Source organism: Amborella trichopoda, chromosome 11, assembly GCF_054954075.1.
Source record: "Amborella trichopoda isolate Santa Cruz 75 chromosome 11, AtrichopodaSantaCruz75HAP2 v2.0, whole genome shotgun sequence".
Lineage (NCBI taxonomy): Eukaryota > Viridiplantae > Streptophyta > Magnoliopsida > Amborellales > Amborellaceae > Amborella > Amborella trichopoda.
The window spans coordinates 48,233,302-48,305,390 of NC_142346.1; the positions used below are offsets into that span (position 1 = coordinate 48,233,302).

General features: G+C 34.1%; 3 protein-coding genes across 22 annotated transcripts; all 3 read right to left on the reverse strand.

Moving 5' to 3' along the window:
- Positions 1–1,757: 1,757 nt before the first annotated feature.
- On the reverse strand, positions 1,758–41,727 carry LOC110007999 (monooxygenase 1). 19 transcript variants are annotated; one of them, XM_088851271.1, is made up of 8 exons: positions 41,616–41,727; positions 40,263–40,409; positions 39,144–39,194; positions 37,902–38,067; positions 27,653–27,884; positions 11,278–11,297; positions 7,756–7,829; positions 4,734–5,373 (listed from the first exon to the last, which is right to left on the reverse strand). In XM_088851271.1, the coding sequence occupies exons 1-8, from the start codon at positions 41,717–41,719 to the stop codon at positions 5,316–5,318; spliced, it is 852 nt and encodes a 283-aa protein (XP_088707397.1). In that variant the 5' UTR covers positions 41,720–41,727; the 3' UTR covers positions 4,734–5,315. The 19 variants fall into 19 exon arrangements, 17 of the variants coding, with proteins under 17 accessions (XP_088707398.1, XP_088707406.1, XP_088707397.1 ...); XR_016043839.1 differs by lacking the exons at positions 4,734–5,373; positions 11,278–11,297 and adding an exon at positions 1,758–1,984 and having other exon boundaries at positions 7,660–7,829; XR_016043838.1 differs by lacking the exon at positions 11,278–11,297.
- Positions 41,728–55,660: 13,933 nt separating this feature from the next.
- LHCB5 (light harvesting complex of photosystem II 5) lies at positions 55,661–59,373 on the reverse strand. Its single transcript, XM_006836853.4, has 6 exons — positions 59,093–59,373; positions 58,612–58,696; positions 58,429–58,479; positions 58,019–58,139; positions 57,655–57,789; positions 55,661–56,025 (listed from the first exon to the last, which is right to left on the reverse strand). The coding sequence occupies exons 1-6, from the start codon at positions 59,304–59,306 to the stop codon at positions 55,765–55,767; spliced, it is 867 nt and encodes a 288-aa protein (XP_006836916.1). The 5' UTR covers positions 59,307–59,373; the 3' UTR covers positions 55,661–55,764.
- Positions 59,374–60,946: 1,573 nt separating this feature from the next.
- LOC18427808 (glycine-rich protein) lies at positions 60,947–69,381 on the reverse strand. Of its 2 annotated transcripts, XM_088851286.1 has the most exons (4): positions 69,101–69,379; positions 62,751–62,925; positions 61,283–61,304; positions 60,947–61,166 (listed from the first exon to the last, which is right to left on the reverse strand). In XM_088851286.1, exons 1-3 carry the CDS (start codon positions 69,240–69,242, stop codon positions 61,295–61,297), a joined length of 327 nt encoding a protein of 108 aa, XP_088707412.1. In that variant the 5' UTR covers positions 69,243–69,379; the 3' UTR covers positions 60,947–61,166; positions 61,283–61,294. The 2 variants fall into 2 exon arrangements, with proteins under 2 accessions (XP_088707412.1, XP_006836917.1); XM_006836854.4 differs by lacking the exon at positions 61,283–61,304 and having other exon boundaries at positions 69,101–69,381.
- Positions 69,382–72,089: the final 2,708 nt, after the last annotated feature.

The following is a 72,089-nucleotide window of genomic DNA, read 5'->3' on the forward strand; positions in this document are numbered from 1 at the left end:
TAACCTCCCATTGAAATGACACACATTCTCATATAAGGTTGGGTTATAGACACAATCTTTGAATGAACTTTGCCTGATGTCCTCAAGGAAAGCAATAATAAGTGGCTGTGTATTGTAGTTTATCTACAAAATAATTGCTTTTTCCAACTTAAGCACTAAAATAATAATGATAAAATGATGATGATGATGTTGATGACATATCATCTTAAATTATCACAAGGAAAGATATTAAATTACCCTTAATTTGATAATTACCTTTGATCTTATTGTTGTGCCAGATAATTACCTTTGATCTTATTGTTTTGCCATTGTCTAGATGAAGAATGGGATCAGAAGAAGTCGAAATCTCAACACTGATTGCTCTGCAATTGAAACGGATCGTTCAGGGTGGTAACTCATGTGCTAGAGATTCCATCAGATCACTCGTCTTCACGCATCGAAACTCTTTCCTGCCAAATCAGAAAGTTTCTATCTACATACAGTATTTAGGTTGTGCTTACAAATCTTGTTTAATTGATTTTTTTTTTTTTTTTGACATTTTTGTACCAAAAGTAAATAGTTTTATTGTATAAAAAATATGCTTTTATTTTTGGATTATTGAAAATAAACCCTAAACTTTTCAAAACCTCATCCATACATTTTTTTTCTTAAATTTTTGTATTTATTTTTTATTTTTAACAAAATAGTCATCATAGTAGTCTTAGAATTGTGAAGACATCACGGTAGACTCACTACCATGATGGTCATGGGCGGTTGAATGTTTTGAGGCATTGCGACCCTTAAACAACCATGATGCTCGTTAAGAGGCACTGTGACACTTAAACAACCATGATGATCGTTAAGAGGCATCATGGCACTTAAAAAGCCATGATGGTCGTTAAGAGCATTGTATTTCCTTTGTCATGGGGCATAATAACCTTTAAGGACCATCATGGATTTTTAAGTGTCATGATGCCATTTAACAACCATGGTGGCAATTTAAATGCCGTGATGCCTCAAAACATTCAACTGGCTATTACTATCGGGGTAGTGAGTCTACCGTGATGTCTTCAAAGTTCTAAAACTACCGTGAAGATTATTTTCGTCAACTCACTTAAAAATAGTGTATGGATGAGGTTTTCCAAAGTTTGGGATTTATTTCCAATTATCTATTAATTAAGAAATATTTTTATAATTTCCCAAGAATCTATTATATTTGGAGGTGATTTGCGTGCATGATGAGAATGCCCCTAGGATATATATCATTTTGGCTTGAAAACTAAAACAACAAGCTTAACGTATCACCTCTAGGGCATCCGCCATCCATTCTCAGTGGCACAAGGTTGCATATACCAAACCTTGATGAATGTCTGTCACTATATTTAATCACCACTATTCATCCTCGACAATGGACAATTGATGTTTGAATGGAACATGGCATGCAATACATAATTGTGTATGGCATAATCTCCATTACATATATTTATCATGTTTTGTATACTAGGGATGGCAATGGGTTGGGTCAACCCACCGGGCCGAAGGGCCAATTGCATTTGTATCTATTTGACCTGGACACGACCCGAGTCATAGGGGTTCATCCAATACCTACTATGCTAGGTAGGGTACCATACCCAACTTTATATATATATATATATATATGGAAAATGATCATGTGAGCTAGTGAGCTCACAAGTAATGATCGTATGAACTAGTAGGCCCACAAGTAAAAATGAGCTCAACGGTTCAGATTGAATCTGGGCCGATCTGGCAATCACGTACGCTCAATAGTATTTAAATTTTATTTATTTTTTTACAAATCCAAATCACTTGAAATTATAGGCGTGTGTTCATCAAAAATAGATGAATCTTCAAAAAATATAAAACAAAAACATGGTCTGCCTTCCATTCTTGATCTCCTTCACCTTCAACAAAGCAGCCTGGTCTGGATAGTTGGCCAGCCCCAATGGATCAAAAAGTCCACCAGGGTGAAGCTGTCCTCCAAATTCTACAACAAAATTTAAAGACATTGATCAATAATATAAGGAAAAAGTTTATATAAGGATGCTACCTTATAATGTAGAACTACGGATGCCCCTCAAAAATCCATCAGAAAATGTAGTTTTAATGTTGAAAAACCCTTTGATTGATTGTCTCGATGTCGAGATGTATGCTTATAAAGAATAAAAAGGTTTTAAGCCTCAGAGTTAGTGCATTTTACAACATATTATCTACACCGTCCATTTTCAAGATTTTCATATGTGTATTTTAACCATTTTTTAAATTTAAAATTGTATAATTAGATATAAAATTAGATTTTGAAATAATCCTAATAACATTTTACATCAAAATTATATACCATGACAAAATTTGAAGGGTACCATACCACTATACATACAAAGGCGCTCGTATGCCTACTGTACCCATATATCAATGGCACGTTGGAGTAGAGAGTGAGAGAGATGATAGATATATAAATGGCACATTGACGAGAAGTTCTAAAAGAGGGATTAAATAGCAGGTTAAGGAGAAGGTAAAAAAGAATTAATCCCACATCATTGAATTGTGGGAAGAATTGAGCACTTATAAAGTATTAGAATCCATCTAAGAATGTTGCTGATCAGCACAAGGTTGATGAGCGCAGCACGTGTTAGATGGGCAGCCGTGGAACCACATGCGTGAGTTGTCTTCTTCTCGAAACCCCAAGTTGTGTTTTCCAGAACACTGGATCTCAATTAAAACAATGGGATCGAGCTATTACCAGTTCTCGAAACCCCAAGTTGTGTTTTGGAGCTATTACCAGTTCTCGAAACCCCAAGTTGTGTCTTCCAAAACACTGGATCTCAATTAAAAACAAAACAATGGGATCGAGCTTTTAAATCAAAGATTCCAGTTCTCGAAACCCCTTGTGTCTTCCAAAACACTAGATCTCAATTAAAAACAATTGGATCGAGCTTTTAAAACAAAGATTCAAAGATTACAGGTTCGAAACCCCAAGCTGTGTCTTCCAAAACATTGGATCTCAATTAAAAACAGTTGGATCGAGCTTTTAAAACAAAGATTCAAAGATTACAGGTTCGAAGATTCCAGTTCTTGAAACCCCAAGTTGTGTCTTCCAAAACACTGGATCTCGATTAAAAACAATTGGATCGACATTTTAAAACAAAAATTCAAATATTACAGGTTCGAGGTTCAATGACGTCAGAATCGGTGATGCGTTCCGATTCGTTTCGTGACATCATCAATCCGATTCCACCGATTCGTTTCGTGACATCATCAATCTGATTCTCTCCGATTCATTCAATCTGATTCATTTCGATGACTCTCTCCGATTCATTTCATGATGTCATCATCGATGACTCATTTCGTGATGTCATCAATCTAATTTGCATCATCAATTTGATCATTAGGTGATGTCATCAATCTAATTTGTGACATCATCAATTTCATTCTCTCCGATTCGTTTCGTGATGTCATTAATCTGATTCTCTCCGATTCATTTCGTGACATCATCAACTTGATTCATTTCGTGAATCTGATTCTCTCTGATTCTAAGTAGCAAATCAATTTGATTGTCTCTGATTCGTTTCGTGACATCATGAATCTGATTCTCTCCGATTCTAAGTAGCAAATCATCCCAGGTTCAATGACGTCAAAATCTTATTATCTCTGATTCTAACTAGCAAATCATCCCAGGTTCTCCGATTCATTTCGATGACTCTCTCCGATTCATTTTGTGATGTCATCAATCTGATTCGTGACATTATCAATTTGATTCTCTCCGATTCGTTTCGTGATGTCATCAATTTGATTCTCTCTGATTCATTTCGTGATGTCATCAATCTGATTCATTTCGTGAATCTTATTCTCTCCAATTCTAAGTAGCAAATCATCCCAGGTTATCTCCGATTCTAAGTAGCAAATCATCCCAGGTTCGATGACATTAGAATCGGTGACGTGTTTCGATTCGTTTCATGACATCAGCAATCTGATTCGAATCGGTGCGTGTTCCGATTCGTTTCGTGACATCATCAATTGATTCTCTCCGATTCTATGTAGCAAATCAAAAACAAAGATTTCAGGTTCGATGACATATTTTGATTCCAGGTTCGATAACGTGTTCTGATTCGTTTCATGACGTCATCAATATGATTATCTTCGATTCTAAGTAGCAAATCATCCCAAGTTCGATGACGTCAGAATCAGTGTTTCGATTCGTTTTGTGATGTCATCAATATGATTATCTCCAATTCTAAGTAGCAAATCATCCCAAGTTCTATGACGTCAGAATCGGTGACGTGTTCCGATTCTTTTCATGACATCATCAATCTGATTCGAATCGGTGATATGTTTCGATTTGTTTTGTGACATCATCAATTTGATTCTCTCCAATTCTCAGTAGCAAGTCATCCGGATCCGATTGGATCCGGAACGATCTAACCAATACCCAATCCGTATCTTCTTGATCGGATCATTGATTTTTTAATAACATAATCAATTTGATTCTCTCCGATTCTAAGTAGCAAATCACCTGGATCTCATTTTATGGTCAGATCCGAAACAGTCTAACCAATACCCGATCCGTATCTTCCTGATCGAATAAGTGATTTTTTAAACACTGGATGTTATGGTTATATTATTAGCTGAGAAAAAATGTGGTATTGCCGCATTGCCCAAATTTGGGGCTGTAATCCTACTTTTATGAATTTTTTTTTTATTTGAGTTTTTTATCTCTCTCTCATTCTCGTGCACAGAGGTTTACTTGAGGGGGTTGAATTGGTAATATTGTCTCACAAGGATTACACAATATATGATACTGGGCCTTAAATGATATGTCTATAATTAATGATTTTTGCATCTTCTATGATGGGGCCAAGAGAGTTCCACAATCATATTGAGCATGACTGTGTTGTTTCCCAAACAAAACCAACCAAACAACTTGGATGCCCAGTTTCAACACGGGTGAAATGGGCTTTGCAAGCAAGCCTCTAAGGTAAGTTTGGCTAGCCATCCTTAGCACCCTCATCTTCCTTTCTTTCGCATACTTTGCAATTGCTGAGCTTATAGCCTCTCTGGTTTGCCTGTCATTCTCTTCTTGCGCTTTGCGAATGGCTAACCCGATGCACCGGCCTAGCACGATCGCATCTTCTAGGCCAACTGAGCAACCTTGACCCAGATATGGTCCCATGACATGCAGGGCGTCTCCAGATAGAGTGACTGTGCCTTTGTGCCAACTTGTTCGCATCAGATCCCATGGTGGCCGGTACCTAAACCAAGTGAGGCTCAATGAAATTGGGTCACTTTGCTTCACCATTTCGATTATTTCCTCTGGAAAATCATTAAGGGCTTCGAGAGCCATCTTTTTTATGCGTACAGAATCCTTTGAATTCTCGGAATCTGCTCATTTGTACAAATCATCAGCTGTCAGAAGCATCTTTTCGAGGACTGAGGATAGATCACCTTGTTCTCCAAAAGTATCACAAATGTAATATTGAAAACAATTTGGGATATTGCACTAAAAGATTAAGAAATTGTATAGAGACCATTTACCTTTGATACAAAGAGGTCACAATGACTTACAATCATCCAATGTGAAATGTGATAGCTTGGATGTGTCACAAAGTTCGAGAAAATTTCCTTTGAATTTTGAGCTTAGTCAATTTCACATCCAATAGTTAAGATTAGTTGTTACCATCTTGCACAAAAAGTAAATGGTCTCATTGTATATTTTTCCAAATTGGAAATATTCAATAGTTTACGTGCTTCTTTTGATTTAATGTGAAACATCCCATTGAAATTGAAATACACATCGTGAATTGGAAGTTAAAAATGATAAATAGTTCACAAATTATATATATATATATATATATATATAACGCCTATAGGTAAAAATGAATATTGATTTCGCCTACCCTCATCACCATCCAAACTTCATCGCACAGTCACAGTTGTCCTGCAGTGTTTTAATTTTAATTTTCTTTTTTACTAATCGGAATGATCTAAAATTTGGTATATAAAAAAAATAATTCACAAAATATAAATTAACCAAAATACTCCCATAAAGTTTCAAGGGTATTTTGATCGATTTATATTTTACGAATTATTTTTTTCATATTTTTATTAGGTGCGCCTCACTAAGATGTACACGCACTCCAAATTTCAAGTAATTTGGATTTGTAGGAAAAAAAAAAATATGAAACTCTATCGGACAATTATGACCGTACAATGAAGTTTGGATGGTGATGAGAGTAGATGAAATCACTATTCATTTTCGTTGGGAAGAGCCCATGGAAAATGATTCTGTGAGCCAGTGTGCTCACAAGAAAAAATGAGCCCAACAGCCAATCTGGACCGATCTGACGATTACGGATGTCTGGTAGTATTTGAATTTTAACTTTTTTTCTAAAAATCCAAATCACTTGTAATTTTAAGCGTGTGTTCTTCTCATCAAGCCGCACCTAATAAAAATATATATAAAAAATAATAATTCGTAAAAAATGAATTGACCAAAATACCCCCAAATCTTTATAGGAGTATTTTGGTCAATTATTTTCATGTAACATATTTTTTTTTTATATATTTTTCAAAGGTTCATCTATTTTTTATTAACACGTGTCTAAAATTTCAAGTGATTAAGATTTAAAAAAAAAAAAACCTAAAATTCAAACACTATCGGACATCCATGATGGTTAAATCAGCCTAGATTCAATCTGGACCGTTGAGCTCATTTTTACTTGTGAGCCCACTGTAGATTGTATACAGTGAGACCATTTCCTTTTGATCCAAGAAGGTCACAATAACTTACAACCAATCGATGTGAAATTTGATAGCTTAGGTGTGGTTTCTATGGTTTTTATAAGGTTGCAACCTTAGACAATCCAATTAAGGCGCACCTCCAAATTTTATCATAATATATAATTTTGGTGTAAAACATTATTAAGATTATCTCAAAATTTATTTTATTTTCATATTTAATTATAAAATTTTAAATTTCAAAAATAGTTAAAATCAAGAAGATCTATAAACAAATGAAAATATTGAAAATGGACGGTTGAGATAATATGTTGCAAGATGCCATATTTTTTGGACTCAAAATCTTTTTTTTTTTTTTCCATGTCCATACATATCATTATCAAGATGATTGATTAGAGGGTACTCTAGACAGAGTTCTGCATGGTATATTTACTAATTTTGTAGTCTATTTTTTTTAAAAAAAATTCTTTTTGTGATATCTTCATCACTAAGTAATGACAATGTTGTAAATATTACTATAGGATGAGGGGTATTTTTGTCATCTCCATAAAAAGTAAAGTTGAAATTTTTTCTAAAAGACAAGGGCACTCTACAAATAAAATTCCATGATACTAATTTCAAAAATGTCATTGTACTTTTGTAAAAATTTTAAATTTGTCATTGCTTAATAGTTAAGTTACCTATTAAAATTTTTTTTTTTTTTAAAAAAAAATAATCACCTTTTTTATATATAGACCCATCACAACCCCCATATATATATATATATATATATATATATATATATATATATATATATATATATATATATATATATATAATTCCGCAATCTTTTCATATTTATTATAAATAATTAAGTTTAAGCAACTAGGGTAGATTTTGGGCTAAAATGGTATCAAAGCCAACCCTGTTTTAGAGATCTCCTAGTATTACCAGTTTTGTTATCTTAAGAAACTTAAGAAATTTATCCATTAGAGAAAGTTGGTCCGAGTGTTAAGGCACGAGACGAAAAAGTCTTATGCAAAGTACCGCCAAGGCCAGGAAGAGCCGCTTAGGGAAAACGCTGGACTTTTAGGTCGTCCTGAGTTGTCATTATCCGCAACCTAATAATGGAGAAATTTATTAAGAATCTAACAGATACCACAACCAGTAAAACTAATAGAACTCTAAGGATAAAAACAAAGAGGAACTTATAATCAACGATATTGAAAACCAAATACAGAATTGGAATATACCCAAAGTTCCAATATCAGATATTTACAAAAAAGGTACATTCGACCTCAAAATTGGATATGCCATAAAAACAGTAGAAGAAACTCTCTCTGTTACTAGCAATCAAGAAGATTTCCAACTATTATCTAAAAAAATGTTACAAGTTCATCAAAATAAGAATTATAAATATTTACACATAGGGTTAATACAGGTAGCAGTCAAACCCTTGACTCAGTTAGGATTAAATAACTCTATTTTAGTCTGTTTACGAGATACTAGACATAATAGATTTTCAGATTCGTTATTAGGAATGGTCGAAACTAGTTTATGTAGTGGACCAATATATTTCAATTGTTTTCCGAATTATTCTGTATCATTAACAGATCCAAATATTTTAAATGTTTTATCTTTAAACCTCAAAACACAAGGTTTCGATATGATGACAGGTTCTCAAAACATAGCCATTGTTTATAGAATATATTATAAGGTAATGACTACATTATGTCCAAATATACTTCAAATAGATACTAGAGGACAGACGATATTTTTTCAAACTAATATAGAAAAATCAAATACAATCATACCAAAGACAATATCATGGTCAGATATTGTTCTACCTCAAACATGGGCTATTCATAATGAAAACCAACCATCACAAAACCCTATTCAAAATATTCCAGACAGGATTACAGAATATACGGATGGAAATATTGAAATACAATTTACTACAAATAATAGAATTCTAGATAATGCATCTATATCAGAAACCCTGAGCAACCATTCTTTCAGAGATCTAGAACCCCCGAGAAAATCCATTACAACCTATGCTCGAAACTCTCCTATAATAAATACTCCATCAATACCAAAACCACAGATGGACGGATTTCTACGAACATCTGATAATATTATTATACCTCAATATAAACAAGCTGAAAAAGAACCGTCTGAAACAGAATTTATCCAAGTACTACAGCTTGAAGAAACATTCACGCGAGATGATATTATAAATGATTTTCTATCCCCAGAAAATAAAAATATTAGAGAATGGTATGTTAAAGAATTTAAACCTAGATTAGTTGAATTATTTCATTCTCAATTTAATAAATGGAGACAAAAAGGTAATAAAGGAAAATGTTTTTTTGATTGGTTAAGAGATACTCTTAAACAACATAATATCCCAATTCCTGAGTTTGAACTAAATACGGTAGAAACCCAATATACTACATTCAATACAACAGAGGGAAAAACTATTAAATCCATACACCCTCCTGAACAAAGTTTGAAAATACAAGGAATGGCAAATACAGTACCAAAATCTTCAGATCAAACTGACGGATTACCATCTACTCAAATAGTTGTATATGAAACAATCGCTACACCGTATAAACTTAATAATGCTAATATACCTCGTATAGAATTACTCCCGCACATAATTGAACAAAATAATTATACCAATCTTTGTCTTCATACACTTGGAAAACAATCTAATAGAATAGAAAATTTACTACAACCTCCTATTCACAAAGAGAAAAAACAATTATTTTTCAAACCACCTCCTGATTTAAACAAAGAAAAATTTCTTATAGGAGAAGATAATACAACCCTTATGGGACAACTAATTTCTAAATTATCTAAATTAGAAATAAAAGAACCCAAACCAACAATAGTGATATCTACTCCTAATCCTATTCTCCCAGATAATGATAAGGGAAAAGCAAAATCCCTGAACATGATAATATGACTTTACAAGAAGAAGTGCTTTTCCAACTAATGAAACCATAGAACCATCTATAGGACCATCTATTGCCAATACAATACAAAATATGCAAAAGGCATTTTCAGAAATACAACTAAATCCAGAAAGTATTAATCGTATCAATTATAATAAGAATTGGCAACCAATAAATGCTCGACCATATTATAAAAGACCAACTCCCGTTGATATACAATTAGAAGAAGACCTAACAAGTCATACTTCTACATATTCAGGACGAACTATTATAGACTGGAATATAGACGGTATCTCTGATCATAGAATCCTAGATACGATGAAACATATGACTATGTATGCATCTGCTTGTAAAATGGCTGGAAGCCATGACCAAGAAATAGCCAAAGCTATAGTTTCAGGATTCACTGGATGGCTGAGAGGATGGTGGGACTCATACCTGAATGAACAAACAAAACAACAAATATTAACAAATACTAGACAGTGGACAGCAAAAAACGAACATAACCAAGATTTGGTATATTCTGAGAGTGATGCTGTCAATTCTTTGATATATACAATTGCTCTTCACTTCATAGGAAATACTTCAATACTTGCAGCTAGAACAGCTGATCTACTATCTAACTTAAGATGCCCTACATCCTCTGATATTCATACATTAACAAAAGATGCCCTATTTCATCCTCTGATATTCATACATTAACAAAAGAAGATAATCTTATTCTAGACTTAATAGAGAAAATATCCGACCCTAATGAAAAAAGAGAAATAATTACTCAGTTTATTCATTTAACCAAATCAAAAAAAAAACATACACCATTGGTTAAACCCCCGGATAATTATAATTTTTCTGATATCATGAAAAGGATTAGTCAGCATGAAGCTACTCAAAAGGAGCCTACGATAGCTGACCTCAAAGCCGAAGTCAATAATGTAAAAATAGAATTATCCCAATTAAAAACAAGAATTCAAATCCTTGAACTTCATAACAATAACTCTGAACTATATACTGAAGAAGATAAAGTAGAATTCAATCATTTACTCAAATCATATCATCCCAATGACTATTTAGACCAAATGACTTATGGTGAATCATCATCCAATAGGCATTCAGTAAATATGATAAATAGAGTAATAACCCAAAAATGGTTCGTATTAATAACTATCGTAATAAATGACGAATTCGAGTTTCAATCCTTAGCATTAATAGATTCAGGTGCTGATTTAAATTGTCTTAATGAGGGACTAGTCCCTACCAAATATTTTGATAAAACTACTCAAATTCTCAATACCGCTGATGGCAGTAGATTATTTATCAAATATAAACTTTCAAATGCAAAAATATGTACCGAAGGACATTGCTTCCCTACCTCATTCATCATGGTCAAAGGACTCAGTCAAGCTGTGATCCTAGGTGTCCCTTTTCTTACTTTATTATACCCAGTTACAGTTTCCCATACAGGTCTTGAAACAAATACACATGGTACACCTATTAAATTTGAATTTCTTGACAAACCAAAAATTAAAGAAATCAATACTGTCAAACAGAATATGAAATGCAAAGAAAATTTCTTAGGATCTTTACAACTAGAAATCAAACATAAGCTCACCAGCGAAAAGCTCCAATCTCCTGAGACAATACAAAAAATACAACATCTCAAAAGCTTTATCGAAAAGGAAATATGCAATGAATTACCAAATGCTTTTTGGCATAGAAAAAAACATATAGTTGAATTACCATATGAACCAAGTTTTAACGAAACAAAAATACCAACAAAAGCTAGACCAATTCAGATGAATACCGAATTATTACAAACATGCCAGATAGAAATAAATGATCTACTCCGAAAGAAATTAATACGTCCTAGTTCATCTCCATGGAGTTGCTCTGCTTTTTATGTCAATAAAAATGCTGAACAGGAACGAGGAGTCCCTCGTTTAGTCATCAATTATAAACCCCTTAATAAAGTTTTAAAATGGATTAGATATCCCATTCCAAATAAGAAAGATTTACTTGATCGATTATTACATGCTGTAATCTTCTCCAAATTCGATTTAAAATCTGGTTTTTGGCAAATACAAATAGAAGAAAAAGATAAATACAAAACAGCCTTCAACGTCCCTTTTGGACAATATGAGTGGAACGTTATGCCCTTCGGTCTTAAAAATGCTCCATCCGAATTTCAAAAAATAATGAATGATATCTTTAATCCCTTTTATAAATTTATGATTGTTTATATCGATGATGTTTTAGTCTTTTCTGAATCAATTGACCAACATTTCAAACACCTTCATACTTTTATTCACACAGTAAAAACAGCTGGTTTAGTGGTTTCTTTTAAAAAGATAAATTTATTTCAAACAAAAATAAGATTCCTAGGACACAATATCAATCAAGGTACAATTATTCCCATAGACAGATCAATACTCTTTGCTGATAAATTTCCTGATAAAATCTTAGATAAAACAGAATTACAAAGATTTTTAGGATGTCTCAATTATATCAGTGATTTCTACCAAAATCTGGCTTTAGACGCAAAACTTTTATATGATCGTTTGAAAAAGAATCCTCCCCCATGGACTAATATTCATACTCTCGCTGTACAAAAACTTAAACTTAAAGCTAAAGAACTTCCATGTTTAAACTTATCTGATCCAACAGCTTTTAAAATTATTGAATGTGATGCTTCTGATATAGGACTAGGTGGAATATTAAAACAATCCATTAATTCTAAAGAACAATTAATACGTTTTACTTCTAAAGCTTGGAATCCAACCCAAAAGAATTATTCTACTGTTAAAAAAGAATTACTTGCTATTATTCATTGTGTTTGCAAATTTCAGACTGATATTCTCAATCAACATTTCTTAATACGAACTGATTGTAAAGCCGCTAAGGATATTCTGCAAAAAGATGTCCAAAATCTTGTCTCTAAGCAAATCTTTGCTCGATGGCAAGCCATCTTATCTGCTTTTGATTTTTCCATTGAACATCTGCACGGCTCATCTAATTCTCTGCCTGACTTTTTAACACGTGAATTTTTGCAGGGGGGACCATATACCACAACCTAAAGACGAGACCATCTCATCCTACGGTTTTCCCTCCTACGGTTTGCAACTCTTTCTTTCAAATAAAAATACTAATACAAATATGAATCCTCATTCCAAAGGAAAACAGCCAATGGATCTCATCCCAAGCAATAGGTATGGGCCTCTTATGCCCAACCATTCTTCTCTCGACCTAACACCAATGTCACCTCTGAGATCTACAAATGTACCAGAGTATATAATACAGACTCCTCCCCAAAGTCCATTAGCCACTCCAAGCCCGGCATTTTCCCCAGCATCATACCCACATAAACAGACCTCAAACTCCCCCAAATCCATTTATACTGATACCGCCTTTTTACCAGAAGCTATTATTTCCGATAATCATGCTGAACTAGACCCATATAAAATAGCTCCCCTCTACTTATCCAACCATATGAATTCATCCTATGGTATTAAGACCCGCGAATGGTATGAGGCTATTCTCATGGAAACTGGTTCAGTTTCCATAGTTCACTTCTACCAAGGAAATACTAAATTATATGCATATTCTAAATTTCAAATAAAAAAATTACTTTCATATGAAGATTGGGGCTGTAATCCCATCCAGGGAAAAAGGCTGCTCAATCCAGAATTTCCTTATAAATCTTATAAATATAGTGAATATATTGAAGCATGGCATAAAGTCTTTGCCTACCAAAATCCAAATAATACACACTCCTGGTATGTCCAATTCAAATGTCCCATCCTTGAAAGGTTCCCCAGTTGGTTTCGCCACTGGTTTTTAATATGGGGATATTTAACCCAAATAATGCCAGATACCTTTCAAGCCTTACAGACCAAATTTGCTGAATATAATACTTGCACCGAACTAGATGACTACCATCTCTATTTTATGGCCATTTACCAAATCCCTTGGATTCTCAAATGGGAATATTCTATCTCTGAAAATAATACTAATGATTACACATATATTCCCCAACTTGGCAAAACTGTGAAAGTAAAATGGTGGGATATTTTTGCACCAATCCTACCACACTACCATTAAAAAGAATGCCTCCTCAATCTGAACCCCTCAAATCAGTGTCAAATAATACTGTAAGTCTCCCTACCTTTTCAGCCTATCTCAAAAAGCTGAAGCAGTCACACCCCAATGCCACGATTGAAGAAATAGAGCAGACATTTTTACATGTATTTGCTCTTGACACCACCAGGCCAGCAACCTCAGAAGAAACAGTCCAGTCCGGAAATCCCTTCCTGGAAGATTTTAGCCAAAGGCCCACAGAATAAACCAGATCGACAAATCATCTCTGACCCGATGACCCGACAGTTCATCCCCGGACTGATACAGTCTAATCCTTCTGCAAAAAGATTCCCTTTTATCTCTTTACATAAAACGACAGAATCCCTCTGCATAAAATGACAAGAAAAGATTCCCTTCATCCGACCGATTCAACAGCACAATAGTACAAAGATGCTTTTCAAATAGACGCGACAAATGCATAGTAAAGATTCCTTCGTCACTGTTCACTGATATGACGAATTTGGGGTCACATCATCTACTGACGTGTCCCTTCCCTCTTAGTTGAAGACTCATACGTGCCGCTCACACAAACCAAAATATTCCCTATATCTCTTATCAATCATCATCAGTCGCCCAGAGCATCCCTACTTCAGCCACGTGTATACCTTTATCACCGACATATCACCGACAATGTTATTCCTAAGCAACGAAGGAGAGCCACAAGAAGTTCCTTCGTCAGGAAGCAACCATTTTCAGCCACATCCTCTACTTCAGCAATCCTCTATAAATACCCAGGACTTTCAGAAGGCAAGGCACGAGACGAAAAAGTCTTATGCAAAGTACCGCCAAGGCCAGGAAGAGCCGCTTAGGGAAAACGCTGGACTTTTAGGTCGTCCTGAGTTGCCATTATCCGCAACCTAATAATGGAGAAATTTATTAAGAATCTAACAGATACCACAACCAGTAAAACTAATAGAACTCTAAGGATAAAAAACAAAGAGGAACTTATAATCAACGATATTGAAAACCAAATACAGAATTGGAATATATCCAAAGTTCCAATATCAGATATTTACAAAAAAGGTACATTCGACCTCAAAATTGGATATGCCATAAAAACAGTAGAAGAAACTCTCTCTGTTACTAGCAATCAAGAAGATTTCCCACTATTATCTAAAAAAATATTACAAGTTCATCAAAATAAGAATTATAAATATTTACACATAGGGTTAATACAGGTAGCAGTCAAACCCTTGACTCGGTTAGGATTAAATAACTCTATTTTAGTCTGTTTACGAGATACTAGACAAAATAGATTTTCAGATTCGTTATTAGGAATGGTCGAAACTAGTTTATGTAGTGGACCAATATATTTCAATTGTTTTCCGAATTATTCTGTATCATTAAAAGATCCAAATATTTTAAATGTTTTATCTTTAAACCTCAAAACACAAGGTTTCGATATGATGGCAGGTTCTCAAAACATAGCCATTGTTTATAGAATATATTATAAAGTAATGACTACATTATGTCCAAATATACTTCAAATAGATACTAGAGGACAGACGATATTTTTTCAAACTAATATAGAAAAATCAAATACAATCATACCAAAGACAATATCATGGTCAGATATTGTTCTACCTCAAACATGGGCTATTCATAATGAAAACCAACCATCACAAAACCCTATTCAAAATATTCCAGACAGGATTACAGAATATACGGATGGAAATATTGAAATACAATTTACTACAAATAATAGAATTCTAGATAATGCATCTATATCAGAAACCCTGAGCAATCATTCTTTCAGAGATCTAGAACCCCCGAGAAAATCCATTACAACCTATGCTCGAAACTCTCCTATAATAAATACTCCATCAATACCAAAACCACAGATGGACGGATTTCTACGAACATCTGATAATATTATTATACCTCAATATAAACAAGCTGAAAAAGAACCGTCTGAAACAGAATTTATCCAAGTACTACAACTTGAAGAAACATTCACGCGAGATGATATTATAAATGATTTTCTATCCCCAGAAAATAAAAATATTAGAGAATGGTATGTTAAAGAATTTAAACCTAGATTAGTTGAATTATTTCTTCCTCAATTTAATAAATGGAGACAAAAAGGTAATAAAGGAAAATGTTTTTTTGATTGGTTAAGAGATACTCTTAAACAACATAATATCCCAATTCCTGAGTTTGAACTAAATACGGTAGAAACCCAATATACTACATTCAATACAACAGAGGGAAAAACTATTAAATCCATACACCCTCCTGAACAAAGTTTGAAAATACAAGGAATGGCAAATACAGTACCAAAATCTTCAGATCAAACTGACGGATTACCATCTACTCAAATAGTTGTATATGAAACAATCGCTACACCGTATAAACTTAATAATGCTAATATACCTCGTATAGAATTACTCCCGCACATAATTGAACAAAATAATTATACCAATCTTTGTCTTCATACACTTGGAAAACAATCTAATAGAATAGAAAATTTACTACAACCTCCTATTCACAAAGAGAAAAAACAATTATTTTTCAAACCACCTCCTGATTTAAACAAAGAAAAATTTCTTATAGGAGAAGATAACACAACCCTTATGGGACAACTAATTTCTAAATTATCTAAATTAGAAACAAAAGAACCCAAACCAACAATAGTGATATCTACTCCTAATCCTATTCTCCCAGATAATGATAAGGGAAAAGCAAAAATCCCTGAACATGATAATATGACTTTACAAGAAGAAGTGCTTTTCCAAACTAATGAAACTATAGAACCATCTATAGGACCATCTATTGCCAATACAATACAAAATATGCAAAAGGCATTTTCAGAAATACAACTAAATCCAGAAAGTATTAATCGTATCAATTATAATAAGAATTGGCAACCAATAAATGCTCGACCATATTATAAAAGACCAACTCCCGTTGATATACAATTAGAAGAAGACCTAACAAGTCATACTTCTACATATTCAGGACGAACTATTATAGACTGGAATATAGACGGTATCTCTGATCATAGAATCCTAGATACGATGAAACATATGACTATGTATGCATCTGCTTGTAAAATGGCTGGAAGCCATGACCAAGAAATAGCCAAAGCTATAGTTTCAGGATTCACTGGATGGCTGAGAGGATGGTGGGACTCATACCTGAATGAACAAACAAAACAACAAATATTAACAAATACTAGACAGTGGACAACAAAAAACGAACATAACCAAGATTTGGTATATTCTGAGAGTGATGCTGTCAATTCTTTGATATATACAATTGCTCTTCACTTCATAGGAAATACTTCAATACTTGCAGCTAGAACAGCTGATCTACTATCTAACTTAAGATGCCCTACATTATCACATTATAAATGGTATAAAGATGTCTTTTTCTCTCGATTACTTATACGAGAAGATAGTAACCTTGATCATTGGAAAGAAAAATTTGTCGCAGGATTATACCCTACCTATTTGCTGAAAAGGTTAAGGAACGCCTCAAAAATAAAAATAGTGGTGTCATAAATTATTCCCAATATACATTAGGAGAATTATCTTTAGAAATATGCGCTGAGGGCCTAGCCTTGTGCACAGATCTAAAAGTCAAAAGGCAACTTGATAAACAGAATCTAAGTGGCAAAAAGGAATTAGGAGATTTTTGCCAACAATTTGGCTATCATATGGACCAAGGTCATATAGATAAAACCAAACCGCATAAAATACATAAAGTATATAAAAAGAAAAAACATCGAAATAAACCAGACAAAACCTATAAGTCTTTTCCAACTAAGCAGAAAAAATATAAAAAATTCACAAAACGATTTGCTTCTAAATTATCTCAAAATAAGAAAAAATTACCTGTTTGCTATAAATGTGGCAAAGTAGGCCATTATAAAAGCCAATGCAAAGTTAAACAAAAATTAGACTCTATTACTTTGGATGAATCCATCAGAAATAAAATCTATGATATTATTCAATTATATGATTCATCAGATAGTTCAGACTCAGATACTACTTCTTCTAGTAGTGATACTTCTTTTATAGGCACAATACATAATGATGACTTTTATTGGTCAGATAATAGCTCGGATATAGAAAATGATAATGAAATATGCAGATGCCCTATTTCATCCTCTGATATTCATACATTAACAAAAGAAGATAATCTTATTCTAGACTTAATAGAGAAAATATCCGACCCTAATGAAAAAAGAGAAATAATTACTCAGTTTATTCATTTAACCAAATAAAAAAAAAAACATACACCATTGGTTAAACCCCCGGATAATTATAATTTTTCTGATATCATGAAAAGGATTAGTCAGCATGAAGCTACTCAAAAGGAGCCTACGATAGCTGACCTCAAAGCCGAAGTCAATAATGTAAAAATAGAATTATCCCAATTAAAAACAAGAATTCAAATCCTTGAACTTCATAACAATAACTCTGAACTATATACTGAAGAAGATAAAGTAGAATTCAATCATTTACTCAAATCATATCATCCCAATGACTATTTAGACCAAATGACTTATGGTGAATCATCATCCAATAGGCATTCAGTAAATATGATAAATAGAGTAATAACCCAAAAATGGTTCGTATTAATAACTATCGTAATAAATGACGAATTCGAGTTTCAATCCTTAGCATTAATAGATTCAGGTGCTGATTTAAATTGTCTTAATGAGGGACTAGTCCCTACCAAATATTTTGATAAAACTACTCAAATTCTCAATACCGCTGATGGCAGTAGACTATTTATCAAATATAAACTTTCAAATGCAAAAATATGTACCGAAGGACATTGCTTCCCTACCCCATTCATCATGGTCAAAGGACTCAGTCAAGCTGTGATCCTAGGTGTCCCTTTTCTTACTTTATTATACCCAGTTACAGTTTCCCATACAGGTCTTGAAACAAATACACATGGTACACCTATTAAATTTGAATTTCTTGACAAACCAAAAATTAAAGAAATCAATACTGTCAAACAGAATATGAAATGCAAAGAAAATTTCTTAGGATCTTTACAACTAGAAATCAAACATAAGCTCACCAGCGAAAAGCTCCAATCTCCTGAGACAATACAAAAAATACAACATCTCAAAAGCTTTATCGAAAAGGAAATATGCAATGAATTACCAAATGCTTTTTGGCATAGAAAAAAACATATAGTTGAATTACCATATGAACCAAGTTTTAACGAAACAAAAATACCAACAAAAGCTAGACCAATTCAGATGAATACCGAATTATTACAAACATGCCAGATAGAAATAAATGATCTACTCCGAAAGAAATTAATACGTCCTAGTTCATCTCCATGGAGTTGTTCTGCTTTTTATGTCAATAAAAATGCTGAACAGGAACGAGGAGTCCCTCGTTTAGTCATCAATTATAAACCCCTTAATAAAGTTTTAAAATGGATTAGATATCCCATTCCAAATAAGAAAGATTTACTTGATCGATTATTACATGCTGTAATCTTCTCCAAATTCGATTTAAAATCTGGTTTTTGGCAAATACAAATAGAAGAAAAAGATAAATACAAAACAGCCTTCAACGTCCCTTTTGGACAATATGAGTGGAACGTTATGCCCTTCGGTCTTAAAAATGCTCCATCCGAATTTCAAAAAATAATGAATGATATCTTTAATCCCTTTTATAAATTTATGATTGTTTATATCGATGATGTTTTAGTCTTTTCTGAATCAATTGACCAACATTTCAAACACCTTCATACTTTTATTCACACAGTAAAAACAGCTGGTTTAGTGGTTTCTTTTAAAAAGATAAATTTATTTCAAACAAAAATAAGATTCCTAGGACACAATATCAATCAAGGTACAATTATTCCCATAGACAGATCAATACTCTTTGCTGATAAATTTCCTGATAAAATCTTAGATAAAACAGAATTACAAAGATTTTTAGGATGTCTCAATTATATCAGTGATTTCTACCAAAATCTGGCTTTAGACGCAAAACTTTTATATGATCGTTTGAAAAAGAATCCTCCCCCATGGACTAATATTCATACTCTCGCTATACAAAAACTTAAACTTAAAGCTAAAGAACTTCCATGTTTAAACTTATCTGATCCAACAGCTTTTAAAATTATTGAATGTGATGCTTCTGATATAGGACTAGGTGGAATATTAAAACAATCCATTAATTCTAAAGAACAATTAATACGTTTTACTTCTAAAGCTTGGAATCCAACCCAAAAGAATTATTCTACTGTTAAAAAAGAATTACTTGCTATTATTCATTGTGTTTGCAAATTTCAGACTGATATTCTCAATCAACATTTCTTAATACGAACTGATTGTAAAGCCGCTAAGGATATTCTGCAAAAAGATGTCCAAAATCTTGTCTCTAAGCAAATCTTTGCTCGATGGCAAGCCATCTTATCTGCTTTTGATTTTTCCATTGAACATCTGCACGGCTCATCTAATTCTCTGCCTGACTTTTTAACACGTGAATTTTTGCAGGGGGGACCATATACCACAACCTAAAGACGAGACCATCTCATCCTACGGTTTTCCCTCCTACGGTTTGCAACTCTTTCTTTCAAATAAAAATACTAATACAAATATGAATCCTCATTCCAAAGGAAAACAGCCAATGGATCTCATCCCAAGCAATAGGTATGGGCCTCTTATGCCCAACCATTCTTCTCTCGACCTAACACCAATGTCACCTCTGAGATCTACAAATGTACCAGAGTATATAATACAGACTCCTCCCCAAAGTCCATTAGCCACTCCAAGCCCGGCATTTTCCCCAGCATCATACCCACATAAACAACTAAGAGATATAGAGAATATTTTGGTACATTTGAGCGGCACGTATGAGTCTTCAACTAAGAGGGAAGGGACACGTCAGTAGATGATGTGACCCCAAATTCGTCATATCAGTGAACAGTGACGAAGGAATCTTTACTATGCATTTGTCGCGTCTATTTGAAAAGCATCTTTGTACTATTGTGCTGTTGAATCGGTCGGATGAAGGGAATCTTTTCTTGTCATTTTATGCAGAGGGATTCTGTCGTTTTATGTAAAGAGATAAAAGGGAATCTTTTTGCAGAAGGATTAGACTGTATCAGTGGGTATGATGCTGGGGAAAATGCCGGGCTTGGAGTGGCTAATGGACTTTGGGGAGGAGTCTGTATTATATACTCTGGTACATTTGTAGATCTCAGAGGTGACATTGGTGTTAGGTCGAGAGAAGAATGGTTGGGCATAAGAGGCCCATACCTATTGCTTGGGATGAGATCCATTGGCTGTTTTCCTTTGGAATGAGGATTCATATTTGTATTAGTATTTTTATTTGAAAGAAAGAGTTGCAAACCGTAGGAGGGAAAATCGTAGGATGAGATGGTCTCGTCTTTAGGTTGTGGTATATGGTCCCCCCTGCAAAAATTCACGTGTTAAAAAGTCAGGCAGAGAATTAGATGAGCCGTGCAGATGTTCAATGGAAAAATCAAAAGCAGATAAGATGGCTTGCCATCGAGCAAAGATTTGCTTAGAGACAAGATTTTGGACATCTTTTTGCAGAATATCCTTAGCGGCTTTACAATCAGTTCGTATTAAGAAATGTTGATTGAGAATATCAGTCTGAAATTTGCAAACACAATGAATAATAGCAAGTAATTCTTTTTTAACAGTAGAATAATTCTTTTGGGTTGGATTCCAAGCTTTAGAAGTAAAACGTATTAATTGTTCTTTAGAATTAATGGATTGTTTTAATATTCCACCTAGTCCTATATCAGAAGCATCACATTCAATAATTTTAAAAGCTGTTGGATCAGATAAGTTTAAACATGGAAGTTCTTTAGCTTTAAGTTTAAGTTTTTGTACAGCGAGAGTATGAATATTAGTCCATGGGGGAGGATTCTTTTTCAAACGATCATATAAAGGTTTTGCGTCTAAAGCCAGATTTTGGTAGAAATCACTGATATAATTGAGACATCCTAAAAATCTTTGTAATTCTGTTTTATCTAAGATTTTATCAGGAAATTTATCAGCAAAGAGTATTGATCTGTCTATGGGAATAATTGTACCTTGATTGATATTGTGTCCTGGGAATCTTATTTTTGTTTGAAATAAATTTATCTCTTTAGAAGAAACCACTAAACCAGCTGTTTTTACTGTGTGAATAAAAGTATGAAGGTGTTTGAAATGTTGGTCAATTGATTCAGAAAAGACTAAAACATCATCGATATAAACAATCATAAATTTATAAAAGGGATTAAAGATATCATTCATTATTTTTTGAAATTCGGATGGAGCATTTTTAAGACCGAAGGGCATAACGTTCCACTCATATTGTCCAAAAGGGACGTTGAAGGCTGTTTTGTATTTATCTTTTTCTTCTATTTGTATTTGCCAAAAACCAGATTTTAAATCGAATTTGGAGAAGATTACAGCATGTAATAATCGATCAAGTAAATCTTTCTTATTTGGAATGGGATATCTAATCCATTTTAAAACTTTATTAAGGGGTTTATAATTGATGACTAAACGAGGGACTCCTCGTTCTTGTTCAGCATTTTTATTGACATAAAAAGCAGAGCAACTCCATGGAGATGAACTAGGACGTATTAATTTCTTTCGGAGTAGATCATTTATTTCTATCTGGCATGTTTGTAATAATTCGGTATTCATCTGAATTGGTCTAGCTTTTGTTGGTATTTTTGTTTCGTTAAAACTTGGTTCATATGGTAATTCAACTATATGTTTTTTTCTATGCCAAAAAGCATTTGGTAATTCATTGCATATTTCCTTTTCGATAAAGCTTTTGAGATGTTGTATTTTTTGTATTGTCTCAGGAGATTGGAGCTTTTCGCTGGTGAGCTTATGTTTGATTTCTAGTTGTAAAGATCCTAAGAAATTTTCTTTGTATTTCATATTCTGTTTGACAGTATTGATTTCTTTAATTTTTGGTTTGTCAAGAAATTCAAATTTAATAGGTGTACCATGTGTATTTGTTTCAAGACCTGTATGGGAAACTGTAACTGGGTATAATAAAGTAAGAAAAGGGACACCTAGGATCACAGCTTGACTGAGTCCTTTGACCATGATGAATGGGGTAGGGAAGCAATGTCCTTCGGTACATATTTTTGCATTTGAAAGTTTATATTTGATAAATAGTCTACTGCCATCAGCGGTATTGAGAATTTGAGTAGTTTTATCAAAATATTTGGTAGGGACTAGTCCCTCATTAAGACAATTTAAATCAGCACCTGAATCTATTAATGCTAAGGATTGAAACTCGAATTCGTCATTTATTACGATAGTTATTAATACGAACCATTTTTGGGTTATTACTCTATTTATCATATTTACTGAATGCCTATTGGATGATGATTCACCATAAGTCATTTGGTCTAAATAGTCATTGGGATGATATGATTTGAGTAAATGATTGAATTCTACTTTATCTTCTTCAGTATATAGTTCAGAGTTATTGTTATGAAGTTCAAGGATTTGAATTCTTGTTTTTAATTGGGATAATTCTATTTTTACATTATTGACTTCGGCTTTGAGGTCAGCTATCGTAGGCTCCTTTTGAGTAGCTTCATGCTGACTAATCCTTTTCATGATATCAGAAAAATTATAATTATCCGGGGGTTTAACCAATGGTGTATGTTTTGTTTTTTATTTGGTTAAATGAATAAACTGAGTAATTATTTCTCTTTTTTCATTAGGGTCGGATATTTTCTCTATTAAGTCTAGAATAAGATTATCTTCTTTTGTTAATGTATGAATATCAGAGGATGAAATAGGGCATCTGCATATTTCATTATCATTTTCTATATCCGAGCTATTATCTGACCAATAAAAGTCATCATTATGTATTGTGCCTATAAAAGAAGTATCACTACTAGAAGAAGTAGTATCTGAGTCTGAACTATCTGATGAATCATATAATTGAATAATATCATAGATTTTATTTCTGATGGATTCATCCAAAGTAATAGAGTCTAATTTTTGTTTAACTTTGCATTGGCTTTTATAATGGCCTACTTTGCCACATTTATAGCAAACAGGTAATTTTTTCTTATTTTGAGATAATTTAGAAGCAAATCGTTTTGTGAATTTTTTATATTTTTTCTGCTTAGTTGGAAAAGACTTATAGGTTTTGTCTGGTTTATTTCGATGTTTTTTCTTTTTATATACTTTATGTATTTTATGCGGTTTGGTTTTATCTATATGACCTTGGTCCATATGATAGCCAAATTGTTGGCAAAAATCTCCTAATTCCTTTTTGCCACTTAGATTCTGTTTATCAAGTTGCCTTTTGACTTTTAGATCTGTGCACAAGGCTAGGCCCTCAGCGCATATTTCTAAAGATAATTCTCCTAATGTATATTGGGAATAATTTATGACACCACTATTTTTATTTTTGAGGCGTTCCTTAACCTTTTAAGCAATTAGGTAGGGTAATCCTGCGACAAATTTTTCTTTCCAATGATCAAGGTTACTATCTTCTCGTATAAGTAATCGAGAGAAAAAGACATCTTTATACCATTTATAATGTGATAATGTAGGGCATCTTAAGTTAGATAGTAGATCAGCTGTTCTAGCTGCAAGTATTGAAGTATTTCCTATGAAGTGAAGAGCAATTGTATATATCAAAGAATTGACAGCATCACTCTCAGAATATACCATATCTTGGTTATGTTCGTTTTTGCTGTCCACTGTCTAGTATTTGTTAATATTTGTTGTTTTGTTTGTTCATTCAGGTATGAGTCCCACCATCCTCTCAGCCATCCAGTGAATCCTGAAACTATAGCTTTGGTTATTTCTTGGTCATGGCTTCCAGCCATTTTACAAGCAGATGCATACATAGTCATATGTTTCATCGTATCTAGGATTCTATGATCAGAGATACCGTCTATATTCCAGTCTATAATAGTTCGTTTTGAATATGTAGAAGTATGACTTGTTAGGTCTTCTTCTAATTGTATATCAACGGGAGTTGGTCTTTTATAATATGGTCGAGCATTTATTGGTTGCCAATTCTTATTATAATTGATACGATTAATACTTTCTGGATTTAGTTGTATTTCTGAAAATGCCTTTTGCATATTTTGTATTGTATTGGCAATAGATGGTCCTATAGATGGTTCTATGGTTTCATTAGTTTGGAAAAGCACTTCTTCTTGTAAAGTCATATTATCATGTTCAGGGATTTTTGCTTTTCCCTTATCATTATCTGGGAGAATAGGATTAGGAGTAGATATCACTATTGTTGGTTTGGGTTCTTTTATTTCTAATTTAGATAATTTAGAAATTAGTTGTCCCATAAGGGTTGTATTATCTTCTCCTATAAGAAATTTTTCTTTGTTTAAATCAGGAGGTGGTTTGAAAAATAATTGTTTTTTCTCTTTGTGAATAGGAGGTTGTAGTAAATTTTCTATTCTATTAGATTGTTTTCCAAGTGTATGAAGACAAAGATTGGTATAATTATTTTGTTCAATTATGTGCGGGAGTAATTCTATACGAGGTATATTAGCATTATTAAGTTTATACGGTGTAGCGATTGTTTCATATACAACTATTTGAGTAGATGGTAATCCGTCAGTTTGATCTGAAGATTTTGGTACTGTATTTGCCATTCCTTGTATTTTCAAACTTTGTTCAGGAGGGTGTATGGATTTAATAGTTTTTCCCTCTGTTGTATTGAATGTAGTATATTGGGTTTCTACCGTATTTAGTTCAAACTCAGGAATTGGGATATTATGTTGTTTAAGAGTATCTCTTAACCAATCAAAAAAACATTTTCCTTTATTACCTTTTTGTCTCCATTTATTAAATTGAGAATGAAATAATTCAACTAATCTAGGTTTAAATTCTTTAACATACCATTCTCTAATATTTTTATTTTCTGGGGATAGAAAATCATTTATAATATCATCTCGCGTGAATGTTTCTTCAAGCTGTAGTACTTGGATAAATTCTGTTTCAGACGGTTCTTTTTCAGTTTGTTTATATTGAGGTATAATAATATTATCAGATGTTCGTAGAAATCCGTCCATCTGTGGTTTTGGTATTGATGGAGTATTTATTATAGGAGAGTTTCGAGCATAGGTTGTAATGGATTTTCTCGGGGGTTCTAGATCTCTGAAAGAATGGTTGCTCAGGGTTTCTGATATAGATGCATTATCTAGAATTCTATTATTTGTAGTAAATTGTATTTCAATATTTCCATCTGTATATTCTGTAATCCTGTCTGGAATATTTTGAATAGGGTTTTGTGATGGTTGGTTTTCATTATGAATAGCCCATGTTTGAGGTAGAACAATATCTGACCATGATATTGTCTTTGGTATGATTGTATTTGATTTTTCTATATTAGTTTGAAAAAATATCGTCTGTCCTCTAGTATCAATTTGAAGTATATTTGGACATAATGTAGTCATTACCTTATAATATATTCTATAAACAATGGCTATGTTTTGAGAACCTGCCATCATATCGAAACCTTGTGTTTTGAGGTTTAAAGATAAAACATTTAAAATATTTGGATCTGTTAATGATACAGAATAATTCGGAAAACAATTGAAATATATTGGTCCACTACATAAACTAGTTTCGACCATTCCTAATAACGAATCTGAAAATCTATTATGTCTAGTATCTAGTAAACAGACTAAAATAGAGTTATTTAATCCTAACCGAGTCAAGGGTTAGACTGCTACCTGTATTAACCCTATGTGTAAATATTTATAATTCTTATTTTGATGAACTTGTAATATTTTTTTAGATAATAGTTGGAAATCTTCTTGATTGCTAGTAACAGAGAGAGTTTCTTCTACTGTTTTTATGGCATATCCAATTTTGAGGTCGAATGTACCTTTTTTGTAAATATCTGATATTGGAACTTTGGGTATATTCCAATTCTGTATTTGGTTTTCAATATCGTTGATTATAAGTTCCTCTTTGTTTTTTATCCTTAGAGTTCTATTAGTTTTACTGGTTGTGGTATCTGTTAGATTCTTAATAAATTTCTCCATTATTAGGTTGCGGATAATGTCAACTCAGGACGACCTAAAAGTCCAGCGTTTTCCCTAAGCGGCTCTTCCTGGCCTTGGCGGTACTTTGCATAAGACTTTTTCGTCTCGTGCCTTAACACTCGGACCAACTTTCTCTAATGGATAAATTTCTTAAGTTTCTTAAGATAACAAAACTGGTAATACTAGGAGATCTCTAAAACAGGGTTGGCTTTGATACCATTTTAGCCCAAAATCTACCCTAGTTGCTTAAACTTAATTATTTATAATAAATATGAAAAGATTGCGGAATTATAAACTATTAGTTGTTGAAGAACAGAAATATAATAATGATAATTATTGGAAGTACAGAAATGTCAAATATAATCCAAGACGTATGAGTATAATCACAAATCTTAAATGTAAAGACAAATTTAAACTACATAACTTACTGATTACATATACAGAGACTTGCGAATTTCTTCCACTCAGGAGGATAAAAAGAAGGTAAAGAAGATAGATTACAATCACACATATTATACTAGAGAAGTCATAGAAGTTACCGACTTTAGTGGTGTACAGATGTCGATGACTTGAATCTAAACCTACGGTCTAATTACAGAGTGAAAAAGAAGAAGGTAAGAAGAAGAGAAGAGATCATAAGAGAGAGCATCAAGGATAACATTCAAGCAACAGACCGAGTCCATTCAGCAATAGCAGCATAGCCTCTCAATTGTAATAGTTGAAATTTGATAGTATATTGATAAATAAGTAAAATGTTTAATAATAGATAGATTAGATGATTTTGATACTTTTCCATATTTTTGCCCTTTTGCATTAACATTAAAAACATCTAATTGCCAATTCATTACCATGAGGAGCCCTAATGTGGCTCAGGTACCAGTGGACCAAGTTGGGGTTGATTGGAAGCCTCCCAACTACTATTTTATCACTCCAAAATTGGATGAAATGGCTCTCAAAATTGTGTCCATCTCCTGCATAAGTAGTGAGCCCCCTAATACCTCTTATGGAGTCAATCCTTGGAGCCCCCATTCCCAATGCCTCTGCAATTATGGAACCGACACCATCGCAACCGATTACAACCTGGACAGGAGAGAGCACGAGCAAAGATTCTTAGTTGAGTATAATAAAGAAAGAGAAGTATATAAAAAGGAGTATTTACTTTTGATATAATATGTCATAATCATTCTAGCCCATTAGATTTGAAATCGAGTGGATCAAAGGTGTCTGGATTAAGCACAAAGTTCAAAAAAATATAAATTCTTGGACCTTTTAGAACCCCATGTTTTCTCGATTTGACATATTGCTACAGGTTACCATTGCAAATAAGTAATCTTTTAGTGTACAACCCTAAAAATAAAAAGAAATTATATATTGAGACCATTTATCTTTGGTACAATATGGTCATAATTAATCTCGACTATTAAATGTGAAATTTAGTGGCTGCACTTATTTCATTGACTAGATTAAGGTTAGAGTTTAAAAAAAAAAATTATCAAACTTTGTGACAAACCTAAGTTATCAAATTTCATGTCAAATGGCTGTAAGTAATTGTGATTTTCCTCTACAAAAGGTAAATGACCTCATTCTATACAATCCAAAAAAATAAATTACATGAAAACTCAACAGGTTACGTAAAGAAATGTCTTTTGAAGGGAATAATGTACATCTATCGCGATGGGCTTCTTTTTAAGTGTTTTACCCAATGGTTTAAAAAACGGATCGGTGACCCGGATCGGGCATCCAAAAAATAGATCCGGATCGGCGAATCGGCGATCTGGATCGAAAATCGGATGAATTGGTCAGAATAAAGCTTCAAAAAAATCTGAAAAAATTATTAAAATTCATTATAAATATTGTTTTTTAGGAATTCAATAAGAAATGAGGATACTCCATTAGGAATTTTCATGTTTTTGAATGAATATGCGAATATTGATATATTCTTTCCTTACATGAACTGCCATTCAGCATTTAATTTACATCACACAAAAGGATAAACATAGAATTATCATGAAATAAGTATATCAACATACATGGACTACAATAAAGCATAAAATTAGTAACATACGATCTAAAAATAAAATGATAGACGATGTTGTTCTTCTTGGTCACGTTGGTGCCATTGATTGAATCCGTTTGACAATTCATTGATTCAATCTAAAAACGAATCATCGATATTAGCTGGCGTCTGACTATTCCCAAATCCCTGAGTGTTAGTGTTTTGTTGTGTTCCCAATCAAAAATCCCCTAAGTTTGTCCATCCTTCATGCTCACTTGCACTGTCGTGCTCATCCCTACACTGTTGCTGTTGGGACTCAATATGTGAATAATATAGCTGGGATAGGGTGGCCTCAGAATCATCATCTCTCTCATTTTCTCTTAGACCCCCTTCCCACTCTCCCTCATTAGGTGCAATATCACTGACATCTCCGACGAATTGTGGATACGTTGGCTAGCTGCTTCCTCTTTCATGCTGCTCATCACTTTCTTCAAGATCTTCATCACTGATAACCTCAAGGAACGCTCTCTTGTGCAACACTGGCTCCTCCTCTTCTACTACCCATTGGTCTGCTGTGTTTGTGACAAATATTGTGTCTATGTCTATCGGCCCATAGTCTTCAAGCTTCCTTCTTATTTGTCGCTCTCTGATGTTTAAATTATAATGAACGTAGACTAGTTTATGAAGCTTCTCAGAAGCGAGTCGATTCCTCCTAGTAGTGTGCAACCATTGGAACGTACTCCAGTTGCGCTCACAGCCAGTAGCAGAACATGTCTGGGAGAGCACCTTGATTGCAATCCTCTTTAGGTGAGGTGCATCAATACCATATATCTCCTACCATTCAGCTGGATTAAAATGTAAAAAGCATTGTAAGGGCAAGAACAATTCATAAGATTAAATATAAGAATGAACAAAATATTAGCGATAGGATAACCTGGATCCATCATAGTTCGAGAATTCCTGACAAGTCTAATTCCGAAGGATCCTATAGCATCCCTATACATTGCAAGCTAAAACAAATATATTACGTTTTAGTGCATTATTCCTCACAAATATAACAACTCAATGAAGTTCTTACCCAAACATTAAATAATACCTCTTGTATTGCTGCTACTTGGTTTTGATGGCTTCTCTCCAACCTTGCAATAATGTATCTGACCCCTTCCATAATCTTGTGGGGTTATTCAGGTGTCAAATAAAAAAATTTTGGTTTGAAGTAGTAACCTAAAAAATATATAGGTAGAAAAATGTCATTTACAATTTCATAAAAAAATGATTTAAATTAAAACATTGTAATGATATAAATATATATTTACTAGCATAATGAATTGGACGTCCAAATTTGGTGTTCCACCTCCTTTCTATAATCTCGATCACTTTGTTAGCAAAATTACACTTATCCTCAATAACTGATTTCGCCCTCTCAATACCTTCATAAATGATATCTATAGTAGCTTTCTTGTCAGCATTCATCATTCTTAACACCGTAACCAAAGAGGCGGTGGCCTCTACAACACTGAAACATCGAGACCAGAACCGCCTATTTGAGACTGTGTTGTCCACTTTTATATCGGTACTGGACTTCGAGAGGCGGTCATTTAACCACTCTTCACAGGTAAACAATCTCTTTAATGCACCTTCAGATTCTCGAATGGAGTCCACAGCTAAGTAATCGATCGCAAAGCGGGTTATGGCATGCCTGATTATCTCTTTTTTCTTAGAGTGTTCTCTAAACAGAAATAAAATTTTAAAGTGGTTGTATATAAATCTCGACACCAACCTTGCTTCCTCTAGAGTCTCCTTCACAATATTGATCTCACGATCTCCTCTAACATAAGATCGATGCTGTGTGAAGCACACGGGGTCCATACTAGATGCTTCTTTATCCATCAACTTGCTGCCCGCAAAAACATATGCACGCGCATTGTCCGTAATAAACTGGACTACATGCTTATCTCCCACCTCCTCCACTATTTGATCATATAGTCGTACGTAGAAGTTTGCATTCTTCTTCGTCCTTGATACGTCTTTGCTAGACAAAAAAGCTGTACCTTTTGGGGAATAGGCCAAGAAGTTTAAAAACTCCTTTTTGCTAACTTTATTCAACCAACCATCACTCATGAGAGTAATGCCTGTTCTTGGCCAACTCTGTTTATATTCTTCAATTCACTTTTAACTTCCTCCACCTCTTTATGTAATATTGGCCCACTGAGCTCATATGCCGTCGGGGATTTTACCACAGGCCTGACTCTCTGGATTGCACTGACCATAGGTGGAAAATATGGGCTATTGACTGCATCAAAGGGAATCCCTTTATCGTATAACCATTTAGCAACATATCTCCCTAAGATGTTTCTTGTACCTTTAACCATGCTTTTTAGGGTCTTCTGTTGTGACTTAAGCTTTGAGAGAAATGGGTCTTTACGACCATGACCTGCAATACTGACACTCCTAGGTAACTTAGAAACAATTTCTTCAACATCTGATTCTCCTTGATACATATTGCCACCAACCCCTCCATACATATTTGAGCTGGGCCCGCCATACATGCTCTAGCTGGGCCCGCCATGCATATCTGAGCTAGGCCCACCATGCATATCTGAGCTAGGCCCACCATGCATGTCTGAGCTAGACCCACCGGGCATTCTAAACCCACGTTCCCTATGATAATGTTCATGTAAACTCAATCTTGTGGCCATGTCCAGCTCATTATTATATTGCTCTTCTAGGTCATTATTATATTATTCTTCTGTATCATTCCTGCTTGATGGTGTATATAAACTAGTTATCTCCTCATTCATCCTATGTTTGACAATTTTTTTACCTTTGTTAGTATTAAGAATTGCCGCCATCTGTTTTTTTACATTACTAAGGACACTAGTGCATGCAGAAACTTCTCTCTTAACCCCAGCCAAGTGTTGCTTGAACCTATGTACCCCACTACTTATCACTCTTTGACAGTAATTACAAATAATTTTATTTTTTTTGTTGGGATCAAGTCTGACCCCATGTTGCCATGCAAGGTCTTTTGCAGATCTTGACATGATTTAACTGTTTTAAGATGTAAAAAGTATAAAATTAACCTGACAGTTCAAAAAGAAAAATAATCACCATGTGTAGTGATAATATGTTGCGATAGTTCATGTAGTCATATTTGTTGTTATTTGTTATTGCAAAATACCTTTATTGACAGTAATATTTTCGTGCATATCAATTACAAACATTCAGGATAATATAATACAAAATGCAAGCTCCAAACATGGCTACAACTCAATTATCAAGAACATACATTTTTTGCATTAAAAAATTAATAATAAAAACAATTCTTCACATAGCCAGCTAACATCAGTCATTCCAACTAAAAAATCGATGAACAACAGATAAAAAAAATACAGTTTTGCATTAAAAATATAATAACATGCATTTTTTTGCATAAATAATCTATCAACATACAATTTTTTCAACAAAAACTTTAACAATAAAAATTTAAAATATGGTTTAATACCTCATGATAATTAAAACCTTGTAACGATTTTCACATCTTTTCGGAAAATCATCATTTTTCAAAAATTCGATCATGGGAAAAAAAAAAAAGTACAGCAAACTCAAACAATAAAAATTAAAAATTGGGTTTAATACATCATGATAGTCAAAACCTTATCACGATTTTCACATCTTTTCAGAAAATCATCATTTTTCAAAAAATTCGATCACGGATAAAAAGAAATAAAAAAAAAAAGTACAGCAAATTTTCCAAAAATTCGATCATGGATTACAAAAAAAAATTTGATCATGGATTAAAAAAAAAATTAACAAATTTTCCAAAAATTCGATCATGCATTAAAAAACAAAATCACAAATTTTTAAAAAATTCAATCATGGATTGCAAAAAAAAATTCGATCATGGATTAAAAAAAAAATCACAAATTTTCAAAAAATTCAATCATGGATTACAAAAAATTCGATCATGGATTACAAAAGATTCGATCATGGATTACAAAAAATTCAATCATGGATTACATAAAATTCGATCATGGATTACATAAAATTCGATCATGGATTACAAAAAAAAACAAAACATAAAAAAACAAAAAATTCGATCGTGGATTACAAAAAAAGAAAAAAACAATTCGATCATGGATTACAAAAAATTCAATCATGGGTTACAAAAGACAAACAAAAAACAAAAAATTCGATCATGGATTACAAGAAAAAAACACAAACATTTCGATCATGGATTACAAAAGATTCGATCATGGATTACAGAAAATTCTATCATGGATTACAAAAAATTCGATCATGGATTACATAAAATTCGTTCATGCATTACAAAAAAAAAAAAACAAAAAATTTGGTCGTGGATTACAAAAAAAGAAAAAAACAATTCGACCATGGATTACAAAAAATTCAATCATGGATTACAAAAAACTCTATCATGGGTTACAAAAAAAAAAAAATCAAAAAATTCAATCATGGATTACAAAAAAAAAAAACAAACATTTCGATCATGGATTACAAAAAAAAAAAAAAAACATTTCGATCATGGATTACAAAACATTCGATCATGGATTACAAAAAATTCTATCATGGGTTACTAAAATAAAAAATAAAACAAAAAATTCGATCATGGATTACAAGAAAAAAAAACAAACATTTCGATCATGGATTACAAAAAATTCGATCATGGATTACAAAAAATTCTATCATGGGTTACAAAAAAAAACAAAAAAACAAAAAATTCAATCACTGTGCAAAATCATCCGGTTCTCTCTAGAACCGGACGATTCCCGTTTTTTACAGCGAATCGATCCCTCCATGGCGATTCCCGAGTCGAACCGGGCGCGTAACCAGTGTTTAAAAAAACGCCGAGTCGAAACTGTATTTTTTTTTTCTATTGTTCATGGATTTTTTAGTTGGAATGACTGATGTTAACTGGCTCTGTGAACAATTGTTTTTATTATTAATTTTTTATTGCAAAAAATGTATGTTCTTGATAATTGAGTTGTAGCCATGTTTGGAGCTTGCATTTTGTATTATATTATCCTGAATGTTTGTAATTGATATGTACGAAAATATTATTGTCAATAAAGGTATTTTGCAATAACAAATAACAACAAATATGACTACATGAACTATCGCAACATATTATCACTACACATGGTAATTATTTTTCTTTTTGAACTGTCAGGTTAATTTTATACTTTTTACATCTTAAAACAGTTGAATCATGCCAAGATCTGCAAAAGACCCTGCATGGCAACATGGGGTCAGACTTGATCCCAACAAAAAAGACAAAATTATTTGTAATTACTGTTAAAGAGCGATAAGTAGTGGGGTTCATAGGTTCAAGCAACACTTGATAGGGGTTAAGGGAGAAGTTTCTGCATGCACTAGTGTCCCTAGTAATATAAAAAAACAGATGGCGGCAATTCTTAATGCTAACAAAGGTAAAAATTGCCAAACATAGGATGAATGAAGAGATAGCTAGTTTATATACACCATCAAGCAGGAATGATACAGAAGAGCAATATCATAATGACCTAGAAGAGCAATATAATAATGAGCTGGACATGGCCACAAGATTGAGTTTACATGAACATTATCAGAGGGAACGTGGGTTTAGAATGCCCGGTGGGTCTAGCTCAGACATGCATGGCGGGCCTAGCTCAGATATGCATGGTGGGCCTAGCTCAGATATGCATGACGGGCCCAGCTCGAGCATGTATGGCGGCCCAGCTCAAATATGTATAGCGGCCCAGCTCAAATATATATAGAGGGGTTGGTGGCAATATGTATCAAGGAGAATCAGATGTTGAAGAATAGAGGGGTTGGTGGCAATATGTATCAAGGAGAATCAGATGTTGAAGAAATTGTTTCTAAGTTACCTAGGAGTGCCAGTATTGCAGGTCATGGTCGTAAAGACTCATTTCTCTCTAAGCCTAAGTCACAACAGATGACCCTAAAAGGCATGATTAAAGGTACAAGAAACATGTTAGGGAGATATGTTGGTAAATGGTTCTACGATAAAAGGATTCCCTTTGATGCAGCCAATAGCCCATATTTCGACCTATGGTCCGTGCAATCCAGAGAGTCGGGCCCGGGGTAAAACCCTTGACGGCATATGAGCTCAGTGGGCCAATAATAGATGAAGAGGTGGAGGAAGTTAAAAAGTGGATTGAAGAATATAAACAGAGTTGGCCAAGGACAGGCATTACTGTCATGAGTGATGGTTGGTTGAATAAAGTTAGCAAAAAGGAGTTTTTAAACTTCTTGGCCTATTCCCCAAAAGGTACAGCTTTTTTATCTAGAAAAAGACGTATCAGGGACGAAGAAAGATGTAAACTTCTACGTACGACTATATGATCAGATAGTGGAGGAGGTGGGAGATAAGCATGTAGTCCAGTTTATTACGGACAATGCGCGTACATGTGTTTTTGTGGGCAGCAAGTTGATGGATAAGAGAAAGCATCTAGTATGGACCCCGTGTGCTGCACACAGCATCCATCTTATGTTAGAGGAGATCGGTGAAATCAAAATTGTGAAGGAGACTCTAAAGGAAGCAAGGTTAGTGTCGAGATTTATATACAACCACTCTAAAATTTTATTTCCGTTTAGATAACACTCTAAGAAAAAAGAGATAATCAGGCCTGCTATAACCCGCTTTGCGACCGATTACTTAGCTGTGGACTCCATTCGATAATCTGAAGGTGCATTAAAGAGATTGTTTACCTGTGAAGAGTGGTTAAATAACGCCTCTCGAAGTCCAGTACCGGTATAAAAGTGGACAACATAGTCTCAAATAAGCGGTTCTGGTCTCGATGTTCCAGTGTTGTAGAAGCCACTGCCCCTTTGGTCACGGTGTTAAGAATGATGGATGCTGACAAGAAAGCTACCATGGGTATTATTTATGAAGGTATTGAGAGGGCGAAATCAGCTATTGGGGAAAAGTGTAATTTTGCTAACTAAGTGATCGAGATTATAGAAAAGTGGTGGAACACTAAATTTGGACGTCCAATTCATTATGCTGGTAAATATATATTTATATCATTACAATGTTTCAGTTTAAATCATTTTTTTATGAAATTGTAAATGACATTTTTCTACCTATATATTTTTTAGGTTACTACTTCAACCCAAAATTTTTCTATTTGACATTTGAACAACCCCACAAGATTATGGAAGGGGTCAAATACATTATTGCAAGGTTGGAGAGAAGCCATCGAAACCAAGTAGCAGCAATATAAGAGGTATTATCTAATGTTTGGGTAAGAACTTCATTGAGTTGTTATATTTGTGAGGAATAATACGCTAAAACGTAATATATTTGTTTTAGCTTACTATGTATAGGGATGCTATAGGATTCTTCGGAACTAGACTTGCCATGAATTCTCGAACTATGATGGATCCAGGTTATCCCCTCGCTAATATTTTGTTCATTCATATATTTAATCTTATGAATTGTTCTTGCCCTTACAATGCTTTTTGCATTTTAATGCAGCTGAATGGTGGGAGATATATGGTACTGATGCACCTCACCTAAAGAGGATAGCAATCAAAGTGCTCTCCCAGACATGTTCTGCTACTGGCTGTGAGCGCAACTGGAGTACGTTCCAATGGTTGCACACTACTAGGAGGAATCGACTCGCTTCTGAGAAACTTTATAAACTAGTCTACGTTCATTATAATTTAAACCTCAGAGAGCGACAAATAAGAAGGAAGCTTGGAGACTATGGGCCGATAGACATAGACACAATATTTGTCACAGACACAGCAGACCAATTGGTAGTAGAAGAGGAGGAGCCAGTGTTGCATAAGAGAGCGTTCCTTGAGGCTATCGGTGATGAAGATCTTGAAGAAAGTGATGAGCAGCATGAAAGAGGAAGCAGCCAGCCAACGTATCCACAATTCGTCGGAGATGTCGGTGATATTGCACCTAATGAGGGAGAGTGGGAAGGGGGTCTAAGAGAATATGAGAGAGATGATGATTCTGAGGCCACCCTATCCCAACCATATTATTCACATATCGAGTCCCAACAGCAACAGTGTAGGGATGAGCACGACAGTGCAGTTGAGTATGAAGGATGGACAAGCTTCGGGGATTTTGGATTAGGAACACAACAAAACATTAACACTCAAGGATTTGGGAATAGTCAGACGCCTGCTAATATCGATGATTCCTTTTTAGATCGAATCAATGAATTGTCAAATGAATTCAATCAATGGCACCAGCGTGACCAAGAAGAACAACAACGTCGTCTATCATTTTATTTTTAGATCGTATATTACTAATTTTATGCTTTATTGTAGTCCATGTATGTTGATATACTTATTCCATGATAATTTTATGTTTATCCTTTTGTGTGATGTAAATTAAATGCTAAATGGCGGTTCATGTAAGGAAAGAACATATCAATATTCGCATATTCATTCAAAAACATGAAAATTCTTAATGGAATACCCTCATTTCTTATTGAATTATTGAAAAACAATATTTATAATGAATTTTAATAATTTTTTCGGATTTTTTTGAAGCTTTATTCTACCCGATTCACCCGATTCCCGATCCGGATCGCCAATTCGCCGATCCGGATCGATTTTTTGGGTGCCCGATCCGGGTCACCGATCCGTTTTTTAAACCATTGGTTAGAGCCCTAGAATGTGTGGAGGCTTATATTTTTGCATTTATAATATTTGTCTTTCTAATAAGCGAAAGTGTCATTCCATTTACTCCCTAAGCTAAAATCATATCTAGAAGTAATTTTACAACCCCAATTTTGAGGATATTTTCCTCAACTCAAGGGACCACCCTTCAGAAAAGAAAAACAAAATGAAAATAAGGTTCTGAATGTGCTTGAATAATTGAATAACCTAAGCTAAGATTGAACAGAGGCTGTATGGTTTCTGGACAATCAGATTAAGTGTTTAAAAACTCGAAATCAAAATGTTCTTATTAATTTCTCATCTATTGATGCCAACGTGGATCCCTAAATTTCGGTCTAACAATCACGTGCCATCATCCAGATGAAGAATGGGATCAGATGGGATCACCGAATTTCACTCAAATTTCATTTTGAATTAATAACTTTTTATTTAAAAATTACCTTTGATTTTATTGTTGTGCCATCATCTAGATGAAGAATGGGATCAGATGTTGGAGAAATCTTAACACTGATTGCTCTGCAATTGAAGCGGATGGTTCCAGGTGGTAACTCATTTGCTAGAGTTTCCATAAGATCACTCCTTTTCATACATCGCAGCTCTTCTTTTCTACCAAATCATAGACAAAATCACAAATTTTCTTTGTGTTTAGGGTTTCTAGGCGGCGATGGTACATCCTAATTTAATTATTGGAATTATCTATAAAAAAACTATTTATCTTTTGTACGTCACAATCACTCTTGTCCCTTAAATTTCAAATGAGTAGTTGTGAGAGTATCATTGAATACATACAAAGTTCTAAAAAAAAAATTTCTCAGACTTCGTGATTCACCCCAAACCATCTAATTTGATATCTAATGAGTGGAAATGATTGTGACATCTATATAAGAAAGATAAATAGCCTCTATATAGACAATCCCTTAATTGATTTCTCTATAGAAAACTTTTTGTATAAAGGTGAATGGGTCTATTATAGATTTTTTTCTTTTTATTAAAATTATAGTTAAAAAATAGCAAGTTTGAATAAGACCTAGCCAAGTCAAACGTGAACCGGATCTCGCTTGGTCTGAGTCCCTCATTCAATCAAGACTCGGATTTTTTTTGTGGGTTTTTTTTTTCCTTCTTTTTTGGAGTGGAAAAATGAAACCCCAACAATTGATTATTGCCATCTAATGGTTGGGGAGGGGCTGCAAACTGTAGGAATACAAATGCAAGCATATAACACATTCCCTTTGTTGGCTGTACGAGTAAAGGATATCGTTTGTATAAGGTTGCAACCTTAAACAATCCAATTAAAGTGCACCTCCAAATTTTGTCATAAGATGTAATTTTGGTGTAAAATATTTTTAGGATTATTTGAAATTTTATTTTTATATCTAACTATAAAATTTTAAATTCTAAAAATAGTTAAAATCAAGTAGATCTATAAACATATGGAAATCTTGAAATGGATGGTCCAGATAATTAGTTGCAAGATGCATTATTTATGGGACTCAAAATATTTTTTTTTTTTATATTCGTACATCTCAATGTCGAGATGATCAATTAAAGGGCTTTTCAATATTGAAACAACATTTTCTCATGGATTTTTGAAGTGTATCTTTAATTCTACATTTTAAGGTTGCAACCTTATAAAAACTTTTTCCATGAGTAAAAGCCCTGTATATTTGTGAAAGAAGACGTACCTGCAAGGCATTGACCATTGCCTACCATCTCGAAGTGAAACCTGTGTCGTCCTGTTTCAGAGATTTGATTAAATACTAAATAGCATAATAGGAAAATCATCATTCAAATGATCAAATCATTTCAAAAAAATCATTAAGATGGTCACATCAACAAAGTAATTTCTTTAATACGATCATTCCTCTCAAGTACCTCATCAAAATTTTCTTTTAAAAATGCACCTATTTGCCATTTAAATCATTGAATGGTAAGAGGCATTTTGGTGATTTGGCTTTGAACCTAGTTCCAATTTTCAAAAATTGAAACATCAGATTTTAAGAAAAAATCCACTGTGCTCAATTTGGCATGAGCCACTGAGAAAATTTTTTTGAAAATATCCCTGTTTTTCGGTAGCATTTTGAGTAGTACTAACAAATTGGTTTAAGAGCTACTTGCTGAAATAATTTTCTTAAAGTAACCACTATGTTGAAAAAGTTGTTAATTTGAGGTAATTTTTGGAGAATTTATTCTTATTGATGTTTTCTCATAAACATTTTTTATTGCAGAAAGTAAACGCACTAGTAAATATGCAGTTCTCATTATTTTAAGAATCTAAACTATAGGAATTCATGAAATTAGGTGAGTGGTACTTAAATTATGCTGATATCTACATGGCAAACTCTAAGATGAAATTTATTAGTGGAAGCATTTCAATATTATAACTGGAAAAATATAAATGATAAGACCATTTATTTTTGGTAGGAAGAAGTCATAATCACTTTGACTGCTTAAATGTAATTGAGAGATTTTGGTGTCCTATTGATCAATATCAAAGTTCAAAATAAAATTTTTCTGATTTTATAACACATAGTTATCGGTTTTGATATCTCGACAACACGCTAGGCAACTTCCCCTTACCCAAAAAAATAGCTTGGGCCACAAAATTTGGCCCTACAATTGAGCTTGGCCAAGGGCCAAAGATAGCTTACCCAGATTGGATTAGCCCGAATTTGGCAAAGGCCAAGCCGGGTCATTGAACCAGTAGTCCCGATCCCGACCACAGCTTGAGCTTATTCAATTCACCATTGTTTACAATACAAGTTTCTAAAACTAGTGATGGACCCAAGGAAAAGAGAAAGTACGCATGCAATGGCAGTGATTTTTGTCGAAGTGTGTCACCAACACCAAGAACATCAAGGGCACGCCAACCATTCGTCCAAACTCCAAGAGCTGCTCCTTTTGGGCGCAACACTTTGGCTCTCTCCAAAATTAGGGTTTTGATCCCATTTCTGAAAAAATAATAATAATAATAATTAAAAAAAAATTATTATATGCTAAAAAATAGTCTACCCCTTCTGCAGTAGATTGTGCACTTACTCCCTCAGATAAAATCTCTATAATTAATTTAGGAACCCAAAATTCGAGGATGTAGCCTCTTCAACTCATAAATTAATCCCAATAAAAAAAAATTATTGTACCCTGCCATCATTATTATCATCAGACATTTTTTTCCAACTATTTAGAGTCGACTACACAAATTTTAATCTGCGATTTTGCTTTATCAAGGGCCAAGGTGTTTTATTTATTTATTTATTTATTTTATTGAAAATAATCATCTACTAATTCTGAAATAGTTCCCAAAATTTCAAATTGAAAAAATCCTCCCAAGTAGATCTTTTAAACGAGGGATTAAAAATCGACTATATTCTCTTGAGGCAGCATAGTATACGTGCCCTTAGTTTATTATGTATAAGGAGAATATTGAAGAGACCCCCCAATTTTGCATCTTTTTCCTGATATCCCCTCCCTACTTGAATTCTTTCAAATGATATTAGAAACCCTTAAAAAATAGAATGTGAGTTTGTTTATAGCAAATTTTAAACATCCTAACCTTACCGCGAAAATGGGGACATGGGGAAGGTAGTGTCTTTAAAAGATTTCTTGTTACAATGGTAGCAAACCCGGGTTAAACTCAAGTTTGGAATACTTTTTAGACCCCAAATTTTGGAGATGTAACCTCTAGAACCTAATAACCAACCTCGAAAAAAAAAAATTTACATGACAATCTATGCGTTTCAAAAAAATATATTGTTCCAAAGTTGAACAAGAATCATCTATTTCTAGAGGGCAAGATTGAGGTTCTAAACAATTCAATTGCATTTTTTAAAAAAATTTGATCAAAACTCACCTAATTTATCAATCGTTTAGTAAGTCATCTGTTTTTTTATTAGGTTTTCAAAATTAAATGAAAAGAAGTGAGTAAAATTTTAAATTTCCCTCTTTTTTCATGCATTAAAAAATTAGAAAGGATCCTTTGTGAGCTTCTCCCACGTATAAAAATGTTGTATGCCATTTTTCTACATGATCATCCCGAATAGAATAATAAGAGAAAAGCGAAACTAAGATCAAGGTAAATGAAATAAAAATACAAAAAGAGAGATTAATGGGAAGGTAATTGATGAGTTTATAAATGAAATTGAGGGAAAAGGGAAAACCTGTGAAGGCCAAGAGCTGTAGCGAGGCCTATGATTCCTCCTCCCACAATCACTATTTCCTCCTCCATCTCTCTCTCTCTGCTTACTTTACCTTCTGTCACCATCTCTCATCCAGTTCTAATGCCCAAATTTGTAACCTCTCTCTCTCTCTCTCTCTCTCTCTCTCTCTCTCTCTATTATTGCTTGAACCTGTAAAAGTGACCCTTATTTGTCCGTTTTATCGTTCACAATTATTTGTCATGAAAATTTGGGCTCAGATGCAGGGATAAGGTCAGATTCGACTGGCTTTCTTGGCTTCACGTATTTGGGTGGGTTCGAGAAAGTATTTTCTAGGATAGAGGCGATAGAAATTTATCCACCTTACTACAGATGGCAATGGGTGAGGTGGGCCCGCCCGATTGGCCCAGCTCCTTAAAAAATTAGGAATTGTGGCCCAACGGCTGAGCCACCGTGGCCACGGGCCTCGCCCGACCCGACCTTGTTGATCATGTTTTTTTCTTTAGTTCGATTTCCTATATTTTCTTTAGCCGGGCATGGGTGATGTCCTCTTTGGCACGGTCGTGGCCGAGCTAAAGTTAGCACCAGGCATGGGCATGGGCATGGGCAGGGTCCGCACATTGCCAACCCCACACCTGAAGTTTGCATTAACAAGGATTTGGCACGGACAAAATGGTGGTCTCAGCCATAGTTATCATGATCGGACCAAATCACCTAGTCTTCACGTCAGACTGCTGATTGGTACTTTGGTTGGTCGGCTCAAAAGCAAAATCTTAGTTTGATCCCAATTTTGGTTTGTCCGACCATCCTGTTTTAACTTCTAACCACAGCAATTGATCAAACAAATTTGATAAGCTTTTGTCTAATATATTTTATCTTTTAAATTAATATTTTATTTTAATAAATTCTGGTCAAACTCATCTGGTTCTTATGTGAGTAGACCCCTCATTGATCGGCCAAGTCTCATAATTATGGTCTTGACATCAACAATAATAGAAAGGAGAGAAAATGAGTTTTAGGCTTTAAAATAGCCTTATCTTGTAACATGTGTTTTTGTGGGCCGTTTGCTTTTTAAAGTGTTCACCAATACACCACATAAAATTTTAAAATTTTGAAAAAACAGTTATATAAGATGGAAAACTTAGCAATGGAAATTACGTTTTGATGTCCTGCACCATTCATTTTAGTTAAATGTGCAACTTCAGTAAGATATAAACTATATTTGTCAGAGTAAGATTGAAGTATTCTAAGACCGTCTATTTTAGATGGATAATATATATTATAGAAATCCTTTAAGACAATATCAATAGGAAATGTCAAATTTATATTATACATGTAAAATTGATGGTATTAGAGCACTTCAACTTCTACAAATAAGGATGCAACTTCATCTTTTTTTTTTCCTTTTTTTTTTTTTTGTTGAAGCAAGGTTGTAAATATTTATCAAAGGGTGTGGTTTCTATAAGGTTGCAACTTTAAACAATCCAGTTAAAGCGCACCTTAAAATTTTATCATAACATGTAATTTTGTTGTAAAAAATTCTTAGTATTATCTTAAAATCTATTTTCATACCTAATTAGAAAATTTTAAATTCCAAAAATGGTTAAAATCAAGTAGATCTATAAATATATGAAAATTTTGAAAATGGAGATCCAGATAATGTGTTGCAAGATGCACTATTTGTAGGACCCAAAAACTTCTTTTTTTTCATATTCATATATCTCAATGTTCAGATGATCGATTAGAGGGTTTTTTCAACATTAAAACAATATTTTCAATAGATTTTTGAGGTGCATATGTGATTCTACATTTTAAGGTTGCAACCTTATATAAACATTTCCCTTTATTCAAATGATGTATATTTTTCAGGTCTTTTAAAAGACACATTTTGAGATATTAACAAATCTACACTATCTAACAAGAACAAACAGGGCATATTACTCCAACATTAATACTACAAATAAATAACTAGCTTCGATAAACGTTTTCCTTTTTTTATTTTTGTAATAAATTTACATGCCACTACACTTATTTCCAACATCAGAACTATCTTTTTTTGTGTGGGATTACCAGGTGTGGCTTTACCAAATGTAGTGATTAAGGGGGCAAGCGGGCCAGGCCCGGGTCTTGCAAACCCGTGCCCAACCAGTTAAAAGGCCTTGAATGTAGGCCCGGCCAGGCACTATTAAGAGGCATAGATCTGCCCCTTGACGGACTAGGCCTTCGAGGCCCACCAAGTCAAAATTGTATGGTCTCTATTGAATCTTAAGATGCAATTTTTTCTAGGCTCATATAAAGCATGTATTTTTTAGGTTAGACTGCTAGGTTGAGTATCCCCAAACCTTTGTTCCGACATTGGGTTTTACCCGAGGAAGTGAATGGATCATGCACATATAATCTTTAGGTGCTATATTACATTGAGATATTCAAAACAAAATGTTTAAGAAAAAATTTATATAAGGTTGTAACCTTAAGTTGTAGAATTAAGGTGCATCTCAAAACTCTATTATAAAAGGTTGTTTTATTAAGGTGCATCTCAAAACTCTATTATAAAAGGTTGTTTGGATGTTGGAAAACCCTCTAATTGATCGTCTTATTGAGATGTATGAATATGAAAAAAAAAAAGATTTCAAGTCGGCGAAATAGTGTATGTTGTAACACATTGCCTAGGCCATCCATTTTCAAGACCTTCATGTGTTTATAGGTTTATTTGATTTGAACCATTTTTAGAGTTTAAAATTTTATAAATAAAAATAAAAATAGATTCTAAAGCCGTCTTAAGAATTTTTTATATCAAAATTATATTTATGATAAAATTTAGAGGTGGACCTTAATTGGATTGTTTAAGATTGCAACCCAAATGTTTATGAGGAGTAATTTCATACAAATTCTATGATGGGGGCAAAAGAGTCCCACAATCATAATGGGCATCACTATGCTGATTCCCAAACAAAACCAAGATAAAGAATTGGATGGGCATGTTGAATAGAGGTGTGATAAGGGCTTCAGTAGCAAGCTTGTCAAGTAACTTTGGCTAGCCAGCCTTAGCACTCTCATCTTCCTTTCCTTCACATACTTGTCCATTGCTAAGCACATTGCCTCTCTAACATATAGACTTTTATGCTCTCACCTGTCTCAGGTTTTCTTTTCTCTTCCTTTTTACGATAAGAACATTTAATATTTTACCAATTCATCACCTTGAGGAGCCCAAATGTGAATGAACCAGTGGACCATGTTGTGGTTGATTGGAAACCTCCCAACAATAGTTCGATCATTCAGTAATCGGAGGAAATGGTTGTCGAAATTGTGTCCCTCCCCTGAATAGGAGGTGATCCCCCTAATTCCTCGCATGGAATCCGTCCTTGGAGCTCTCATTCCCAACGACTCCGCAGCTATGGAATTGACACCATAACAACCGATGACAACCTGAGACAAGTGAGAGCATAAAAGAAAAGATTTTGAGTTGAGTATAATAAAGGAAATTAAATAAAAACTCAACATGGTTATATCGAGAAGTGTCTTTTGAAGGGAATACATAATATCTATCATGATGTGCTATTTTTTTTGTTTTATGTCTATCATGATGTGCTATTTTTAGTGTTTTATCTATTTTTCACGAATCGGTGTGATGGGTCAACACATCATAGGAGCAAGGCCATTCTGCCACTTCCAATATATGCTCTTAAGTTGTTCATTTTTCACAATGAGTTAATCTTAATGTCCTAGATTTTTCAGCATTCTTTTTATAATTTTCATTTTCTTCTTTGTTTGGGTCTTTAGCTCTTGGACATCATTGCAGCTATAGAGAACTTAGTGTATGTTCTCATTTCTGCTCATTTCATGTTTAAAGCTTAGAGTGTGGCTTCTCTTGCAGGGGATATCTCTATTTGTATTTATAATCTTTTGTCTTTTTAATAAGCTAAAATATTACGTGCACCCTCAAGAGCATATCACCCATTTACTCCCTCAGAAAAACCTTAACTGGAAGTAATTTTAGGAGCCCAAGTTTGGAGTCCTGGACCTAACGACCAACCTCCAAAGGAAAATTGATATGAACTCCCTCTATACTTGCTTTAAAAACATAACAAACTAATATTCAATGGAGACTGTCTAATTTCTCAACAATTAGGTCTAAGCCTTCACGAACAAAAGATCATTTTTCTTCTATCTTTTGGTACATGTACATCTGTTGATCGCAATGCGGAACACAATTTTAATTCAAAATATCGCTCTTTTGCCAGAAGGAGTAAGTGCACAATGTGCTCCTATAGAAGTGTACTGGTACACATTTTTTAAAACAACTTCCTTCTGAAATGACACCCATTCTCAGATGATTCCAGTTTGCCTGATGTCCTCAAGTAAAGCAATAATAAGTGGTCGTATATTGTAGTTTATCTACAAATAATTGCTTATTCCAACTAAGGCACCAAAATAATAATGATAAAATGATGATGATGATAGATTATCTTAAATTATAGCAAGAAAAGATATTAAATCACCCTTAATTTGATTATTACCTTTGACCTTATTGTTGCGCCATTGTCTAGATCAAGAGTGGGATCAGAAGTTGTGGAAATTTCGACACTGATTGCTCTGCAATTGAAGTGGATCGTTCTGGGTGGTAACTCATGTGCTAGAGATTCCATTAGATCACTCCTCTTCACACATCGAAGCTCTTCTTTCCTGCCAAATCAGAAAATTTCTCTTGAATAGGGTATTCAGCCTACACTTACATATTTATTTATTTTTTTTATTGGGATTTTTTTGTACCAAAAGTACATCGTCTTATTGTATAATTTTTCCTTGAAAACATAAATATCTAAGATATTTGGAGGTGATTTGCGTGGATGATGAGATTGCGTCTAGAATATATAACTTGAAAACAAAAATAACAAGATTAAGATATCTCCTCTAGGGCATCCGCCATCCATTCTCAGTGGCAAACGGTTGCATATAACAACCTTGATGTCGTGTCACCGTATTTAATCAACATTATTTATCCTCAATGATGGACATGTTGTTAGAATTCGTGGGATCATGGAATAAAGAATGGAGAGAAAGAAGAGATAACACAACATTTACGTGGTTCAGGGCAAAGCCTAATGTCCACGAATCCAAAGCCCAACTGGTTACATCTTCACTATTTGAATGAATGCTTACATCAATAAATTCATCTCTATAAAGAAGACAATCACACAATTAGAGGATATGATAACTTGATGTCGTTGGAGATCATGTATAAGACGCTATTTTTGTGTCTCCTATGCACAAAATAGTAATAGTGGAAGGAAATTACTTATTCTTACGAGATGGGTATGGAAAGAGATCTCATCTTTATTTGATGAAATATGGTTCGTTGATGTCGATGTCGATGTTGCTATGCAGCGAGTTCTGAAAAGAACTATATTAAAGGCCGGAAAGGCACTAGATGTTGCTAAATGGCAGGTTGCGTACAATGATAGGCCAAATACGGAGCTTATCTCAAACACAAAAACATATGCAGACATTATAATTCGCTCTTCACAAAAAGAGCGATTTGTGAGCAGCAACAGAGAACAGGTGATTAGAATTCGCTCTTCACAAAAGGTTGATTTGTGAGTAGCAACAAATAAGAGATGATCAGGTCTTTGATGCTCTAATACTATGTTAGAATTTATGGGAGCATAGAATGAAGAATGGAAAGAGAAGAAGAGATAACACAACATTTACGTGGTTCAGGCCGAAGCCTTACGTCCACAGATCCAAAACCCAATTGGCTATATCTTCACTATTTGGATGAATGTTTACATCAATAAGTTCAGCTCTATATAGAAGACAATCACACAATTAAAATAAAATAATTATGGTATGATAACTGGATGACCAAGTAACGTGGCATCTATCTTCTAAATACCTGACCTTATCAAGAGATATATATCCATACATCCATAATGATGTATATCAATATAAACCGGAGATATCCATATCCCAACACATGTGATATTTGCATGGAGGATGACATACAATAGATCATTGTGTATGGCATATCTCCATTATTTTAGTGTGTAAAAGTGACAAAACTCCAACTATCAAATGTTGATATCTAATGGTTGTGGATGGGGTAGCAAACTGTAGGAACCCAAATGGGGGCATATTCCGTTGGCTGGCTAAGTAAAAGCTTTATATATTTATGAATGAATACAGATCCAAAAGGATCACACAATTGCCTGCCATCTCGAAGCGAAGCATCCATCACTCTGATTCAAAGATTGGATCAGATAAAAGACATGAATAAATGTGTTAGAAAGTGCGACTAGGGGTATTTTTTAATAAATGTGTTAAGAGTGTTAGAAAACCACTTAAAGAAATCACTAAGGTGTGGTTAGCTTCAGCACTTCAACCTTGATTATAAATGTGTTAGAAAGTGCGACTAGGACTGAGTTATGGTCCCCGCCCAAGCTGATTATTTGGGTCGAGTCCCAATAACTCGGCCTGATTAATGCGGGGTACTGTAGCAGTAAACAAAAAAAGCAATAAAAAATATTAAAAAAAAATCCAAGAAAAAGGGTAATGCATGTTTTAAGTAAGATTGCACAAAACACTTCAAAATGATGATAAAAAAATAATAATAATAATAATAAAAGTAGTAAAAAAATACAGTTTAAAAAATAACTTCTAATTAGGGGTATTTTTTAAATAATATAAAAAGATGAAAAAATGTAAAAATACATATTATGGCCAAAAAACATAAAAATAACATATCCCAAATAAATTTTTTATTTTTAGGATATTTTAGAATGTTTTAATAGCCCCAAGTTGGACACTCAATTTGGGACAACTCGGGCTCCACAAGAGCCAAGCCCAAGTAACTCGGCCAAGTAGAAACCATCAGCCGATTTTTCAATCACTGTTTCAAATGGTGTTCCTAAGACTAGAGGCATGGACTTGCGCCATTGAGAGAGAGAGAGAGAGAGAGAGAATACCCATGCGACGGCAGTGATTTGTGTCTTAGTGTGTGAGCAACACCAAGAGCATCAAGGGCACGCCATCCATTGCTCAACACTCCAAGAGCTCCTCCTTCTGACCTCAAAACCTTGAATCTCTCCAAAACCATGTTCTTCACTCCATTTTTACGAATTCAAATAATTCAAAGGTGAGGTGTTGGCGTAAAAAATGTATTTTAAACTGGGTTTTGGATTTAGAAATTTGAAAGTTAATAATCTCGACCATGACAATTATGAATTTAAAAAATAAATAAATTTAAAAATAGATTTCATGCTATCCTGGTTGTTTTCTTTTTTTTTTTTTTTTATACTGCTCATTTTAATTTTGAACAGATAATTAGATCTGCATGAAACTTTAAAAAGATGGATCTATGGTAGGGCTGTATTTCCAAGGTGTTAAGATGTGAGTCCAGAAACTCATCGTCAAATTGAAAGAAACAACAAAGTTTATGTTTTAATACCATACGCAACCGATGTAAGGGAGCTAGTCCCAAATAAATGTTAGCCATACGATTGAAAATCCTTAGGAACAATGACCGTCCCATTTTATCACATTTGGACTTCAAATAAAAGGAACCTTATCGTATGCATACACATCTCATCTTGACGAAGTTTGACATGTGATAATATGTTATTTTAGCCCAAATAAAGGGTGAACTGGATCGGAACCGGCAGATTCTTATTAGTAATAGGTGGAGCTGGTAAAATTCTGCCCAAATGTCGAGAACCGGCCAGTTTCAGCTGGAAACCACTTAGTTCTGTCAAAGAGCTATCCCTTTTTTCTTCTTTTTTTTCTTTAATTTTTAATTTTTAATTTTTAATTTTTAATTTTTAATTTTTAATTTTTAATTTTTAATTTTTAATTTTTAATTTTTAATTTTTAATTTTTAATTTTTAATTTTTAATTTTTAATTTTTAATTTTTAATTTTTAATTTTTAATTTTTAATTTTTAATTTTTAATTTTTAATTTTTAATTTTTAATTTTTAATTTTTAATTTTTAATTTTTAATTTTTAAATTTTAATTTTTAATTTTTAATTTTTAATTTTTAATTTTTAATTTTTAATTTTTAATTTTTTATTGGCCGATTCACTCAGGCGGATCGCCGATCTAGACCAGCAGATTCACTAATCCAAACCGGTTTATGGTGGGTGATCTGGATCACCAATCCATGTTTTAAAACATTGCTTTAGCCTAAAAAGCAAAATTGGCAAAAACATATAATAAATGTGTTAAACAGCAATCTATGGAGATTACAATCACTTTTACCTTATCGCTTTGGCTGTGTTAAAAAGTCTAAGCAATTTTTATTTTAGACTTTGCGCTTCATCAATGACAATCAAAGTAAGGTGCGCCTCCAAAAATTGTCGAACAAGGCAGTTTCTGTATCGAAAACTTTAACAATAGATTCAAAATCCATTTTCATTTGAGGCTCCAAAAATGGTTCAAATCAAACAAATCTATAAATATTTAAAAATATTGGAAAAAGACGGTCAAGAAAATATGATACAAAATATACTGATTTTAAGACTCAAAGCCCCTCTTTTTATATCCGGCATCTCAAAGACAAGATGGTCAATTAGTGAATTTTCCATAACAACCTTTTCTGGTAGGTTTTTAAAGTGCGCCTCATTTCTATAGTGTAAAGTTGACACCTTATATAAACATTCATCTTATTTTATTATATCTCATTTTTCTGTAGTAATTAATATATAATGTATTTTAAAGGAAACCTTATCAACAGCAACATTAAACCACTTAAACCTGGCACAATAATGGTTAGGGGTCTTGATGGATCATATTTACGCAGGCCCAAGAATTATATCATGGAACATGCAGCATATGTATCATGATACATTTAGCATACATACAGTATCTCTATGTCCTTGTATAGACTCGTATGATTTCTTGCATGAGTATATTGTCCATTTTTTCCAAATAAAACCCAATATATGATTAATTTTACGACTTGAAAATTTGGGTTTGTAATCTTTACAACCTATAAAGGCATTGTAAACAAAACAAAACAAAAAAATCCTAACTGCACTCTACTAGAAAACTTTAAAAAAATCAAGTTTTTCTTAAAATATTCATCTAGTGATTTTTAGTAGGGTTCCTAGACCTAAGAAACCCTCGAAGTAGTCTTTAAGATGCACAGCGTTGCTCCCACAGGAGCATACTATACGAACTCTGGATGAAAAACCATATTCTAGAGAGAAATAGAGAAAGAGATTATACATGATATATAAAAAAACCATATACAAGAGATAGACATTTTTAACATGATATATAGAAAAAACGTTGTCCTTGAGAGAGAGAGATTTTACATGATATATAGGAAAAGGTCCACAAAAATGTGGGTTAGGGATCCAAGCTTCAAATGTCCATAGTGCATCAGTGTCCACTTCTTTTCTTTTCTTTTTCTTTTTTTACTTCCTTTGTTTTTTTGATCCGCTTGTCAAAGATTTAGAAAGGATCCTATCGTTGTGGGGCGTTCTCACATGTAGGCAATTTATCTACATGATCAATAATCAACACTTGGAAAAAAAAAAACCCAAGAAATAAATAGTGAGAGAAAAAACATGGCTACATAGTTTATGATTAGAGTTTATAAATGAAAGGGGAAAAAGGGAGAGCTGTGAAGGGCCTACGATTCCACCTTCTACGATCACTATCTCTTCCTCCTCCTATTCCAACCAACTCATCTCTCTCTCTCTCTATCTCCTTTGTTTCACTGTCTCTCAACGTTTTCCTTCTCCTTTGCTTCCTGTACCTCTCCCATGCAATTGGTGTGAACTCTTGGGTCTTCCTGCTCATTTATTTGTAGGTGATCCCACTTTTGGCCCATTTATTTTATCATTCATTTTCAGATTCGTTTATTGAATTTTAAATTCGCGCTGTCTTTGGGATAAGGTAAGAGACTGGACTAGCTGTTTGATGGTTGTGTCCGTCACGATCAGCAAATTTTTATAAGACAAAGTTTTTATAGAACCGAGGCGCTTCACAAATTTCAATGGAAGAGATATTTTTTTTTAATGCCCAAATACCTTCAAATTGATCATCTTGAAAGATGCATGAGTATTGGAAAAAAAATAGATTTCAAGTTTTGAAATTAATACATCTTGCAACGTACATCTTGAAAATAGTACATCTTGAAAAAAATAGATTTCAAGTGAATTTTCAAGTTTTCATGGATTTGCTCGATCTACATTACTTTTTAAATTTGAAATTTTATAATTAAATATAAAAAATATATTTTAAGGCTATCACAAAAACTTCCAATGTTGAAACCACATTTCTCGATATTATTTGAAGGTATTTTTTTTTTTTATTCTCTAGAGCCTCAGCTCTATACAAACCGCACCATTATCTATTGGAAATACGGTCTCGTTAATAAAACGTTTTTTGAAATAGAATTTGATATTAATTTTTAGGGAAAATATAATCTTTTAACATAGAGATTGTTAATCTATAAAAATAAATAAATTTTAACAACTACAAATGATATTTTTTGGAGAAAATATCTAAACGGTTGATTTTAGATTTTCTTTGGAAGACAGTTACTTATGGGACCCGATTTTGGTGCGGAGTGTAACAGGTGCAGGTTTGAACACACCAAACAATTTTCCTTATCTATATTATTTATAAAATGCCAATAAAATTGTGTCTACGTGTCAATCAGTTATTCTATTAGAGATGAGAATAGACCTGATCCAGATCCAAAACCTAGATTTCCGATCCTATTCAGATTCGAGTTGGATCCAAAATTTGGATTTTAAATCCGGATCCATACCAAAAATCAGTTCAGAATTGAAAACCGGATTGGATTTGGTGCAGGTGAATAGTAATTCCAATCATATTTGATCTAGATCTTACCTAATTTTTTAAAATAATATATATTATATAAACGAAAAAGCTTATATAAGATTGCAACCTTAAAATGTAGAATTAAAGATGCACCTCAAAAATCCATCAAAAATGTTGTTTTAATGTTGAAAAACCCTCTAGTTGATCGGCTCGACATTGAGATGTATGAATATGAAAAAAAAAAAAAGAAAATTGAGTCTCAGAAATAGTGCATCTTGCAACATATTATCTAGACCGTTAATTATTAAGATTTTCATATATCTATAGATCTACTTGCTTTTAACCATTTTTAGAGTTTAAAATTTTATAATTAGATATAACAATAGATTTTGAGATAATCTTAAGAATTTTTTACACCAAAATTACATTTTATGATAAATTTTGGAGGTGCGCCTTAATTGGATTGTTTAAAGTTGCAACCTTATAGAAATCACACCCTTATATAAATATACGTATATGTTATCATTTACATATTTATTAGTTTATATATGCAATATATATAATAATTTAACTTTTATAATTGTGTTTTAACTTTATAATATACAAAATTGGAATTGATCTGGATCTGAATTCAGATACAACTATTATCCGAACGGATCTAGATCTGGATCCGATGTATACTTTTTGGATTTGAATCCAGATCTAGGTGGATCCATACCCGATCCAAAAAATTCTAAGCCCTAGCAATCGGGGCATCGACGATTAAAGGGATTGATGCTTCAACAAAACATCCCACCCTCTATTCCTACTATTAACATGTCTAAAAGGAAAAAGAAAAACAAAGGAATTATGGAGCCTTAAGAGCAATGTTGTCAAGTTCACTTCGGAGTTTGTTTCGGTTCGGTCTAAAAATTGAAGCAATTTGGTGCTTCGGTTAATTCTGGGTTTTTTTTTATTATTTTAAAATTGATACTTTTATAATTTTATAAAAAATTAAAAAAAATATTAATAAATAAATTTATTACCAGATAAAAAATATCAAAATATAATATCGAAATGACGGACAACATGGAGTTGTTGGCCTTTCGGAAAAACCTCATCGAAATATTCAAGCCTGTAAAGTAACTTTGGTTACTCACCCTCTTCTTCCTTTCCTTCACCTACAAACCCTAGCTTACTTCTCACTCTCTTCAGCTTCATGCATGGCCTATGCCTAATTACCGGACTCACATGACCGAGTCTTCGAGACCCACTGAGCAACCTTGACCTACGTATCGTCCCATTGCACGCATTGCATCTCTTCCCACAGTGACCGTGCCTTTGTGCCAGCTACTGAGAGCATTATCCCCCACGGTGCCTCATACTGAGCCGGGCTTAATGTATCTAGTCCACAATTCTGAGCCATTTCGATTATCTCCTTCGGAAAGTCGGTGGTGATATCTAGAGTCTGTTTTATGATGAACGCCGGATCCTTCTAAATCTCTAAATCTGTTCACCTAAACTAAGTGTAATCCAAAATCCACACATAAAACATGGCTTCCCATGATAATTACACACCAGATTGCATGGCTGAACATTTCCAACGTGGAAGAGAGTTATTTCTTAAATTTTGTCAAAAAAAAAAAAAAAAAGGGAGTTATTTTAAATTGAGGAAAGTGAGAACAAATTTATTTTTAAATGAGTGAGAAACGTGGAATATTTTTGCAAGGTTCCAATGTTTGGCAGGGTATCGGTTGATCATCATCATCGATAAAGCTTTTTTCCAAACCAATTGGGGTCTTTTTCTAACTCTCGTTTTTCTAGTGAATTTTTAAGGTGCACCCCCTCTGATGCAAGCATCCAATTTCTTTTATTCAATTTAGAACATTGTTTATTTAATTTAAAACATTGTCTTTTTTGGGTAATTGAGTAAGGATAATGAGCCTCTACCCGTTTTTTTAAATCGTTTTCTGGTTTTAAAATATTTTAAATGAAAATGAAAACCTAGATCTTAGTTGGGGCGCAAGTGGTGCTACCACCACGATCCGAACCCATTTTAATTTAAAATATTGTCTTTTCAAATACATATTAGATGACTGTGATATTTATTTTAATTTTAATGTTTATTTTTATAAATAAATTTCACTTTGGTTAGATAATGTAGCGTACTTCTGCTAGAACACAATATACATATCAAGAAAAAACCTACTTAGTTGGAGATTTTTTTTGAAGGAAAAGTGCACAATGAGCTTTCTCAAACAAAAAAAAACACACACACACACTGAGACTATTTACCCGGTTGTCACAATTGATTTTAATCCTTGGATATAAAATACGGTGCTTGTAATTATTTCATTGACCAAACTCAAAGTTCAAAAAAAATATTCTCGACCTTTATGATACAACCGGAACTATCAGATTTTACAATTATAAATAATTGTGAATTCTTTATAATAAATGGTTTCATTGTATGCATTCCTTTTTTCCAACATAAAACTTTGGCGATCAACATTATCCAGAAGAGTATTTCTAATAAACAAATGAAATTTAATTTATTATTCCCCAAGTACTTAGATCCGACAATCCACAAGCTAAACTGACCATACAATTTAATTTTTTTCATGCACATAGAGTGCGTTGGGTTTTATTTCTTGTTTTCTTTTTGCAAGGTCGCTGACTAGATCGAAGAATTACACCCCCACTATTTTTAGTGAAAGCTTTCCATATATACTGCTCTTTATCCAACCGTCCTTTTTTTTCTGAATAAACGGTTAACATGACCCCAATCACAATTTCAAGCCTCTACACTATTTTAATTTTAATTTTAATTTTTTTATACATAATATTTTGACACCAAAATTTGGGTGTTCATTCCTTTCTTAAACTTGCACCGGTAAAAAATATATAAAAAAATTATTTGTAATAGAATAAAATGACCAAAATGGCCCCTAAATGTTTCAAAGGTATTTTGATCATTGTTATCGAAAATATTTTCAATATACTTCTCGGTGCATAAAAAAATTAAAAATAAAATACTCCGGGGTGCCGAATCTAGATCAATGGTCAGTGGCTCACTTGATCAAAATTGAATGGTTCGATGAGGGGAGTATATATCTTTTATAAAGTAAGCAAAGTATAGAAACTTTTCCCATATTTTTGTTCCTAAAACTAAATAAGATTTTACCCGAGAGAGTAAATAGACAATACGTTCCTGCGAAAGCATATAGGATAGTAGGGAAAAGCATTCAAAAAATTGAAAAACAGATATAACACAAGGAATCAATGAAAGGAACGATACTATTAACACTCCATGACTGTCTAGTATTTCAACATGAGTAAGCCATAGAAGTTAGACAGAGAGAGAGAGGGGACTAAGATGAAATTTATAGGGTGGGGGTACGCTCAACTGATCCTTGAAGCACAGTGAGGAGATTGTTTCCAAAAGGATCACTGAGGTGAGAGGTGAGGTTCTCAACTGGGCCTTCACCAGTGACATAGGCTTGAATGAAAAAGCCAAGCATTGCAAACATGGCCAGCCTTCCATTCTTGATCTCCTTCACCTTCAACAAAGCAGCCTGGTCTGGATCATTGGCCAACCCCAATGGATCAAAAGGTCCACCAGGGTGAAGCTTGTCCTCCAAATTCTGTAACAAAATTTAAAGACATTGATCAATAATATAAACGTGGTTGAAAGTAATGAGAAAAGATAAGGGATTCATGACGTCTATGGCCCCTAATAGAGTAAAATGGCACACCGGGATTCATGCAAACGACTCCAATTAATTGGAATAAAGCTATGACGATGATCATCGTTATCATCAATACCATATAAGAGCTTTTTGCCTTTTTTTGTTCTTTTAATTTTTTATTTTTTTGTCCCATATCCCCCCCCATTTAAAGTTGAACCCTATAGTTCTAATAAGAATGATAAGAATAGGGTAGAGTTTAGGTGTGTCTAAGGGTAGGTGTGTCAGAGGATGCACCTATTATAGTGTGTTCACCCTCCCAAATCTATGTGGGAAACGAATATTGAGAGAAGGATTTTAGATCCGATATTTTGGAATATGATCATCTACGCCACTGTGGTCATGAATATGAAAAAATAAGATTTTAAGCCCTATAAATGATTAGTTTAGTAATTTTTCAAGGCCTTTCATTTTAATTCTTTAAAGATCATAAGATCCACAGTGTTTTTAGAGTTCCAAATTCATAGATTTGAGGCGGAAATGGATTTACAATACTTTGGAATGTGTTTTGGACAATAAGTCATCTAAAAACCAGTACAAAAGAATGATTCAGCCAGCTCACCAAATATTTTCCATATAAGTGTTTGCTTTTAATTAATTTCGGACCTTGGTAGGAATAGAACACTCAGATGTTAAGTTGGTGGCTTACCACCCTGACCACCCAGCCCAAAGGCACTCCCACTTTTCAATATTAGTGGTTATTGCATTTTTTTATTAATCTCTCATAAAACTACTTCTTGTAGTAATGTTTCTTTTAGTTTACGGTTGCAAATGGTGTTTTTATTAGGGTTGTATATATGATATTGTTTGCCTTCCTTCAGTACAGTCATAATTACTCTTATTCGCCAAATGTAAAATCTGGCAGCTGGTGTTGTACTTTACACAATTCAAAAATATTTTCTCAAACTTTGAGTTTGGTCGATAAAACATACCTGTCTGTCCGATTTCACATTTGATAATTGGGGGATGCTGACCTTTTTATTGAAAGGCCAGCCATCTAAACTGTATGCTTTCTTGTTTTTAGTTTAGTAATGGCACTAATATTTCTTTATTTTACTATTGCATAAAATAATAATAATAAATGGATACAATTTATATAAGGCAACAACCTCATTTATAGAAGTAAGATTGCAGCATTCTACGCTACCTATTTTAAGTTGACTATATAGATTTGACAAGTCATTTGAGACAACATCAAAATGTAGCACATCATTTAAGATCGTTTTAAATCTACACCATTCAATTAAAATAAACATTGTATATAACTGCAACTTTACTTCTACATGTAAAGTTACTTCTACATGTAAGGTTGAGTTCTCGTATAAACCTTCACATTGTATTTCACTGTTACTACTGCTAACATGACTATTCCTAATTTTATTTCTTTGAAAAATATTTATTTGGTTCAAGGGCATGGACTCAAACCCATTATCTTTTCCCTTTTCCATTGCTGCATACACTAACATGGAAACTTGGAATATAAATAAAATTAAGTTAAAAATAGAGCAGAGAGAAAGAATTACAAACCAGGACATTAGTGATTCTATAATATTCAGCTCCACCCAACAGCAGAACCTCAGCAATGACTGCTACAGCAAGATTGATGGGGATGTTTGCACCAAAGTATCTCAGTGTGTTGCCATCGAGAAGAAGAGCTCCAGTCTACAAAATTTAAAAAATTATATCAAAGTTAGAAAAGACAAATTAAAATTCACAAAACAATAATAGAGAGGACAATTTACAAAAAGAAAAGGAAAGAATGAAGACCAAATTTCAAAGTGAAAAAGTTAAAAACCATGTGAATATTTGCAAATGTCGATGTGTGTGTGTTAGAAAGAAAGACGGGAGGGGAGGGGAGGGGAGGGGGAGGGGGAGGGGGAGGGGGGAAGACCTTGAACCAGACAGCTTCAGGACCACAAGAGGCACCAAACTTGTTGAAGGCCTCAGGGATTATGAAACCGGCGGCACCCAGCATAGCCCAACGTGAGTGGATTAGCTCATAAGCTTGGTACCTGTGAATTACAAATCCAATTAGTTTTGAGTATTGGCTTAGTTTATCAATAATCCACAATTCACATGCGTGCACGCACATACACGCATTATATAGGGATTGTATACTAGGGGACTATGTATCTTTTATACAGGAGGTCACAATCATTCTAAGCCATTAGATGTGAAATCCATGTATTAAAAGTAAATGATCTCATTTAATGTATTTCCTATTCTACAAGGGGAAACAAAAATAACTCCTTTAGTAATTGATTTAGTCTCTAGAAATTGGAGAGAGAGAGAGGGGCATACTTGCTGAAGTTTTCTGGTTTCTTGCTCAATCCAAAAGGATCATAGCCATAGCTGCAAAAGAAATAGTAGTGAATAATGAATAATAAGATTTGGATAACTTTTCCTCTCTTATGTAAGTAAATACATGGAGAGCACAGTAATTTGAATCTAATTAAAAACAAATTATGTTGGATTAAATCTTACTCTCCGGGAACCTCTCCGGTAAGGTACTCGGGAACTTCGGATCTGTCCAAGAGACCCTCAGGCAAGAAAATTCTCCTATCGGGACCTAAAATTGAAAAAAATACAAAAAGAGGAAAGGAAAGGAAGTTAGGAAAAACAGATATAGAGAAAATCGCTGTATTTTGGTAATTTGGTTTTTTTTTTCTTTTTTCATTTCAATGTTTTTGATGCTTGAGAGCTGAGTCTGCCGATTTATTTTATATTGATAAGGAGAAAATATAAATGCACTAAAGTACTGTATATGTTATAATATACATATACATGTGTGTGTTTTTCTATTTTCTTCAACGCTTTTATAGCTCCCCAAGCGATAAAAATATTCATTTTTATTGATCACCAAGAAACCTTGAACTTGTTGGTAGGTAGACATGGAGAACGGAAACGGATACGGAAGCGGAAGCAGGAAGCAGGAGAGGATGGTATTTTACGTGGGGAAACTCACCATACCACTTGGCGAGCTCATCGCCAATCGGAGACACAGCTGCCGGCTTAGATTTCTGGGGCGCAGCCTTCTTCTTTGAGAAAAGGGCCACAATCTTGGAGGAGACTGAGGAAGAAGAAGGCAAAGAGGGCACAGGCGAAAAATTAAGTCGGTTTCCCAGCATTTCTGAGACCCCCAACGAGGAGGAGGCAGCCCCAGCTGTTAGAGAAGCCATCTTGATTGCCGGAAAGTTCGCCGGAATCTTACCTTTCCGATCAACTAATTCTTCTTTGTTTTAGGTTGTGGAAATGAGAAATGGATAGTGGTTCATATACTATGGAGTAAGAATGTAGAGAGTGAGAGCTCTGTTGAATTTTAATCTGGTGGTCGAGGAGGCGCCACATGTCGTGGTTGTGATTGGTGGACGGGGATGTGTAATCCCAAGTTGAGCTCTGATTGGGCAATGGTAATGACTTGGAAGATTATGGTGCTGAGATGGAGCGCTCATCACCATTGGATTATGTCTCCTTTGGATAAGTGGCTGATGTGCTGTTTCGGCCTCTTTCATTGATTTGGAATCCGTTTTGGGGCCCAGAATGTTTATCGAAGTTTTCAGTAACATTCGTTTTGCAAAAGATGCACCCCCTACCCCTATCATTGTGCGCATTTGCAATGGCATGCATGGCAACATACCCAACTCTAATACAAAACTTCTCCCTCTCTATGTCCACCAACACCCAACTCTAATACAAAACTTCTCCCTCTCTATGTCCACCAACACACAACTCTAATACAAAACTTCTCCCTCTCTATGTCCACCAACACACAACTCTAATACAAAACTTCTCCCTCTCTATGTCCACCAACACATGTAATACAACCATCCCACACTTTAATTTAATCTCTCTCACTCCACACTTCACTCTCTCTCCATGTACATTTACCCCGAATTCCAGTTAAATCTATCTTTCATCACAATCATTCTCTCCCTCTCTCAAAAAAACACTTAAAAAAAAAAAAAAAAAAAAAGGGCTCCGGACCCTATTTTATTCATAGTAAATCACCATCCAAAACCCATCAATCACGATTGTATGATATTATTTAAATTTTAATAACTATTTTACACATCATATTAACATCAAAATTTGTGAGTGAGTCCTTTAGGAAAGGGTACCTTAATAAAATATAACAAATAATTCAAATGAAAAAATGACTAAATTATCCCTATAAATATTTTTGATGTATTTTCATCGTTCTTTTTTTGTAATTTTTAATATTTATATCGGTACAATATAGTTAGATATACCCACCAAATTTCCAAAAAATCTGATTTGCAAACAGTGTATTAACCATGAACAAAGTACTTCAATCACTTAAAAGTGTTGTCATTGTTTTTTATAGCGATTAACCACGTGCACACGCACATGTAAGTTATTTTAGAATACACCACACTAATAAATATAGAATTTATTACTCCAAAATATTTGACCCTAACCTTTTCCAAATTAAAAAATGACCTTTGATTATAAATTAGTTCATATATTTTTTGGAAGGCATTTTTTTTTTTAAATCCCTCCAAAAAGACGAAAAGGCTCATATATATTTGCATAGAGTAATGATCCTACAAGACCCTCTTTCGCCCATATGTGTAAAACCCCAAAAGATCACTATTAAAATTGACACGGATCTCTTAAAAAGTTATCACATAAATGTAAGACTTAACTTTTCTATAGATCCTTGTCAAATTTGATGATGATCTTTTAGGTTTTAAAGTCCTACACACATGAGTGGAGGGTCTTACATGATCATTTCTCATCTACATATATCCTAAGTTCTCCCTTAGTATGGCAAGCTATATTTAAGCTACTGTTCTGATTTCCAAACATCAACAACTTGGCATTTATTATCAAAATGGGTGATATGGTCATTACAGAAAAGGCCTCTCTCCCTCTCTAACTAATGAGAATGCAAAAGGCCCATGTCTCTCTAGCTAGACATGTTTCATCTTTTCCATTTATCAATTTGTTTTGCAGTTGCATCGATAAGCTTCTTAGTATTCAACGCCAGTTCATCTACCAAAGCTCCAATTTGCTCCCTGAAATTCAAGAATCAAGTGGAATAAACAAAACAAATATAAGAAAGCAAAAGCGCGACACCACACAAACGAGGTGTTCCACTGCCCAAAACAGGGGAGTTTAGATTGATATAGACCTCTGCCCCAAATTAACTGCCCCTGAAATATTGACTATGCAGGTCGTTAAGAAACAACCAAATCTAAAGTTTTAGGAGCTTAAAATCAATTTCTCCTTTTATTGTATATATATATATATATATATATATATATATATATATATATATATATATATATATATATATATATATATAGTATTCTAAAATACGTCACACTAATGATGAACCTAGAATTTAATACTCCGAAATTTAGTTCAATACATATAGAGAGAGAGGAGATAAAGTCAACCTTAAAATGTAGAATTATAGGTACACCTAAAAATCCATCATAAAAGGTTCTTTAGAGGTTGAAAAACTCCCTAATTGATCATCTCGACATCGACGAGATAAATGAATATGGAAAGAAAAAAGATTTCAAACCTGTGAAATAATGTATCTTACAACCCATTATCTAGACCATCCATTTTCAAGATTTTTATGTGTTTATAAATCTACTACATTTGAACCATTTTTAGAGTTCACAATTTTATAATTAGATATGAAAATAGAATCTCAAGCCATCCAAAGAATTTTTTATATACAAAATTACATTTATGATAAAATTCAGAGGTGCACCTTAATTGGATTGTTTAAAATTGCAACATTATGCAAATATATATATATATATATATATATATATATATATATATATATATATATATATATATATATACACGATGACGTGAAATCAAAATAAAGCCTCCCCTCAAATCCTCATCCACAAAGCAATTTCGGCAAAGGAAATCTCCATGATAGCTCTAAAACCAATTTCCGACATGAACAATAAAGTTTGAAACTAGAAAAACGGTACAAATCTTGCGAAACTACGAACCCTTAGTTTTAAGGCGAAATGGATGGTCTAGATAATTTATTGCAATATACGCTTTAGAGCTTAAAATCCTAATTTTTTTTCACAACCAAGTTCAAGTTGAGATGATCGATGTAAAGGTTTTCCAATGCTTGAATTGTAATTTTGGATGAGTTATAAAGTCAGGCTTTACTTACTTTGATAGGGATGCAGCCATATCAAACTATTTTCCTATATATATAGAGAGAAAGAGAGGGAGAAGGCATACATATACAGATACACACATGTAGACATGCATGGGTAATTGTAACAGAGAGAAGATACTATAAGACCATTTACCTTTTTTTTTTTTTGGTAAGTAAGACTATTTACGTTTGGCACAAAAAGATTACAATCACCTTCTATAATATGGTGGTAGGAGGTAATTTCTCTATGCAAACTTAAAGAATTTTTTCTCAAGCTTCGAGTGCCGTCAATGGCACAACCCCCGGTTGTAAGACTGATATCTAATGGCTAGCAAGGAATTAGAACTTAAACCAAAAGTAAACAGTTATGGTAAAATATCCCTTATCATAATGCATAAAAATGTATTATATCCAAGAAGGCTCAAGAAAATATTGGGCGGAGACTTCAGAAACTCACTCAGAAGGGAGATTTCCATGTCCATTGAAAAGCTTTCCGACATTTGAATAGCGGCTATATTCATCATAAGCAACTCCTCTTCCAACTCCATAACCGAATCCTAACCCAACACCACAACCACCACCCAGCCCAAATCCAAATTGTAAGCCAGGAAACCCTATGCCCAAACCTGCACCTGATGTCATCAACAAACAGCAGGTTCAGCCACCACCCCAATTCACACCATTGATATAGAAAAATACAGAATCGCTTAGAAATTGTTTCAAGCAAAAGCCAACCATTTTCAGAAAGAGCAATGATCAGAAACTGTTTAAGCAAAGACAACCATTTTCAGTGACCTTCTAACAATGTCATCGCAACTGTAAGACTCGTGGTTCTAACAGAGTTAATACAATCACTATTGAAACTCTCTCAAGTTAAATTCTGTTTTGCAAGAGATATGATTGTGAAGTCAGAAGAGAACAGAGACAAAATACAAATGAAGATTTGTATTTCCATCCACGTCGTAAGAACAAAATACATTACACAGAGAGGAGGGTGATTTCAGGTCACATGGAGGTGTAGTTGCCAAGAACCACATTTCAAAATATGATCTGCAAGGTATAAATGCATGTAACAAAACAGAAGTTCCTAATGTGTCTGCGTCTGTGTGTGTGTGTGTGTGTGTGAGAGAGAGAGAGAGAGAAAAAGAGAGGAGGGAAGAGAGCAATTTGAACTTGATAAGTGATTCTCCCTCAAGGTTGTCATGGATGGAGAAAGGTAAAAAGTTTGGTGCTCTAAAGAAATTAAAAACGGAAAAACAAATCTTGCCACCCCTGCCACACCAACATATTTGAAGCTTCAGTTAGCAATTGCGATTCCCCTTGCTCTTAGAGTTTCCATTTTGGAGTAGAATATGGTCCAATCCCCGGTAAATTTAGTTTACAAATAAATAATATTGCCATTCCTATCTTAGTTGATTGCGCCATCAAAGTCTCAGTTAGAAGCCATTTTTTTCTCACATACCTTAGTTACAAATAATTAATATTGCTAATCCTGCCTTAGTTGATCATGCCATCAAAGGTACAGCTAGAAGCCATATATTTCTAACAATATATGTGACCATTGAAAACAGGTACAAGGAGTGCACACTTCCTATATCTATGCAGGCATCTAGTGTTGCTGGTGCACTGCTCTGACTGTGATGGAGAGACAATGGGACCTGCCCAAGGTCATATGATGTTCCAGCGGTCCCACTATCTCCCCAACCATCCATCCACCACATGGCTCTCACAAAGATATCCCAGTTTCTAAAAGGTTCTGGAAATTCCAATTCTGAAATGAATAGATTCGAAAGAATTTAGGTGTAGCACCAATAGGCGACAAGACGACGGAAAGTAGACTTAGGTGGGTTGGCCATGTGTGACACAGACCCAGAACAACACCTGTTAGGAGGTGAGAGTTAGTTCAAGTGAATGCTCAAAAAGAGCAAAGAGTAGGCCCAAAAGGACATGGTTAGAAGTTACGGGAAAATAGATAGAGTATGCCCTTTAATAGAGCATAATGGCGGACCAGGTTTCATGTAGCCGACCCAATTAGTTAGAAAAAGGCTTTGAAGATGATGATGATACATCGCCATGATCTCTTTGATTTGAAATAACATTTGTAAGGCAAGCTAGGAGATTACATAATAGACGAGTGTTTCCACATATAGTTTTGATTATGCCATGTTTAATTTGTTATGTCAACAATAAGAGACTCCTAAAATGGGCCTTAAGAAAAGCAAGAAGAATTTATATCCACCTACATATTTAAAACTCCAGATTTAAATAACTCAATAACTACAAGATAGAAAAAACTGAAAATTGGTGATTTTTATTAGAATTCCTGTTCATTCTTACCAAGTTGACCAATAATTATACCATCAATTATTTTTCTCGAAGGGGTAAATATTTTTTTATGGAATTATATCATCAACATTCAAACATTTTTGGCTACCTTTGCAGCAACAAAGAGATCGCTTTTCAAATATTGAATCCCTCATGTGTGTACTTCAAGTACAATCATATAAAATTATTCTTTATTACAACAAAGTCTTATCTTCCTCTTGCATCATAAGAAGAACAGACACTAACTCTCGCTCCAAATACACTAGCTCATACATACAATATTTAAATGAGAGGTGGCTCTTCTTAGACCAGGAATGCCGCTAATAATATTAGTGAACCCACATGATAAGTTTTTTGTGATGCCTATCAAAAACATGAGAAAATACAATTATGCTGTTCTCTATCAAAAAATTACTGCACTTAGATAAGGTTCTCCAGTTGTATAGGTACAAAACACCGAATCATTAGGTGCTCTCACATATTTAGGTTGAGTCCATGGATCTCATTTCCAATACAACTTTGCTTATACTTTCAGTAATTATTTCAAAATCCAAATAAACTCTCCTCTATAACATATATGTAATAACCATCCTACTTATAAAGTTGCATATTTAAGATAATATCTTTCATTTGAAGCATTTGATGCCCAATGTCACATGGGGAATGAGTGTGGCATGTAAAAATCTTGACAGAATTCAAGATAACATTATATTTGGACCTAAGGTTTTGGAGAAGCTCCACTTAGATGGGAAGAGAGAAGATTGAGGCACCTCCGCTTGGATAAGGAAAGGAAAAGACAGGGAGAGAAGAAGTTGAAGTGTTCACATTCTTCCTTCGCCAAGTTGAAGCCTACAATTTTCAAGTGTAAAGGGGCCAGACAACACAACCAACATCCAATCAATTTCTTGGAATTATCACCACAACAGATCTTGAACAAGTCAAAGTTGTAATCCATGTTTCCCTATTGGGAGACAAGGGAGAGTGTTGACTGAAGACATTGATGTCAAACTTATTGATTAACAAACTTCTGGAACAGATCTGATCCGAAAGATGACGTGTTTACCCCAGGTTTTTTCAAAAAGAAGCATCAAGATGATAAAATCAAAAAAGAAGCATCAAGATGATAAAATCAAATAGTCAAAAAATAAACTCACATCTAAAAGATAATAAACCCAACTTCTCCTACTAAATTTGGGAAAAAATAAGACGTCACAGGACTTCGCATAATCTACCTAGAAGCAATTTAGCCTTCCATCCCAGCCTGTATTGCAAACTTCTTTCATTGAATTCGAAAGAGCTATTCCCCATGACCTGTGTTACCCCAATACTCCATATAGAACTTGTGTGACGTGTCGACACTTCAACATATGTAAACATGCAACGACATGCCACTGACACTTTTCTGTACATGTCGATTGATATCACCTTTTTTTATAATGGTGCCAACAATTTTAATGCAAATGTCATCATTTTTTTGACACAAAATGCCCAGAGCTCTTTGTGGTAGAGCTGAATTTGTTATATAGGAGGACTTTGGTTCTGCAAACTATTTTTTAAAATATTTCAACAATGACTAATAAAGAGTTCTCTTGGTAGGAGTTGAACCTTGTCCATCCCATCTACCACTGTGTCAACATTTCGTTGGTGCAATGAAGAGGGATGCTATAATATAAATTAGTGTGTTAAATTCTACCTGTTATTAAGTATCCACGTGAAATCTACCTGTTATTAAAGTATCCACGGGAAAACTGCCACTGCACTTTAAGAAGTCCTCACCATAGTAAGGTCTACCATCTCTCTACCCAAATTTCCTGTGTTTAGAAGAGATATACTTTATTCGTTTTCTAATATTTTATTTGTAAAAAATAATGTAAAGATGTGTCCAGTAGTACTAGCTTTTTAAGCCAACGTACTAGACACTTACGACACTTATATGTCAGTGTCTATGTGACACTGCCCATAACCAATCTCGTAGACAGTTTGGTTGGACCACTAAACCCAATAAATTTCTCTTCTTTTGTTTTCCCAACCAAGTCAAAAAGGAAACACCTTCGCAAAATGTTTGTTCCAATCCATTCCCGGACCCTGCATGCAATTCCCAACTGAAGTGATCAAAAGTAAAAAAAAAGCTTTTTCTTTAGCTTGTGACTTAACCTAGTCAATGACGCACATACTTAATGAACCCAAACTGAGGCTTGCAAGTGACATCAATTGATCCTTTGGTAGGAGGCAGCCTTGAGTACTGGAGGACCAACCTGAGATTCCTGATCTATAATAAAGAACGTCCATAGCACCATGATGTCATGAAATTTTCAATAGCAAAATGTTCCATAGAGATGAGTCAAGAAAAATCTTCCACAGTTGAGAATGGAGGCAAAAAGGCCATCATGAATAACTACCCCCAAAGCATTGCAAAAACCTATCTACTAGAGAGCAGACTCAAAAGTCAAAACAATTGAGAAAGATGTCAGGGAGATAAGACGTCTAGCCCTCCTAGCTTTCGCAGAAGCCTATATAACCCCTCAAGTAGCCCAAAAAATGTGGCAAAGGCCTTCACACATTTAATCTTGTACAATCACCTTGCACCACCCTCTAGGGCATTCGCATGCAACAAATACCACATCAATTACATATCTACCTCTAACAAAAGGATCTTCTATCACAACAACGTTTGAAGTGACCTCCCTAACCCATGATGCCAAAACTTCAACCAAGATTTTACATACTTCCCCCACTAATTTAATTGGTCTGAAAACCCCCCACATCAGCCCTAGTAATCCTGAAGATTGATGTAACATAAATACCATTCAGCCCTGTATCTAAGCAAAAAATTCATTTTACAACAAACATTCCCACTAGGTCACATCTTTTAAGCTCTTAAGTATTAATAGGCCCAAAAGTCTAAAACAAAGCCAAGGAGAATCCACCCATGCCTATAGTCCTATCACTACCCAAAGTGAACTCTACTCTTGTGACCACATCCCCAAAAGCTCTCTTAATCACTACTATCAGCACATCCAGAAAACCATGTCAAGCGCAAGGCTAACAAGCAAGGCCGTCAAAATCAGATATATATATATATATATATATATATAGCTAAAACAAGAACATGCCACTGTCGATGAACTACGCCTCTGGCTCAAGTTGGAAGGATCTAGTCATTATATTTTAAAGCCAAATGACCCTGAACTTACTGTCACTAACTAACCTCATCCTGCCCAGTGATATCATCAATATACCCACTTTTCAAGTAGGCTCTATTAATCCTTAGTTATTCCAACAAAGGGACGGACTCTTTCCTCCAAAGCCCAAAGACTAAGGCAAGAACTCTTTTGTCTCCCTCAAAATTCCAAAAGTGGTCCTATTCCACTCCTTCAATTTCCCATTTGAGGCTTGATGCTTTTCCCCATTCTAAACATGTATATCAGCACTCCTACTAGCTCATACCAACAATCAGATTAATATAAAAGAGACCAAATTACATATTGGACTTTGAAGTAGTTGAACCATGTGAAGATGACATATAAAATGGCAAGAATCAAAGCTTGTGAAGTGGATTAAATCAGAGAAACTACTTTCACATATCTGCATCAGCCTTTGTATTGGGGTCCCTTCTAAAGATGAGCCCTTTCAATTTTGAGTTCTTCAAGATAATAGGATTGAAATTTATGCATAATCAGCCTCTGCAGAAGACCTAAATTGAGAAAAAAGACCGAAAATGGCAGGTAAAGAATAGATTGTGGAAAATAATTATAAGAGCCAACTGCCCTATAGCACAGTATAGGCCGGATGGGCAAGATAGAATTAGAAAGACAAGAACCCACATTTGTGCAATAGTAAAATTAGGGTTTTGAGAAAGTATGGGTCCAGTTGACCCCAAATTTTGCACATATGTAGGTCTTGTCTGGACACATTAAGAAGGGAAAGAATTCGCAAGAAACAAAGAAAATATTGAGGTAAATGGAGTCCCCATTCTCGCCCATCCATTTCATTTCTACCGCTTCCATCTTCACAGGGGGATACTGTTTTCAAACCGGTAGGCTCATAGAATCATACCCATAAATTATGCATGCATGAAAGGAAATGGTTTACTTCAAAGTAGTCCTAGTTATTCCTCGTTTATTTATGAGACTGACCAGAGTTGCAGCTCAAAACCATTAAAAGGAAAGCATCAAAATCTCATAATAATTGACAATAAAAATGATTCATCGGTGACTTAGTTCAATAAACCAGTAGTTCAAAAAAAAACACAAACCCACATCAAATTAATTCTCCAAATTTCCATCCACAGTTTGCTATCGAACTAAAAGACCCACAAATTAAATTTGAACTACTAATTGAAGTTAGGAGAATAAGAGAGAGAGGCAACGAGAGAAAGAAAGAGAGATGACACCCAAAAGCAGACCAACCATAGCTGAGAGAGAGAGAGCCACATCAAACGGAACAAATGTATCTCTAAGAAACTGGAGAGATAGAGAGAACCTCCAAAGAGACCCAAGCCAAAACCAAAGCCACAGCCAGTGCCATAACCAAAGCCAGGTCCAAGCTTCCCGAGCTGCTTCGACTTCATAACAGGAAGCCTCCACAGCAAACCCTTGTCGTTCCCAATATCATCGCCGCGCATTTTCTCTCTCGAAAACTCCTTTCTCTCTCCTAAAACTCCTTCTGTCTGCTTTTCCAAAGCAAAACCAGAAAGGAGATCGAAAGGTAGGTAGTAAGAGCGAGAGAAGAAGACTTAGTAAGAGTGGAATTTAGAGAGAGAGATTCTTTCTGTCCGCTTTCAAGAGAGATAATCTTCTTTCTTACATGCAAAAAGATTTCGTACTCCTGCAGGAGTATACTGCAAGGGAATAGAATAGTGATCCATCTAATCTCTCCACGGGTGGCAATGGGTTGGGTCGGGTCTAGGTCCGGTCAAGGGAATATAATAGTGATCCATCTACTCTCTCCACGGGTGGCAATGGGTTGGGTTGGGTCGGGTCTGGGTCCGACCAAACCAGATCAAGACTGAAAAAATTTTATGGGACCTAGACTTATACCATCTGTATATTTAAATAAGGTTATGGTAGAGTGCTCACATTATGGAATAATTTATCATTATACTCGACAAATTTAGACACTTATATACTATTATTTTATACATGAAACTTTTTTTACTACGGATATTTTTTATCATTAGAAAAAATGTGACATCATCCACAAGGATATGACATCACCCACACTGAGCATATGCAAAACAAGGGTAGAAATGACCGAAATTTATTAAATACAATGATAAATTACTCTATAATGTAAGTACCCTAACATAACCCATAATATTATCTTAGCGATATACATGTACTATTTAAATATTATAACTAAAAAGGAGAAAGTTTATATAGAGCCGAGGCTCTAAACAATCAAACTAGAGCCCACCTCAAAAATTTCATTACAAGAGGTTGTTTTGATGCCCAAATATCCCCAAATTGATCATCTCGACATCAAGATGCATGGACACGAGAAAAACATGGATTTCAAGTTTTAAAAGTGGATCAAGATGCATGGACATGAGAAAAAAATGGATTTCAAGTTTTGAAAGTGGATCAAGATGCATGGACATGAGAAAAAAATGGATTTCAAGTTTTGAAAATAGTGCATCTTATAACGTATTTTTAGACCGTCAATTTTCAAGATTTTCAAGTTTCCATAAATCTACTTGATCCATACTATTTTTAAAGCTTTAAAATTTATAATTAAAGATGAAAATATATTTTTTAAGGCTATCACAAAGATTTTCAATATTAAAACCACATTTCTCGACACTATTTAAAGGTGGGCACTAATTTGATTGTTTTGAGCCTCCGCACTATACAAACCGCACCCTAACTAAAAATATATAATTATATTTATTTAAATATTATTAAGATATAGATTAAATATTACTTAACTGAAAACACTACTCAGGTCAGGTCCAGGTTCACAAGGTCCAATTTTTTTACTCATATCAAGACCTAGATTGGGTCCGGGTCCACTCCCAACCCTACTCTCTCGGGCAACAATCATGCTAATAATACTTTTAAGATAAAAAATTTATAAAAGTTTCACACCTTAAAATGTAGAATTAATATGCACATTTAAAATCTTTAGAAAAATGTTGTTTCGATATTGGAAAAACATTTAATTGTTCATCTCGATATGGAGATCATCTTGTCTTGGTACATCCTTGATTTAAACCATTTTAGTGAGTTTAAGATTTTGTAATTAGATATAAAAATATATTCTTGCACCACCATAAGAATTTTCGACACCAAAATTGTATCTAATGACAAAGTTTGAAAATGCATTATTGAAAGCTGCAACCCTATGCAAACCGCATCCTTTTTCAGATCGCAAATTTAGAGATATAATCCCTAGAACTCAGCAACCGATGTCAAAGAGAGAGAGAGAATGAAATGTATTGTTGAAATATTATGAAACTGTTGGGAATATTACAGCAAATGAGGCGGAGATGCGATCTTTTCTTCAAGGCGTCTAATTGGGAAAGCAATTTAGCAAACCAATGATGGTAGAAGGAGACTCACTAAATGTTGTTAAGTGGGTTAAGAGTGAAGCTGAATTCACTTAGTTATTACGTGGTTTGGTGAGACAAGGGAGAGTTGAGTGTTGTGAGATGAATGTTATGTTTAGCCATGTATATCGTGAAGCAAATATGGAGGCTAGTTGTCTAGCCGAAAAAGGTGCATCTTTGGCAGACGTAAGTGTTGTTGTTCTATAGTTGCTATAGAGTTGTTTTTGGTAGTGTAGTTTTGGTTTTTTTTATTTTGTAATAACTGTTTGGGCCTTTTGGCTATTGTAAATTGGGGTTTGATGTTATGAATGGATGATTGAATGAAGACAATTTTTCTCTCGAGAGAGAGAGAGAGAGAGAGAGAGTCGTCTTTTACCTATTAGTAATAGAATTAAGAGTCATGAGCCTTTAGTAGCGCTTTTTATGAGATGAGTGTTGCACTGGTTTGAACTGGACACCCATCGGTTCTATCTATCCAACTCAAAAACACCAGTAAAATGGAAAATATAAAATTTAAATCTTGGTTGTTTGAAAGTTTTAATAGAGGTTTGGAATTGTAAATCTATTTAAAAATAATATTTTCATGACATATTAAAATATGATTTAAGCGGGCAAGTATTGCTTATATGGGGGACTCCCTCCAATATATATTTTCTTTGCAATACAAAGAACTTGACCCATACTTGGACCCGGGTCGGGTCCGAGTACATTGCTGCACTGATACCTCATGCATATGTTTTTCTTATTTTGCAGATCCAAAGCCGGGATCTCTCCAATTTCTAAGTTAGATTTCTCCAAACCCGTGGTGGTTTGGTTTGGGCATCATAGAATAACCGAGTCATCTACAATTGGCACACGTGACGAGTACCGGTGGGGTGGTTGTAGCGACTCGTAATTTTCTTTTTGGACTGGGCCCGTCCTAGT

Coding starts and splice junctions, on each gene's coding strand:
- LOC110007999 (XM_088851267.1), bottom strand. CDS start 41,719: ATGGTGACAGAAGGTAAAGTAAGCAGAGAGAGAGAGATGGAGGAGGAA. Junction 39,195..40,262: donor AAATCACTGCCATTGCATGC/GTACTTTCTCTT, acceptor TCTCTGAAACAG/GACGACACAGGTTTCACTTC. Junction 38,068..39,143: donor CAATGGTCAATGCCTTGCAG/GTACGTCTTCTT, acceptor ATGATTTGGTAG/AAAAGAAGAGCTGCGATGTA.
- LHCB5 (XM_006836853.4), bottom strand. CDS start 59,306: ATGGCTTCTCTAACAGCTGGGGCTGCCTCCTCCTCGTTGGGGGTCTCA. Junction 58,140..58,428: donor AAACCAGAAAACTTCAGCAA/GTATGCCCCTCT, acceptor TGTAATTCACAG/GTACCAAGCTTATGAGCTAA. Junction 57,790..58,018: donor CTGAAGCTGTCTGGTTCAAG/GTCTTCCCCCCT, acceptor TAAATTTTGTAG/ACTGGAGCTCTTCTTCTCGA.
- LOC18427808 (XM_006836854.4), bottom strand. CDS start 69,242: ATGCGCGGCGATGATATTGGGAACGACAAGGGTTTGCTGTGGAGGCTT. Junction 62,926..69,100: donor TGGCTTGGGTCTCTTTGGAG/GTTCTCTCTATC, acceptor TGATGACATCAG/GTGCAGGTTTGGGCATAGGG. Junction 61,167..62,750: donor CATGGAAATCTCCCTTCTGA/GTGAGTTTCTGA, acceptor CTTGAATTTCAG/GGAGCAAATTGGAGCTTTGG.